Source organism: Camelus ferus, chromosome 14 (genome assembly GCF_009834535.1).
Source record: "Camelus ferus isolate YT-003-E chromosome 14, BCGSAC_Cfer_1.0, whole genome shotgun sequence".
NCBI lineage: Eukaryota > Metazoa > Chordata > Mammalia > Artiodactyla > Camelidae > Camelus > Camelus ferus.
In genome coordinates, this window is record NC_045709.1 from 20724315 (window position 1) to 20785262 (window position 60948).

The following is a 60948-nucleotide window of genomic DNA, read 5'->3' on the forward strand; positions in this document are numbered from 1 at the left end:
AACACAAATGCTGGTGAGGATGCAGAGCAGCAGGGACTCTCATTCATCACTGATAGGAAAACAAAATGGTACAGCCACTTTGGAAGACAATTTGGAGATTTTCTATAAAACTAAACATACTCTACTGAATGATTCAGCGATTTTACTCTGAGGTACTTACCCAAAGGAGCTGAAAACTTCATCCACACAGAAACCTGCACACAGATGCATATGGCAGCTATATTCATAATTGTCAAAACTTGAAAGCAACCAAGATGCCCTTCAGTAGGTGAATGGATAAATAAACTACGGTACATTCAGACATTTATTCATCAGTAAAAAGAAATATTCTATCAAGCGATGAAAAGACATGGAGGAACCTTAAATGCATATTGCCAAGTGAAAGAAGTCAATCTAAAAGCCTACATACTATATGATACCAACCACATGATGCTCAGGGAAAAGGCAAAACTATAGAGACAGTAAAAAGATCAGTGGTTCCCAGGGGTTAGGAGGGAGTGAGGGACAAACAGGCAGAGAAGAGAGGATTTTTAAAGCAGAGAAACTATTCTGTATGATACTATAATGGTGGATACATGTCATTATACTTCTGTTAATACCCATAGGATGTACACCACCAAGAGTGAACCCTAATGTGAACCACAGACTTTGGGTGATAATAATGACACGTAAATGTAGGTGCATCAATTGTAACAAATGTAGGGTTCAGGGCAAGACATGAACCTGGGGAGGCACGCGTGCTGGGGGCAGGAAGTATGTGGGAAACTCTCTGTGCTTCCTGCTCAACTTTCCTGTGAACCTGTAACTGCTCTAAAAATAAAGTCAATCAAAAAGCTGTTTAAATATATAAGCCTGTAAAATTTCATTTGTTTAAATCATCCAAGATGGACAGAATCCTTAAAGCAAGACTGACTTGGAGAATCACCCTAAATGAATGTTATCCTCACATAAATCTCCAAAAAGACACTAATAAAATGCAGCTTTTCATGAGTGATAAATGGTAAAGGACAGAACTTCCTGCCCAGCCTGTGTTTAAGATGAACAATGAATGATAAAAATGACAATGTGGACTGATAAAGGAAATCATTTCGTTAAGGAAGATCTTGGGTGAAGTGGCGGATCTGACAGCTCAAACTGCTACGTGATTTTGCAATTCAGTTCTCATTCATTTCTGAATTTCTTTCTGTTTTGTCTTTTTTTCTTCTCTCTGCAGGATGTTTTAAAGTGTTCCCAAAACAACAAAGAGTGCTTTAAATAGTTCAGGCAGCATGCCACTTGTGCCTCTTTGAGACTCATCCCATTGTCACCTGTGTGTGTCTGTCTTCGTCACCTCTGGAAAGACAAACAGCACTCGGGGACCAGGCCCAGGCCAGTAAGTTCCAAAGAGGACTATCTGAGGTTACCAGAGAAAGAATGCAGGAAGGGGGCCTAACACCAGCCACCAATGTATACACTGGAGGTTCGAGTCTGCTACTCCCTTCCCTGGCCTTTCCCTAAGCTGACCCTGAAACAAATGCTAACTAAGGCCAGGTAAACAGCAGCTAATGTGTTGCCCCTGCCCAATGGCCTCATGAGCTTCAGGAAGCATCGTTAACCAAGAGACAAAAGAGGAGCATCCTTTCTATCCAAAATCATTTTTTAGAACAATTATAATCTTGTAGGCAACCTGCCAAGCATCAATACTGTTGATACGCCCTTTAAAGTTTTTTTTACAAATTTAGAGCTAATTATAATGAAAAACTCACAAATACTTTGATAATAAATTCCAACTATAATCCATATTTTCTTTGCCTAGACCTGGTTTTCTCCTGATGAATGAAGAGAACGTGTCTTTCTGACTCACCTATGGTCTCCCAGTGGCCAAAGCTTGTCCGAGTTCTGGTTAACATCCTGACTTACTGGTCACACTGCAGCCAAAACGCCTGGAAATGCACGTATGACCTAAAATCACGTTTGTGGCATCCCATTTTGTGTTCTTGCAGCAGTGCCCTTATTAGCCCTGTAAGAAGGAGCTTGAAATGGGCGTTTGGTAGCCAACCAACATCTGCCCCATGAAGGATGCAAAGGACAGAAGGCAGAGACACCTCCACACCCAAGTCTCTTGGCTTAGTATTGCAAAAGCCCAAACCCTTAAAGGCTGCTAGAAGATTCCATAGATAGAGCCATAATCAGATGCGTACATTTTGTAGCTTTATAGTGGGGAGAGGATTTGGGGTGCGCAAAAGATCTTTTGGAGAATTTGGGATGTGATGAGAATCGGGCTTTCCTTCATCCTTGGAGTAGAGCCAGAGTCTCTCTGTCTGGAAGAAGGAAGGAGGCAGGTGGGGCTGCACCCTGGAGGGGAAATGCCAGGCTGTCTTGGGGAAGGTGGCATTCTCCAGCCTGGCCTGCAGCTCCAGAGGCCTGGCAAGCCAGACCATCCATGGTGATGACTGTCTCAGCAGTAACCATCGAGGACAGGTCACTGGTGATCAGATGACCCCAGCCCGGCGACTCCCTTTTTATCTTCCCACTCTTGTTGGCAAAAGCAACACAAAGCCTGGCACACCAAATACTTGCGTGTGTTGTGAATGAAGAAAAAGAAACACTTTGCAACAGTGACTTTTTATAATGGACATTTCTCTACCAAACTACCTTAAACTTCTTTCTCTCATCTGATACATAAACACAAAATATCTACTAGTAAATACAAACTGGACCACATCACCAATTTCCTCTCTTCTCCTTTAGTTTTCAAATCCTGGGCTGTGGGGCTGAAACCATCTTCTAGGAGGCTCTGGCCCTAGCCTGTTAACTATCTTTATGTTTAAGCAGTTGTATAGGAGTTGCAAAACAAAGCCTTTTCTTTATATACACAGAGAAAAAGATATTCGACCTTAATTACCTGGGCTCCTGTTCCTGGGGTCTGGTCAGTAGAGGGGGTTGTGACCGAGAAGACAGAGGTCAACACGGACACACGGACAGCTGTCAGTGGGTGGTACAGGGTAGGGGGGTGGTTACCCCATTAACAGGTGGCGGGAGGGTGGGTCACCCACATCATGGTTTGCTCTGCTCCAGTGTCTCCAGGGACAACTTCCACAGCCCCTCTTCCCCTGTCACAGCCTTACCTGCTGCTCTGCCCTCCGGCGCCGTGCTGTCATTTAAAGCAATTAGCAGGGCACCTGACGCACCCGGAAGATCACACGGGTGTTGTCAGACAGAAACCCGTCAGCACTGCTCCCGCTCTGCTGCGAGGGCTTGTGATTCATTCGTGTCGCAGGGAGGGCACCCAGCCTGGCTTCAGGAACTGAGAGTTTGTGTGTTTGCCCCACTGCACAGAAACAGGGCCGCTTCCTGCTGTCCCAGTTCCCAGACCCCGCCTGCCCTCCCCAAAGAGAGGAGGCCCAGGGCTTCAGCACCTCATTCCTATTATTTCTGGAGTCACAGTCTGGGCCTTCCCCCTCCTCCCTCCAACAGGACGGTAGAAAACGTGCTGTCAGCAGGCAGCCCAGCAAGCCTTCACGGGAAAGGGGAAGGTATGGACAGTATTCCTTCTCAGCCCCTGCCCAGTCCAGCCGTCACCACGCTCCTCCTGTCAGTCACAAATCCCTCCTGGAACCCCTTCAGGCTGGGAAGACCCCACAGTGTCCCAAAGCAGGGTCGCTGAGAAACTCCAGGTTTTTTTAAAAAAGGCTCTCAAGAATGGCTGTGCCTTCCTGAAACAGACAGCTTGTTGTCCCCCAGTACCCGCTGCACTTCTACTTAGTGACAGGACTGCAGTGTCACCAGGGGTGCCAAGACACCCAGGGAGAAGACTCCATTTCCCAGCTGCCCTTGCAGCTCTGCGTGGCCATGTGACTGAGGAGACAGACAAGCAAGGGACGGACCCTGGAAAGGCTCATCTAAGCAAGCTGGGCTGCCCCTCCCTGCTGCCTGGGACCAGCCCCCTGGTGCTCCAGCAGCCACGCCGACCACGACGGGCACCTTGGGGTGAGAGCTACACACGAGCTAGAGCGGCAGGAAGACAGGTTCCCGGGCCTTGGATAGCAGTGGAGCTGCAGCCAATCCCAGCCCAAGGGAGCCTAGTATGGATTTTTATTTTTTTTTTTTTAATAAATAGACTTTATGTTTTTGAACAGTTTTAGGTTTACAGAAAAATTGAGCAAGAAGTGCAGAGGTTTCCCATATATCCTCTCACACATCCAGCCAGTGACTGCAGCTCACCTACTCCGTGCTGTGCACACTGTGGGTTGGGCGGAATGTGTCTCCCCCAGTATCTTATAATTGTTGCATGTACACGGCACCAAACGGTGGCTTTCCGGGAGCACCTGCTCTCCCTCGGCAGGTCATTCACCAGGTAGGCATTCCCCTTTTTTCTCCTTGGGCCCCAGCCCAAGCGTTTCTAACAGTTTCTGTCATTCAGAGATGAATCCTCCTTTACTGGGACTCTTCTAGGCGCTGAAACCTCTGGTTTCTTCTCAAGCTCACACCTCCCAACCCTTCGGACCCTGGGGACTTCTTCAGCCCTGGCTGGGGCCATCTCCCCTCGAGTGTTTGCCCCTTGTCTGTGGAGTACTCTGGCTCCCACTGGCCCACCTGTCCTGTTCTCACCTGTCGTACCTGACAATGCCCGTTCCAGACCCACTCCTGCTCCCTACCTCTGTTTCATCTCGAATGTTGGCTTGCTGAGTCCAGTGTGAACTTGGGCCACTTTCCTCTCTAACCAGCTTTCGTGTCTGGCTGCCCAGCCTACTGGGCCTCAGACCGCTGTCCTGTATCATTCTGGGTCAGCCCACAGCTGTACAAGGCAAGGAGGAGCAACAGGTAAAATATTTCGAAAAATAACACTGGCACAGCCTCAACAAGACTTTGCCCAGCAAGGTGCAGAACTGGTGCCAAGTGAGATCCTTGGAAGGGATTCACCAGCATTTATCAAGGTCCTATCCTAGACATCTGATGAAGCCCTAAGTGACAGCCAAGTAACAAAACTTTTGTCAGAACACATGTGAGAGCATAAACAATAGGTATGAAGACAAACAGGAGTCATTGCACAGATGATTTCAACAGCCATAATAATGCAAACTTCTCGGGCATCCACGACATGCCAGCTGCCTCGCCATGCGCTCTGTGAGCCATCTCACTCCTCACACTAACCGCATGAACTGAGGATGGAGAGGCTGGGTTCCCTGATCAAGGCTGCAGAGTAAGTGGCAGAGTGGGAATTTCAGCCCAGATAAGTCTGATCCCCACATAAGCAAGCCGGCGAGTGACCGGAACCAAGAGGAGGGCCACAGAGTAGAACCTCCCTGGCTCAGCCCCGTTCTGATCAGCTCTGCGCTCCCACAGCCACATTCCTCCAGGTGTGTTCTGGAGAATGTCTGCAGGGGAAACAACTGGGGAGCTCATTACAAAACACTTCGGATGAATGAGAATGTCTGGTGTTGGGGCCTGTGGGTCCAAACTGAGAATTTCTAGAAACTGCCAGTGGTGAAAATTTCAAATAGCTTTTTCTCCAGATCTCAGTGAAAACATAGAGACAACTGCTTTCCTCACTCGGAGTGGTCAGACCATCTAGATGATGCTCAGGGCACTGGCGGCACAGAGCCCCCCAGCTGCCAGGGTCCCCCTGCTTCTGACTATTGCCTGCCCACCCCGGCTTGCAGGGCTGATAAAGGACAAATATTTCCCATCCCTCATGATTTCCACGCGTGGGACTTCATTCTCACTGATTTCTCTGAACATGCGTTCTCTCCACCAGCCTTTTCGGTGGGGTTTATGTGGTAAGTGTGGTCTCCTTTTGTGAAGGGCACCCCAACCTGCTCCCACTGCTACTTCATGCAAACTGAGAGGAGTATGCTGCAAACGACCTGTTTGTACACAGTTACTGCCTGAGCTGAGGAAAGAGCCACCTCCAATCCTTTTTATCTTGGGACAAAAAGGAGAGAGAGGCTTTCACAGAAACTAACATGACAGACAAGACCCTCTCCCGGGTCAGCCCGTGTAGGGCTCAGCTCAGCAGCCTTCACACCGGGCTCTGTCGATATTACTGCCGTCCGTAATGGGAGGTGGTGGGAGACGAGGAGGCAGGAGAGCACGCACATGCTCACACGCACACACGCTCACGCACGCGCACACATGCACTCACACACCCCCCTCACGCACACCCACGCACGCTTTGCGGTTCCTGCTTCTGTGCTGTGCTGGTGGCCTCGGTGTCGGCCAGCTGTTTGTACTGCCCCTTCAGCCCTGCTGCCGTCCTCAGCCTTCACTGAAACCAGATGTTACTCAGCAAGGAAGAGGCCTTAGCACTAATTACACTTCCTTTTCAGCTGTGTTTGTGGTACATTTTGTGTTACTTGCTGTTACACGGCTTGCTGCTTTTTCCCAGTCATTGTTAGCACCTCTGAAATTCTTCCTTTGTGAAACTAAATAGCCAGAGCTAAATTACTTGATGTGCTCTTGCCACAGGCATTGATCTGGAGCTAAGGAAGGTGTTTTATCCACTGATCCTTCACATCACCATGTGCCTTGTCGCTTTGTACTGGAACAGTGATGCCCTGACTCAAAGCAGCTGGGAGCTCATACACATTCATTCTGCCCTTTACTGAACCCTAACGTGGACCACTAAGTGCCCCTTGGCCTCCAATGGGGAGATTGTCTCCGGGGTCAAAGTCCTCAAGGGACTGAGTCGAGGTATGACTATTCCTTGGGTGAATTTAGTCTGTTCAAAAGGCTGTTTGAACATTGCTAACACTTGAGCATTTTGGAAATGCTTTCCCAACAGAGTAAAAAGAAGACCACAATTCTATGTACAAACAATATTGCTTACAGGGTTTACAAGAAGATCTTTGGTTTGAATTCAAAGTCCAAATTTAGCCTCAACAGGTGCTTTTTTCTTGATAAACCACTTTATATTGTCAAATGACTCTATATTCCAGGGGGGAAAAGACTCAATTTATGGTCTTGATGAAACACATTTGAAGTAACTGGAAAGCAGTCCAAGGGGTTAGTCACCTTTGGGTGCCATGGGGAGAGGAGGAGGGAGGTGTGAACTGGGTGGACAGAGATGGAATGAAGTGAAGATGTTCACTTTATGCCTTTGAATAGTTTTTAAAGCTTCTGAACCATATGAACCATATATCTATTCCAAAAAATAAAACTTGAAAACTCTGGTATGTCAGGTACATTGGCTCTAGCTGTCCATGTAGAAAGTTCTGTGCAGCCCCAGTGAGGGAGGGAGAGTGAGACCCCGAAGCCACCTCACAGACCCAGGAGGAGGTGTCCCTGTGGTGGAAATGGCAGAACCCAGCACTGCCAGCATGTGAGGTCAGCAAAACTGCGCCCTGCACCCTTGGAAGTGGTCATACCTATTCAAATGTCCGTGTGCTTATACTTTGTTTAATGTTGAAAGTTGCCATCGGATAAAGGATGCTTTCCTGGAACAGGAATCCAAACTAATGATCCTTGTGGATATGAGGAAGAGGCTCAGCTATTACCTCAACTGTTCGTGGGTTCTCACAGGCATCAATCCCCTCACTCTGCAAATGGACTCTGAACCAGACTGGTCCCCAAGAACAAGAACAGGAACCTGGTGGCAGTGCCCAGGGGAGAGAAGGAATATACTGTTCCAAACTACCAACCCTACTCAACACTGAAAATAATATAAAACTTGTATGTGAATATTTAAAATAGTACGTGAAGAACGATGCAAAAATCACAAACACCTGAATTTGGGTTTCATTTTGGTATTCATGGGGACTTGAATGCGACTGCATCAGGCAGGTGAACTGGTGCATACGCTGACAATTCTGCTTTTCAAAGAAAACTAACTGGAGATAACACCTCTGGAAGGATATACAGAGAACTGGTGAAAGAGGGCTGGCTTAGGGAGTAGGTCCTGGAGGCTAGAGAGTCAGAGCTGGGAGAGAGATCTACCTTCCACTTTGCATCTAAGGGAAACTGGTTTCAAAAGAATCGGGAGGAGGAATTAAGTGTCCTAGAAAACCAGAAACAAATGCTGCTAAAGGGTGGCTGAACTACAGCTGACGGGTGCTGCTGCTGACACATCGTCTGCCTGTCACTCTAGCCGTCCTTGACTTCCAGGACAGCCACTCCTCTGGCTCTGCCTGCATCTCTGATGTCCCTCCTTGGCCCTGCCATGGACTGCTCTTCTTCACCTACCCCGATTCTCATGGCTCTATCCAGACCCTGATTCCATCCTTGGTTGTCCTCCCTCTTGTCCTCCCACAGCACACTTTATCTTGACAAATGCATCCACTCCCAGATCTCTCCCCAAGCTTCCAGAGGTGCATCCAGGTGCCCCAGGATCCCAGGCCATACACCTTGAATTCTCAGTCTCAATGAACATATCTTTGAATACATCTAAAAGCCAAAAGAAGACTCTGGGGATGCCGCAAAGAGGAAGCCCTCTCCGTGGGGGGCTGCGCTGGGTCGGAGTGAGGCAGTAATGTGGGTTGTGTTCAACACCACATCTCCAGCAGCTTAGACATGCTCACCATCCCCATAACGAGTGGCCCGTGAATGCTACTGTTATTTCTGTTGACCGGGGCCAATGGCTGGTGAGGATGCAGGGCTCGGAATGTGCCTATTTAACTCAAAATCCAAGCTGCTTCTCACACCCCAGGCCCCCACTCTCCTCTCAAGAGCCCTGCCCCAGCCACACAGAGTCTCGTCCCCTCTGCTGAATGCAAATCTGTACAGAAGACAACCAGAGAACCGCGGGCAACTTGTTTCTGCGAGCTTGATGAAACCTCTTCAACACACCGTCCATCCCTGACACACAAACAGAGGTGCAGGCAGAATGTCAAGATGCACTCAGCCTGTTCTAAACCTCGAAGAAATCAGCCTGAAACACCGCCCTCGTCGGCTGAGCCTCTCAGCAGCATCGGGAGTCTGTCCTCAGCCCAGGACCAGTCTGCCAGGGAGCGAGAGGAAGCAGGAAGCTTGGAGAGCCCACCTCACTGCTGCTGACCCAGTGCCCGTTGTGGTGGGGACACTAGGCCACCCTGGAGGGAGGGGCCCAGGAGCCCTGTTCGGCGGGAGGGCCAGCAGCTCCCAGAGGCCCATCCAGGCCTGAGTCTGGACACAGGCCCTGCTGCTTCCCTGAGGCCCCCAGAGCTCTCTCCCCCCAACAAGCAGAGCGGCGGCGGGCAGCCACACTCCCGGCCTGCGCATCCCGACCGCGTTTCCGACCCGGCTGTCACGAGGGGCGGGTGGCCTGGTAGCTGGGGCACTAGAGCCCGCAGCCGGGAGGCCGAGGCTTGAAACCTGAGTCTGCCAGGCAAAGTCGGGCGGCTGCCTAACTTCTCTGTGCCTCAGTCTTCCCTTCTGTCAAGCGGGGGTGATGATACCAGAACTTACCTCGCGAGGGCGTGAGGTGCTACATCCTCGGCAAAGTCCACCAACAGTCCCCAGGGAGTGAAAACAGAATCTGGGTCATAAAGTCTAATCTTTTTTTCTTTCCTTTTCTTTTGTGCTTAGTATAGTTTTGCTGGCTCACAGTGGGCCGCGGGCGGAGGCCTCGCACCGGGCCCTTCGGGACCAGAGTTCCTGGTACAAAATGGCATCGTCCACACCTCAGCTCAGGCCGGTGTGCAGAGACGCTGGGGCTACACAACCCAAGATGGCTGCCGGCCGTGAGCTGAGACGCCCCGCCGGGCCCTGGGCCGCGAGCGTGAGCCGCCCAGCTGCGCCTGCGCGCCCGCCCCGCGAGAACCCCGCCCTCCCTGCTGCCCTCCCTGTAGAGCAGCCCCGCCCCCAGGCTGTCCGGGAGCGTGCTTTTTAGCGCGCAGGCTTGCACCTGTCCAATCTTTAATCAAAGAATAAAGCTTTCCTTTGCCTCTGAACCGATTTTGGTCTTGTTCTAGTGGCACAAGTGACATGGGTCAGGAGAGCCCTTGTTGGAGGTGAACTTGAAAGAGTTGGTAATATGAATGCACACAAAGATTACTTAGAACCGTGCCTAGTCCCATACAACATACTAGCATGCATGTAAACCTGCTACATTTTAGTACAGCAGATGCTACAAGAGTTTCCTATTGTCATCAAGTCATGTCCCCAGATAAGCCAACTTAGTGCTGATGACAGGACGCTAATGGCACTAAGCTCTCACCGTTTGCACAAGGCAGCGCGGCGAAGTGGAGAGAGAGGGTGAGGGTGGTGATTAAAAGAAGGCTCTGGTCCCTGCTACCACATCCTAGATATGTGGGCAAAGCACATAATCGTTCTGAGCCTCAGTTTCCTCCTAGAAGTGGAAAGAACAGCTTCACTCTGCCTGATTCTCAGGGCTCCTTTGATGGCTGAAAGAGGTAGCACCCATGAAAAATGTGTGAAGGCTCCAGAAAGCTACACCAAAGCCAAGGGCAGTTACCAACGGGAAACTCCTTTTGCTTCTAGAGATGGCCCACGTGGGCGGCAGGTCCATGACCCCAGAGGAGTGCCAGGCGGGGAGTTTATTCTGGTGAGTAGAGTGGTCAGGGTGGGCCTCACTGAGAAGGTGAAATTTAACCGGGAATAGTGTTCAGGCCAAGGGAACAGCTAAGGCAAAGGCCCCGATGTGGGAGACTGTCTGTCAATTGCCCAGAACAGCAAGAAGGACCTGGAGCTGCGTGAAAGGGAGGGAGTGGGGGGAGACAAGGCGGGGAAGTGGCAGGGAAGCCAGGCCTTCTCTACAAGATGACAGCACAGGCTGAGCTGGAGCCGGGGAGCTGGGGCCCACCAGACCTTGGCTTGGTTTTGCCTCTGCCACAATCACATGACACTTGGGCTCTCAACACTCTTCAGGAAGAACTTATACAAACAACCTGTACCCTCAATGCTTCTCTTTAAAGGAATATTTACAAACATCAGACTTCTGGTTCCTGCACAAACTCGGCATCAACAAGATCACGTCCTTGTCTGCGTAAAACAGGAGCAGCAGGGCCAAGTGGCGTCGTGCAGCCCGTCTCTGCGCCCAGCCTCCCAGTGCAAACATGAGAAGATCACGTAAAATTCAAATTAACTTAGTCTGACCTCTGACGGCCATCAGCAGTCCTGCGGACTGGGTGTCCCCCAAGCCCACTTGTGCCATAATGTTCTGACTCTAACCCGTGTCACTAAGAACAACAGAGACAATGAATGAACAGTTTGCTCCTTTCCTCATTTACTCACTCACTCAGCAAGTAGCGATCAAGTACCTACTACGCGCTCAGTGCCCACGGCGGAGGGGTGAGAGGTCAGAGGAGGCTCCAGGGAGGGGCAGGAATTTGAGTTTGCTCTTGTGGACAGGCTGGGACCTTGATGGACAGAAGGAGTTCCAGGTGGAAGGAACACATGAAAACAGGCCAGGGAACAGGACAGACAAACCACATTTAGGGTGGATGAGTAGATAATTCTCGTAGGAGCCAAGAGAGGATTGTGTTGAGGAACGTGGACTGCAGTCAAGGTAAGACTCAACTCCGGAGAGGAAGGACCCCTCCTCGCCTCCTGCCCTTTGCCTCCGACAGGCTTGAAATCACCCTACAGAGATGAAGGAGCAGGCGGAGGAACCAGAGGAAGGCAGAGCATCATTCCTTCTGGGGAAAGGATGGAGGGGGAGGAAGCGAACAGTGACAGGTCGCTCTGACTGGAATCGTCACAAGTGCTCTTCCGCCTGGAATGTTCTGCAGCTCCGACCCATCATCCCAGTGGGCGTTCGGCTCTGCATGGCAGTGTGAGGACAGTGACGTGGCTGCCTATTTTTGAGCATCTGACTCTGTCACCAGTTGAAGGATTTTACACCATTCACAGGATGAGTATGGTTGCTCACACAGATACTTCTTTTCAAATCCCGGACGGCTGGGAGCTGAGAGAAGCTGCCCCTGGGTCCTGTGACTTGCCTCAGAGACCAAAGTCAGTGCCTACTGCAAGCCCCCGCCCCCTCCAAGTGCCCCTAAAATAGAATCACAGGTGAGCACGTCGGCTTCCCACAGTGTGCTGAGGATGGGGACCAAGAAGAGAGGGGCTCATAGCTGCCAAATTGGCTCTTCCCTGGGGAGCTGTGAGGACTGAGGGGTTCTGACTGCTGCTCTAAGTCCCGTTTGATGCAGCCAGATCATCCAAGCAACCAGAGCCTCTCTGTGCAAAGTTGTCAGTCAGACGCCTCCTGCTTGCCTATTCATGTTACTCAGAGCTTTCAGTGCACCCCAGAAACAGTAAAGGGAAACGTAAAATGTTCATTTTTTCCCCCTGGCTGGAGCATGAAATTAAAGAGAGGTCTGCTTTGTGCCAAAGGAAGGAGTGAGGCACCACCTCGTCAGGAAGACCTGTGATGCTGTCCAGGTACGTGGTGGTGAGCCTTTGAGATGCTACTTGAAGAGTATTGTACTATTTTCTAAAAGTGCCTTTGCCAGTAAATGTTGGCCTTCGGAGGGAAAACATCTAAGAATATTGGAGCTAGATTAAAGGAGACAGACAGGACATGATAGTTGAATAACATTATGTGACTGGCCTTCTGCCTGAGGGGAAAAATGCCATAAAGAACAGATCCTAACTAGACCCTTGTCAAAATCACAATGAGATATTCTTCACTGCAAACCTCCTCGGGAGCTTGCTGGGTGACATCAGAAGACAGAGGCAAAAGACTGCAGATTGGCAGGTGGCAGGTGTAATAAGCAGGGGACTTACTTACGTGGCTTGTCTTGGGCACCGCGAGATGAGCAGATCTCCGCCCCGCCCTCCAGAATCTTAAAAGTTTATATATTAAAAGAACAGTTTATATAGCAGCCTTAGCCGGGTTCAGTCATGTACACTGTTAAGTCCAGATGGTCTCAACACCATGTCACTGTCTCAGGGCTGCATCCTGGGCAGTTTCTGGGAGCAGGGAGGGCAAGCAGAGGACAGGGGATGGGGTGAAGGACCTCCAGTGGCCTGGGTCCAGCTCTCGGGTCAAACGAGCGGTCACATCTTCTTGATGACCCTCTCCAACGCTCCACCCCTGGTGACTGACTCCCACAAGCTCACACGCAACCCTCTCTCCACAACGTGCCTTGAGAGGTCAGCTCGGGGGTCTCACTAGCACAGGGGTGGGCCCTTCGGGGGCGTCTGGCTGCACTGGAGGTTGATGCCACAGCAACAAAACAGGCAGGTGCAAGAGAAGGCGGGGATTAAGACAATCACTCCCAGACGCAGCGACAGCTTTTCCTACCAAGAGCCTTGCGACCTGAGCCATCGATTTACCAAGTCTTCTCGGCGTGGGGTCGGATCACTCAGGTCGTCACCTGTGTGATTTAATAACGATGATTCATCAGCAGACTCATCAGGTGTGAACAGCGCGCTGGGTAATGGCACAGGTGTCTCCTTGTGGTTAAGGCTATTCCATCTTCCAGAGCAGCCTTTCTTGTCAGAGACACTTTGTGTTCAGTAAGGATGGGCTCCGCCAGCTGTCATTCAAGGCTTTCTGTTTGCTAAATCCACATCCGAATACAGAGTTCAAGAATGGAATGCATACAAGTAGCTCATACCGCTCAATATCAAAAACAAACAATCCAATCAAAAATGGGCAGAAGACCTAAACAGACATTTCTCCAAAGAAGGCATCCAGATGGCCAACAAGCATGGGAAAGATGCTCAATATCACTAATTAGACAAATGCAAATCAAAACTTCAGTGAGGTGTCTCCTCACATGAGTCAGAATGGCCATCATTCAAAAGTCTACAAAAAAATAAATGCTGGAGAGGGTATGGAGAAAACGGCTCCCTCCTACACTGTTGGTGGGAATGTAAATTTGGTATAGCCATTATGGAAAACAGTATGGAGGTTCCTTAAAAAACTAAAAATGAACTTACCATGCGATCCACCAATCCCACTCCTGAGCATATACCCAGAGAACACTCTAATTCAAAAAGACATATTTACCCCAATGTTCATCGCAGCATTATTTACAATAGCCAAGACATGGAAGCAACCTAAATGTCCATTGACAGATGACTGGATAATGAAGTTGTGGTATATTTATACAATGGAATACTACTCAGCCATAAAAAAGAATGAAATTCTGCCATTTGCAGCAACATGGATGGACCTAGAGATGATCACATTAAGTGCAGTAAGTCAGACAGACAAAGACAAATGTCATTTGATATTAGTTACATGTGGAGTCTTTAAAAAAAATCTGAATTTTATTTATAAACCAAAAATAGACTCAAGGACAGAGAAAATAAACTATGGTTACCAAAGGAGAATGAGCAGGGGAGGGATAAATTAGGAGTTTGGGATTAATAGATTCACATTACTTTATATAAAATAGATAAACAACAAGGACCTACTATATAGCACAGGGAACTATATTCAATTTCTTGTAATGACATAATGGAAAATAATCTGAAATATATATATGTGTATGTATGTACATATGTATGACTGAACCAGTTTGCTGTATACCTGAAACTAACATTGTAAATCAACCACACTTCAATAAAAAATTAAATTAAAAAAAAAGAATGGAATCCAGAGTCGCATTTCTTTCTTGCCTGCCACACTGGGCAGCAAGGTGTGCGGTGGGGAGAGCCCCAGCTTTAGGTGCAAAGAAATTCAGCTTGAAAGTGGGCTCAGCTGTTTACCAACTCAGGTAACACAGCACCACAACCAGGGGGATTACACAACAGAAGTGCATCGTCTCCCTGTTCAGGAGGCTAAGGTGTGAGATCGAGTTGACGGCTTGGCCAAAGCGCCCCTGCAGGTTCTGCAGAGGGATCTGTCCTAGGCTTCCCTCCAGCTTCTGTGGTTCCTTGGCTTGCAGGTCTGTCCCCCCATCTCTGCCTCCATCTTCACGTGCCTTTCTCCCCTTGTCTCTTCCCAACGCCTTCCCACCATGCCTGCCTGCCTCTGTGCCCAGACTTCCCCTATGCATCAGAACATAGTTGTACCAGAATAGGGCTCACCCCAATGACCCCATCTGAATTCAATTATCTCTGTAAAGACCCTGTTTCCAAATAAGGTCACACTGAGGTTCTGGGAGTTAGGCGTCCACATACCGTTTTTTGGAGGAACACAACTCAACCCGTAGCACTAACTCTCTTTACAAACAGAATTTGGGTGTTTACTTAATGTCTTAGTGCCCCAGCTTCTCCAGGGTCAGATATATATTGATTCTTAGACTTGCATATCTAAGGAGCCCCAGGACACACTGAGGCCTGGCCTTTGCCCTTGTCACGCCGACCTTTGAAGGTAGGAGCCCCTCTGCATCACTCTGTCATCATTAAATGTGAGCGGTGGCCTTTGCCAATTGTTCTGTCTGCTCAGTCTCAGAACCCCCTTCCAGCCTCTGGCATGAGCCCTCGCCTAGTAGGTCTGGGTGGCAGCGGGGACCACCTACCACAGCAGGCGCCGGAAGGGCCAGGTGCGTGGTTTCTGAGCCTCCCTTGTAGCTGCACCGCCCCAGCTGTGGTTCTCTAATTTACCTAGCGATTCTGTGTGTTACTAAAAAACCTTTTAAGAAAACCCATTTTTTTACTTAATCAGCCAGAGTCTTTTCTACTGCTTATAAATGAAAGGCTTGCTGGATATGCCAGTCAATATTCAAGGTCAAAATGCTTCCTTGGGAGAATGGCAGAAGCTTCCAGACAATGTGCGAGGGTGCACGCAGTGGGATCAATACAGCACAGCAGTTCTCAAGTCAGCAAGTCTTGGGCCTCAGTCTTAGCTGGGCCACTTCACCAACCAAAACATTATGAGAAAGTTAATGCCCCTCTCTTAGCCTCATTTTCCTCATCTGTCAAGCGGTGATGATAATAATAAGCTACTGAACAGACTTGTTGGGAGGATTAAATGAGTGCACCCAAAACTTACGGTATGTGATGGCTAAGTTTATGGGTCAGCTTGACTAGGCCCTGGGGCACCCAGATATTTGGTCAAGCATGATTCTAGGTATGTCTGGGAGGGGGTTTCTACATGAGATTGACATTTGAATCAGTACACTGAGTGGAGCAGATTGCCCTCCCTGATGTGATGGGTCTCATGCAATCAGTCAAAGGCTTGAATAGACTAGAAAGGTGGACCCTTCCTTGAGTAAGAGGGAAGTCCTCCAGCCTGACTGCCTGGAGCTAAGACATCCATCTTTTCCTGACTCTAGGCTCAAACTGACACACTTGCTCCTGGATCTCAAGACTGTCAGCTTTCAGACTGGACCACACCATCAGCACACGTGGATCTCCAGTTTGCTGATGGCAGATCTTGGGACTTCTCAGCCTCCATGACCATGCGAGCCAATTCTTGTAATGAGTAAATAAATAAACAAATAAATACGTCCTGTTGGTTCTGTTTCCCTGGAGAACTCTGTAATACACTGTAATGCAGGGAACGCTAGTGCATATTCAGTAATTGTAGTAGCGAATTGTTGTTGTCATCGGTTTTATTATTATGTTACAAATGATGTAACCAGCACAGAGCACCCACCAATGGCCCCTCATTGAGGCAGCATCCTCATATTTTCCCCATCTGGAAAAATTCATTGGTTTTCCTTTTTAAACCCTGAACTTGTTCCCTTTCTCTTGCCCTCCACCCCTCGCTCAGGCCCCGCAAGTACACACACACAAACACACACACACACACTGAGTTGGGGTAAGAGAGGCATTTCAGCCCCCAGTGTGCATTGTGAATTCTTGCTCCTGGCCTCTTCCCATCTGCGGTGAGCCATTCACTCCCACAGACCCCTGGGAGGTGAACTTCACCCTCCCTCCTCCTTCCCTGCAAGGTGCTAACCTCCTGCATCCAGAAGGAAAGAAATCACCGGGGCTGCTGCTCCTCCAGGTGCTGGTCAGAGACGAGTTTGAGGAGAGAATGTAGCCGCCAGCAGGATGTCCCCAGGTTCCCCGGATGTCCATCATCCTGTCTCCGCACCCCCTGCCCCAACCCTACGATGGCTTTCAAAGCAGTGACTCCGGGAGTGAGCCCTCAGGGAAAAGGGCGGGCCCACCAGCTGGTGCTGAGGGCCGGATGAAGCCCCACCAGCCACAACAGCCACAGCGCCAGGGCCAGGCCGAACGCAGGGGCTCCCGCCCTCTTCTCGTGGGCATTCCCTGTTGCCCCCCTTCAAGTCCGACTTCCCTAGGTAAACAGGAAGCCTGGGGTGACTCCAGAAAGGAGACAGCCGGCCTCAGTGCCTCTCTGGAGGCTCGTTAAAGTGCAAATTCCTCTCCCAGGGCTCAGGTACGTAGCAACAGAATCCCTGGGAGTCCGGCCCTAGGTGCTGGCAAACCCAAGGGCCTGGCCAGGGAAGCAGCCCGGAAGGGAGGGGAGGCTTCCTTCCGTGGAGCAGGCCTCCCAGGTCCCTGGCTCCTCTCTGAGCCTCAGTCTCCTCATCTGACTGATATGATAATAATTCTACCCAAAGGATCGTGGAGACAATTAAGGCGCCCAGCATGTGGTGAAGGATCGATCATTGCTACTAGGTATTGTTACTGAAGGCTCCCCTGCAAACCTCCTTTTCTCCATATGTGAAATGGGGGGGGGGGGGAATCACATCTTTCAAAACAGCTACTCTACCTTTTAGAGCATACAAGCCAGCTCAAGAAGCACTCTTTTCACTAGAACAGCTTCATAATGTACCAAGGGACCTTCAAAAAAAAATAACGAGTGAGGGAACTTTTAGATCAAGTGGCAGAGTGCACGCTCAGCATGCACGAGGTCCTGGGTTCAAGCCCCAGCACCTCTGCTAAAAATAAATAAGTATGCCTAATTACCACCCCCCTCAAAATATAATAAGACAGATACACGTGAGAACCTTATATGTGTCAGGCTTTGCAAACAATTCTGCCTGATTGGTAGTATTACCTCCATTTTAAGGTAAGGAAACTTACATTTCACTTTGCTAAAGGTCACATGTCTTCAGGGATAAAGCAGGATTTGAACTGGAACTCAGTCTGGAACCCGCCTGTGCTGCCTCTGTAAAGCTGGTTAGGAACTGTTTGTTGGCAGGGGTGCCTGCATCTTCCCAATTTTTCCAGAGTTATAAATCCATGTTAGTGTTTTCAGGCAAAATCTGTTTATCTAAGAAAGTCTTGCAGCTAACAATGTTCTTCTAATTTAATGAAAGAATGCCGATGAGAAATGGCAGTGTTCTACAACTTGAACTCGTTAGCCCTCAACTGAACATAAAATAGTGCTCAAAGGAAATAATGCTTTACAGTTTGCAAAGGAAGCAATGTCATTTTCTTGCTCACTCCTGAGGGTGCTTGCCTCCGCTCCGCTCAGCTCAGTGATCTGCACTCTCCACTAATTTTGTCAACACCCTCGCATTTGGCACAGCACCTTACATCACCTCTCACCCCCCAGAGTCCCACCCTCAAGGCTGGGCCCCTGGAACACCCAGGGGACTGAGTTCCCACAGACGGAATGCCCTTCCCACACAACACCCATCAGTCAGCACAGGGCTTTTCCCGAAGGCAGGCTCTCCATCAGGGCGGTTTGAAACCACGCGGTCACGATGGTCTTCATAAAGAGATGAGGGAAATTGAAGGCTACAATACCTGTGTAGTTCAGGTTGCCCTGCTCTGGATAACGTTCTCTTTCGCATTCAGGAAGAGGGAAGGAGCCACCCCTGACAGATTGGCAGAGGGAGGCCAGAATATCCTCTAAGGGTCCTGTCATGCACAGGACACTCTCACCGGTGCTGCGGAGCTGGCCTGGGTGAAGACCTGCCCTGCTCTAACAAAGCTGACTTTCTCCTGGGCCAGAGGTACCCAAGGGCAGCCAAACACAAGGGACGACTACATTCCGTCTGGGATCCACAAATTTCTACTCTGTGCTGGAAATGTCTGCTGTCACCACCTAATCATGACTTCCATCGTTAACTCTCCTTGAGTCCTGGCTAACTTGATGGTGTTTGGAAAATAATTGTTGTTTTTTCCCCTATACCACATCTTTCTTATTGAGTGTCGAAGTAGCCTGAGATGAATTTTAACAAAGTCTTTCAAAATATTCCACCTTTTGGAGACAGATCAAATGGTAAGAGTAAATTACTAATCACACAAAGTGTTTTCACAATGTTAATTTGAGTTGGTAACTTTGCACAATGAGAAGTGAAATTGTAACACATACGAGGGTAAAAAAGCTATTTGAGCCCCACACGCATGACTGAAGAGTCATCTAGTCTTTCCTATTTGCTGTTTTGTTCACTTCTGCCTTCCACAGCTATTTATTTTAATCCATTTCTCCAGATGGATCTTAATGAACTTTAGCACTTCCGTTGTGCCCTTCACCTCAATGCGAGCAAAACATATTTGTTTTCTTCTGTTATAATTGATTTATTTTTCCATCATTCGAGTTTGCTCTTCACAAGTCACATGTGGAGTATGGAATGTTTGCAGCATGTATAATTGAGCCATTTGGAAATGGTCCACTTCTCCAGAACCTCACTGATAGGCACATTAATTAAGTCATTCTGCAGTTTAAGGGCAGAATTAAAGCTGAGTCTTGACCAGAAGAAAGATGGGTGGTGGAAAGAAAGACGCAGGGATTTTAAGACAGAGCAAGAGTGGGGGAGAGGGTGAAGATGGACCAGGGGTGCAGTAGCTCCTCCTCCCAGGTAAGGATGGAGGTGACCACCCATTGATGATGACATCTCAGAGATAAGGCAAAACTACCAGGGAAAAATGCATAGACTGTCCTGTCCACAGCCACCTGAGTTTTCCACGCTGTGCATAGTGTTTCAGGAGTTCCGCCCCCTTCAGCAATATAATGACATCCAGGCTCCCACAGCTCTGCCCTTCCCATTCCCAAGGGAAGAGGATCCTGGCTCAGATCTCAGCTTCCTCTCTAAGGCTTCCTTGGCACCCAGTCAAGCCCAAATCCTCAGATCCATGTCCCTACACAGAAATCTGACAATGCCCCCCACCTCCAGCCAACCTCCTCCAGACAACACCCTGCTCCCTCTGCCATCTCCAGGGCTACTGGCTCAGGAAGCTTCCAGATGTTCTCCAAGCACCAGAACCTCGAGAGACCCCGCTGCCATCAGGAGGGCTGGGAAAGAGACCCTGAACTCTCTCAGAGACCAGAAGTCCAGGACCTGTGCGAGGCCGGTTCTGGGGACCAGAGAATAAATGCAGCCCTGGAGGCCAGTTATTTGCAATGCTGAGGACAGAAGCGCCACCTCGGGGAGCGCCTTCCGCTTGGCCATCCCGCCTGCCTGAGCCCCCGAGGTGGTTACTCCCTCTGGAACTGCCCCGTGACTCATCTTTTTGTCCCTCTGGTCCACACTGTGCTGGGCCCTGGAGAGCTGAAGGGCATTTCCTGTCCTCAAGCTTGCTCACGTGGACTTGATCACAGGACGCGCTGGGACACCTCCTGTATCGTTCTCCAGCTTTTACTTTATGATTTACCTTCTTCCCGTGGGGTATTTGATCTCAGCTACTTGAAGGCAGAAGAGGCCCCGGCACCTGTCCAACAGGCACACCGTGGACTGTTGGGAGTGTGACTTGTTCTTGCATCCATGCCGCGATGTTAAGACGAGTGGTAGGAAAAGGAATGGCTGATGACAGAAAGAACCCCTTTCTTGCAGAGGGTTTGCAAAGAACAAGGAGAATTAGGCACTTTTTAGAAGAAAACAGAATTCAAAACACATTATTTTCCCTATCTGAACACTCCATTAGATGTGAATTACCTAGCGTTCCTAGTTCCTTATGGCATTTTACATAAGCAGACACCCCCCAATGACAGAAAAGAGTGTTAGCATCACAGGTCTGGACACAGGTGAGGACAACGGTCCGCAGTGGCCAGAGGCTGCACATGTGTCATTTCCTCTCTGTCTCTGCAAATCCAGAGCCTTCAACTACTCAGAACACCTGTCCTCATTCTGCAGAAGTGACAAGTTGCTTCACTGTAATCTGGCATTATTGTCCCTTGGCACCCAAAACAATGTATTCACTCATTTATTCATCTAATATTTACCAAAAACCTACCAGTCTCTGTGCAAGCACTGGGCTAAAAGCTTGGAAAACAAAGTCATAAAATGTACTTACTGCCCTCAAGCAGCGCTCCTTCCAATGGAGGCGAAATATTGCACCCTGAAGAGGTGGGGTTATGACACATGCTACAGGAATGGAGGAGCCCTGGGAAGGTGCCCCAGGAGCTGAGTGTAGCATGTGACTTGGGACTTGAAGGATCCTGTAGGTGGAAAATAGACCAAAATATTCAAGGCACAGGAAGTAGTTTGTCCCAAGGCAGGGAGGCATCAAAGTACCTGACGAATAGTGAGAAATGCTGAACGTTCTGTTGGAATGGACAGTCAGCTGTGTGTGAGTCTGTGTGTGTGTGTGTGTGTGTGTGTGTGTGTGCACGCACAGCATGCATGTGTTTTGGAAGGAGAGGATGATGAGGCTGGAGAGGTGGCAAAAAATCTTGACTCCCTGCCTCATTTGTATTTTATCCAGTAGATAAGGGGAAACCAGCTGAATGTTTTCAATCATGGAAATAAAATGGTCAGTGTTGGTTTTGGTAAGGTTGTTCTGGTATGAAGAAAGAATCAGAGGAGTGCCCCTCCAGAGCCAAGAAACCAGAGTCTCATCCACACGATTGCCTGCCAGTCCCAGGAAGAGCTGTAAAGGCTTGAATTAAGGCCATGTGATGCTTTAGAGAAAAATAGAAGAGAGAATTGATAGACCAGGTACCCCATTGGTGAGGGTCAGGGAGACAAAGAGGGAAGGAGAATTTTCAGGCAAGTCCCGGTAGGGTGCACTTACAATAAGAATACTGGAAGAGGCTTTTTTTTTTTTTTTTAATAGACATGGGGAGGATAAACTTCCATTTGCATCAAGAAATAATAATGTTATTCATGTTGTAATTTTTTGGCATCTGTGCAGTGAACCCCTTCCCTTGAAATCACATGGTGTCAATTTCACGCCTGGGGCAAAGTGCCCAAATTAAAGACATCCTGCAGTTATTCAAGTCACTTTCCTTGTCTACAGACTTTCCTTTCTTCCACAACAGATTCCCACTGTCTCAGCCCCTCTTTGCCGAACCACCAATCAGAGTTCAAGCTTGGAGCATTTCTGGGCTCTGATGCAAGTATGAGTTCTATAAAAAGACATTTAAAAACAAGGAGCAATGTTGCCATTTGCCTTTAATGGAAAAGTGGCTAGCAGTTACATTAAAAAAAATTTTTTTTTGAATTTTATTTTTTTTAAATTTTTTTTTATTAAAAAAAACTAAAAACTATCCAACTTCTAGGCAATCACTGTTTGAATTTTCAGAAACACACATACACTTGAAAATCAACAGTCTGTATAAAAATAAACTCTGAATGTGTGATTAAAAAGGGCGACCCCTAGTCTTTTCAGCTGCACAAATGCATGATATAAAGAAGCTGAGTCCATGGGAGATGGGGTCTATCCCAGGGCAGAGGGGGCTTTGGTCTTGGAAGACAGAACTTGCTTGAAGCGTCGCTTCAGGTCCTGCATGTTGGGAGAGCGGGGCCGGGGGATGATGGAGGCTCTTCTCCTCTCCCCGCAGAGGTTGTGCAGCTTGCTCACTTCTTTGCAGAGATGCTGAAACACATCACAGACGTCCTCGTAGTTTTCACTGGTGGAAATTTCCAGGAACAGACTGCCCAGCTCGTTGGCCAGCTGAACGCCATCACATGTCTGCACCTGCCGGGCGTGCAGGAGGTCCCCCTTGTTGCCCACGATGATGACCGGGGCCTTAGAGTCGGGGTGGATCTTGCGGATGTGCTGGTACAGGGGGCGGATGGACAGGTAGCTGTCATAGTCTGTGATAGAATAGACCAGCAGGAAGCCCTCTGCCCACTGCACGCACTTGGACAGGGAGTCAACAGCCTGGGTGAGGCTGTCTTGGACCTGAAAAGAGTGAAATGAGCCTGGATCAAGGAAGCCCTCGGTAGGAGAGACTGGAAAGACCATCAAAGCAACCCTGGAAAAAACGTTTGAAAAAGAAACCTCTAAATATAGTCTTCAGATTCCACCCAGCTTCTGCACAAGGAGGCTTTTGATATGGAAAGATCAAATTCTCAGGCGAACTCCTTGCCTGGATTATTTTATTAGCTGTTACCAGTGGATTATTTTTAAACCCCTTGCTTGGCAGGTGGTCTGTGATGCTTGGTGGCGGACTGACTGAGGAATGACTTCAGTGAGAACTTCCGAAATCAGGGTGGCGCAATTTTTTGGGAACTAACTCAGAATAAACAAAACTTTGAAAATTAGCCAAGATAAATATCTCTTCCCAAACCCATAAAAATATTTTTAGCTTGTCTTTCTTGAGAATGTTACAGAAACAAATTCTTTCCTTCTGTGCTACCACAAGACCTTTCGCCCCAAGAAGGGAGAGCAATTAGTAACTTGTTAATCAAGTTACATTCCCCACTGCTTGCCAAGGGGTTAATCTGATTGCAATTACTGTGGAGGGAACAGCTAGAAATAGGAGCACTTCAGCAGTCCTTGCTAGGGGAGGAGACCCTCTCCAGAATCGCACCCCGATAGATTTGTTAAGGGTTCCAAGGCTGAGCTGCAATCGCAGTGAAGAGACCCATCTAACCAATGATGCCCTGACCAGGGCTGCAAAGAGACACTAAGCATCTCTCCCTGTTTCCGAGGTGTCGACAGTAGGAGGCTGCCTCTAACCATCCACGCTCCCCGCCCACATCGTGAAGAATTTCTAACACCCAAGGACTGGCCCCACCTGGGGACAGCCCACTCCTCCATCTAAATCATGACAGCGTGCTTAGATGTCTGGAAGCAGGTGCGCCGTTTGCTCCTGGCAGTCCTTACCTGGATGCCCCCGGGGGTGTCCTGGATCTGCAAGGAGAGCTGGTCTCCCTCCACGTAGACAAGCCGCGAGTACAACTTGCCTGGAGAATGAAGGAGAGCTTGGTTTTTTAATTCTCACACTCTCATCAGGAAAAAGAAAATCAGAGCATTCAGCCCCAACAGCAGGAAATAAATCTAACCTGTATTTGGTTCATAATCGCCAATAAATCTCTTGGTCAGGAAGCGTACAATCATTGCTGAAAAGGAAATAGGAAAATCAGCTGAAGGACCAGAAGGAGACGGTCAGACTGGGACGGTCTCGGGGAAATGAGGGCGTGACCGACCGCTGGACCCCGGATACTGCCCTCATCCTCAGGCTCTGCAAAGCCAAGGGTGCGGCCTTGGCGGGTGCGACTGTGGGTGCTCTCCCCGCGGGACCAGCCCCCGTTCTCCAACAGGTGCCCCCTCGGCTAAGGCCAAGGAGAAGCAGCGGGGAGCCAGGCGGGCGAAGGGAGGCCCGCACCAGCGAGGAAACATCCCGGTCCCCTCTGGCGCCCAGCCCTCCCCTCCGCCGAGAGCCTGGCTCTTCCCCGAGCCCCCACTCGTCCCCGGGGCACTCACCGCTCTTGCCCACGCGGCCGGCGCCCAGCACGGCCAATTTGATGTCCTTGGGCAGGAGGTAGTCGGAGGAGGACTCGGGGATGGGCGCGAGCAGAAAGTGTCCGGACATGGTGGGCGGCCGCATGGAGCGCGTGGTCGAGCCCTGGCTGGGACACCGGTGTGCGAGGACCGCGGCGGCTGGCGCTCGGGTCCAGGCCCGCAGCCTTTAAAGGGCTGGGCGCGCGGGGGGCGCGGCGGCCGCCTCCTGCTCCTCCTCTTCCCGCCCCTTCCCGCAGCGGCGGGAGGGGAAGGAGCGCAGAGCCTGGGACACCGCACCCCGCTCCCCGCCCCGCTGCTTGACGAGCTCCGTGGGGCGGCCTGCGCGACTCCTGGCCCCCTGAGCCCCGGCCGCCCCTCCCTCCTCCATCCCGCAGAGGCGAGCCTGGGTCACTAGACCAGTGGGTGAACCTGAGATCTGAATTACGAGCTGGGAGATGAAAGGAAAAAGTGCCATCGGCCGGATGCTTCTCCAACAATGGGAGGGATAAATTCCTGTCGAATGATGCCCTTTTTTATCTTCGAAAGGTGATGAGGGGTGACGTTAACGAAAAGGGAGGGAGGGGGAAAGAGCCCTGACTTAGTATCAGTACAAAGGAGCTGCAGTCACTGTGACCTTGCTTCAGATTTGAGAAGGCCTCTTGGGGCAGTCATTGTTTACAGCTCAGCCTCCAAACCCAGCCGCTGGCCGCTGGCGCTGGTTAAATGGACTCACTAGTGAACCCCAATAAGCATTCCATCCATGGAGAGCTCTGGCTCTGGACTAATTCTCCACCAAACACCGTCCTATGACTTGGGTCATGCGTTTGTTTCATTATTCAAGTGCTTATTTCTCCATGTAAAGTGTAGTTTAGGGTGGGCATGGAAGAGTAGTAGTAAGAGGACACAAAAGCGAAATACGGCCTGGCTTGGGTTTTGGGACCCCAGCGTGACAAGGCAAAAAAGCCTTGGGATTTATCCTTCCAGGTTAGAAGACCTTCATGCCTCCGGCCTCCTGTGCTTCTATTGTTCAATGGCCTATTAGACGCCCCCGCCCTTAATGGCCCCTTACACTGGTTGGATCAGTTAGCATTTGCTGCTTGACAAGCTGCGCAAAACTTAATGCCTTGAAACAAAAATCCCTCACAGTTGCTCACAAGTCTCTAGGTCTGTGGAGTGGCTGTCCCAGTCCAGTCCAGGCTCAGCTGACCTTGGCAGTGATCTTTCATTCCTTCACGCATCTGCAGAGCTGGCAGGGGTTGGGGGCTGGTGGCTGCAGAATGGTGTCCTCAGGCAGCCGGTCCACCAGCATAAAACTGTGGTGGTGGAAGGGGCAGTGACCGAGTCACATGTCTCTCCTCACCCAGGAGGCTGGCCAGGGTCATGGTCGCTGAGTAGTGTTCCAAAGAGAGTGAGCTGATGTGTAAAAGTCCTCTTAAGACCTGGGCTCCAAGGTGGAACCCATCGCCACTACTGCATTCTGTTGGCCAAAGCAAGTCATGGTGCCAGCCCAAATTCATAGGGTGGGGAAACACGCTCCACTCCTTGTTGAAGGGAGCTGCAAAGCCACATTTGAAAGGGCTCAGATGCAGACACGGGTGGGGAATGGGATCCATTTTTGCAACGGACCACACTAACGAGTGTGCGAATGTACCTCCACACACCACGCAGCCCGAGCGCACGACCCCGGGGTGAGACCCTTGACACTCACTGCTGCTCAGTTCTGGCCACTGAGGTGGCCTTGACTCTAACCCCCTCACTTCCACGTGGATTAATCACCAAGCTCCATCACTTCTCCTGCCTCCATTTCTTGGTGTCTCATTCTCTCCGTCACTCCTGCTCTCACGTCCCACGTGAAGAACCCAGCAGATGCCCTCACATCTCAGTGGCCAGAACTGAGAAGCTGGGAACTAGTGTACTGAAGTGCCGAGCGAAGAATTGGGGCTGCCATGACCAGCTCTCCCTGGAGGCTACACTCACCTTAAGTCAAGAAATTAGAAGAGGGGATCCCTGTGGAGCAGGATCATCGGAATCTGCCAAACACCCTTCACTTTCCTCAAGTGAAAATGCAGGCCTTTTAAGGGAAAACACAGCCCTGTCTCGGCTGAATCTTGGGCCTACCTCCTTACCTCATCCCAAGTATAAGATCATTTTAGGTTAAGGGTCACCCATGAGGAAGATTCCTAAGACTGTTCTCTGCCCGGTCATAATTATGTCCCATTTTGCACTTACATTGCACCTCTGCTCAGAGAGCTTAAATTGTTACTCCATTGCTTCTCCTTGGAAAGCTTTGTGTCTGCAAATATACAAGCTCACCCATGACCTTTTAACGCAGACAATATGCTACTGAACTGCAGAATTATAAATAGCTTTGCCTAAACTGTTGCTGCTTGTGTTCTATTTCATTTTGGGTTTCTTTGTGTCCAGAATTATGTAAAATTGTGGTGCAACCAATATAACACAGGCATGAAGTGGTTTTAAAAAGATAATAGGGATGTGTAGGCACAGATATGAATACACAAATCCGTGGGTGTGTAGGTGAGTGTGAAGGGTAGAATTTGGTAATATGCAAATATCAGGTGTGGGTGGTTATTAACCCTTCATCAGCCAAATAAGCTCATTTCTAGCCCTCAGGCAAAACTTGCCAGAAGTCCTCCCCTGCTTCAAGAACGTCCTGCTGTCCTTCACCTAACATCAACTACCTTCCCTGTAGGTCCTAAATCCTTAAATACTGAGCTTCCTGGAGACTCAGACTGTCTTTAAGTGTTTTCCTCAGAAAACTATGCTTCTGTCCTTTACCAGCCCCCTACAATGCAGCAGTCAAAATTCCTGAATATCTGCTCTCTGTAAGGCTCTGTTAAGTGCTGATACAGAACACAAAGAACAGCTTCCTGTTATCATAAACATTCACTGAGGACGTTTAAGACATACCTGCCCGCATTCAGACACCTCCGGAGTGACGTTAAACTATCATTTATATATTCCTGCTGAGCTTACAAAAAACCCTCAAGTATCTTAATTCTTCCTTAATTAATCCTGTGAAATGGGTAGAATATCTTCTAAATTGAGGTTCAGACAAGTTTAGCAACTTACTCAGTCACAGAACCATTCAGCAGTGGGTACCTCAGTAGGGGTTCCTCTCATTTCAAATCTTCACCAATGTGGAGAGCAGGATGAAGAATACTGGTCACGTAAATGGAATGACAAAGCAGGTTGGGGTGAGAACTCCAATACAGGTGCAACAGGGAGAATTTAATCTGAGTGGGTCTATTTCTGGGCTCTCAATTCTGTTCCATCGATCTATATCTGGTATCAAAAATAGTACAGTATTATACCAATATCGTACTGATTTTGATAATTATAGCCTTGCAGTATAGCTCAACATCAGGACAGCATGATATCTCCACCTTTGTTCTTCTCAAAACTGCTTTGGCAATTTGGGATCTTTTGTGGTTCCATATAAATTTTAGAAATATGTGTCTCAGTTCTGTGATGCCCCTGGAATTTTGATAGGAATTGCACCGAATCTATAAATTGCTTTGGGTAGTATTGTCATTCCAATCCATGAGCATGGAAAAATCTTTCCATTTATTTGGTCTTCAATTTCTTCGATCAATGTCTTAAAGAGTTTTCAGTGTACAGGTCTTTCACCTCCTTGGTTGAATCTTCTAGTTCTAATTGAGTGCCTTTTATTTCCTTTTCCCACACACATGTGGACATTAATTTATGACAAAGGAGCCAAGAACATACCATGGAGAAATGATAGTCTCTTTAATAAACGGTGTTGGGAAAACCAGACAGCCACAATATGCAAAAGACTGAAACTAGACCACTATCTTATACCGTACACAAAAACTGACTCAAAACGGACTGGCCTGAAGGTAACACCTGAAACCATAAAAATCCTAGAAGAAAACATAGGTGATAACCTCCCTGACATCAGCCTTCATGATGTTTCTGTGGATCAAATTCCAAAGGCAAGGGAAACAAAAGCAAAAATAAACAAATGGGACTACATCAAACTAAAAAGCTTCTGCACAGCAAGGCACTATCATTAAAATAAAAAAACAAAGATATAAACTACTGTGTATGAAATAAACAAGGATATACTATACAGCACAGGGAACTATAGCCATTATTTTGTAATAACTTTTAATGGAGTATAATTTATAAAAATACTGAATCACTGTGCTGGACACCTAAAACCCGTATTGTAATTGACTATTCTTCCAAAAGAAGAAAAAAAAAAAAAAAAACCACCATGAAAACGCAACCCACTGAATGGGAGATACTTGCAAATTATGTGTCTGGTAAGGGGCTACTATCCAAAATATATAAAGAACTCATACAACTCAACAACAAAATTACCCAATTAAAAAACAGGCAGAGGATCTGAATAAAAATTTTCCCAGACATTCAGATGGCCAACAAGCTCACGGAAAGTTGTTCAACATCACTAGTCATCAGGGAAATGTAAATCAACCAGAACTGTATCACTTCACATCTGTCAGCATGGCTACTAACAAAAAGATAAGGAATAAACGTTGGCAAGGATGTGGAGAAAAGGGAGCCCTGTGCACTGGTGGGAACGTAAACTGATGCAGCTACTATGGAAACAGTAGGGAGGTTCCTCACAAAATCAACAGACCTACCATATGATCCAGCTACTCCAGTTCTGGGTATTTATCCAAAAAATACAAAAAGACTAATTCAAAGATACATGCATGCTTATATTCACTGCAGCATTATTTACAATAGCCAAGATATGAAGTATCCATTGATGAATAAACAGATAAAGATGTGGAATATACATACATATGCAAGATTACTTCCTAGCCACAAAGAAAAATGAAATCTTGCCATTTGTGACAATATGGACGGCCCTCAAGGGCATTATGCTAAGCAAAGTAAATCAGATAAAGACAAACACCAAATAATTTCACTCATATGTGCAATCTTAAAAAAAAATGGACAAATAAAATAAAACTCAGATACAGAGAACGTGTTAGGCATTACCAGAGAGGATGGAGGTTGGAAGGTAGGTGAAAAGGTTGAAGGGGGTAAAATGGTGGGGATGGTAACTACACTTTTGGTGGTTATCACTTTGTGCTGTATATAAATATTAATTCACACCTATTTTGTTACACTAATTTTATCCCGAGAAAATCTGAAGTGGGGGGTGAGTAACCAGAGAAAGCTACAGGGAGAAATGACGTAGTCTGCAAGCATATTTGCTAGATGGAAACACATGGGTAGAAAATGTTTTATCAAGCTGAGAACAGCATGAGCAAAATCATGAAGGCAGGAAGCATACGGTAAGCTTGGGAAGCATGAGCAGTCTCAAAGATTAGGATGTGGTAGATGACCCAAAAGGCTGGGGACCAGACTGTGGATGGCAAGCAAGACCATGCTAAGGAATTCATCTGGAGGCTATGGAAAGCCATTGAACTGTCCTCAAGGGTGGACGGTACCACACACAAGTGTCAAAAGCCATCATCTCATTTTATGGACAGTAAGGAGTACCCCGCTGCATTTCTTTTCCAACCCAAATGATTTCCATAAACTGCAATCATGCTAGTAAAGTACTATGAGAGGATTTTCTCTGTGCCTTTTCCATTTGGGGCTTTATGAGATGGTCTATCAATTGCTCCTCACCACTTCGCTGTCTGAAAAAAGAATCAATGCGGAACCTCAGACTGCTTATTCACTGTTCCATGACACATTTTCCACCTTAGCAGTAACAGCTGCAGGTGCTGCCTCACTGTTACTATTCACAACCAAGCAACTAAGATTCTGAACGTCTCTTAACAGCATCATTTTTCTTCCGTTTAAGTGGGACTGGGATGAAGGAATATGCTATAAACACTCCAAATAAGTCAAATTGTTTAAAATTCTTTCTCTTGTGCTCAAGTAAGACAAACCTAACCTCTGATATTTTAGCAATTCTTATTGTTAAATTTTAGTAATTGTTTATTTTTTAGAATCTTTTCCATCCAAATGCAGAGAAAATGCTAATCTACACTAGTGGGAACATGAAACTGATGGGTTTTTTGGCAACAATATACAGGGGAAAATTGCACAAAGTGTGATATATTTTACTCAACCCTTGGAATTGCGTTCAACTAAACATAAACAGCTGGCCTTAATACCTAGCTAGATCAAAAAAGAAAGAACTAACAATTCAAGGAACCATGCAGCCTCATTCAGTCATGGCTTACTAAGAAAACTTGGTTTCAACTCTACTCTGCTCAGAACCATTATAACCCAAAGGAGGTGCCCAAGAGGGAACTGGAAATACGTATCTACAGCTTCAGAGAAAGTGAGCTTGAAATCTGAACCTCAAGCGTGTTAGAGATGGCTAGAAACATAAATTTCGTGGTTCTCAAATTTAATCATGCATCTCAACCACCCAGAGCTTGTGGAGTGCTGGGCCCCAACCCCAGAATTTCTGATTCTGCATTTTTACCAAGTTCTAAGATGTTGATGCTGCCTGCTGGGGAACCATACTTCGAGATCACCCAGAAAGAACTTAGGAGAGTGACAGGTGTGGAACAGCAAGGAGAATCCAGAATAAGGAGGGTAAGGGGGAGTCAGATAGGTAGAAGCCGGGTAAAGTATGATAGCAGAAGCCTCTGGAAGAGAAAAAAATTGTTGGCTGTCAAACATCAGGGAGATAAAGTAAATGGAAAAAAGGTCTCTAAATTTAATTAGCAGGTGTTTGGTAACTTTTACGAGTAGTTTCATTAGAGTGGTGTAGGCGGAAGCCAGATATGCAGAGGGAGATGGAACTTAGGCTACAAAAGAAACAAGGAAAAGCTGTTTGCTTCATCTGCTGGCATTCCAAGTCTGCAGGCTGAAGGCAAGGAAGCAGCAAGTGGAAAAGGTCAAGGAAACAAGAGGCCAGGAGTAACCCGTGAAAACAAGAGCCCCTTGAACACCAACTCTCCCCTCTACTGCCCTTTGCCTCTCCTTGGTGCCTTGTTTTGCCTTGGTCTTTACAGGACTCCCAGCCTTACTGCTCCTCCTAGATTACAACCTCCTTAATGGTGCCTGACCTCCTTGAGTACAGTAGGTAACAATGAAGTATTCCCTAACTGAAAGTACCGTAGATGCAAGTTGATGACACTCCCCAGCAGAACACAAGGTAGTGGGAAACCAGCCACCCTCCACAGAAAGGGGCAGAGGAAGGAGTCTGCTTATTTTCACACAATGCTAAGAAAGTCTTGGCTAAAATCTGAGACTAAAGGAAATAAATCACGGGGAGCCTGTTTATTCCAGAAAAAATACCAAGTTGTCAAATACAAAAGCTCTGAGGCAAGTGTGCACTTGACATATTCAAGGTGCAGCAAGGAGGCCAGCATAACTGAATCTGACTGGGGGCTGGAAGTGGTACGAGGCCAGAAAGGCAGGCAGACGCCAGCTGACATGGGGCTTTGAGCAGGAGTATAAAGGTACTTCAGTATTTGGAGGTCAGAAAGGCAATGAAGCCCAGTACAGACTACAGCAGAGGTAAAACAGGAAGCCTTCCAGAAGCTGAGGCCAAACTCAGTAGAGCATTTTCTCCCACCAGATTAGCCTTAACCAAGACGAAATGGTAACGACCAGTGCTGAGGAGGCGCAGACACAACACTTCCACTCACTCATGGAGAGCAAACTGGCATAACCCTTTAGGGCAATTTATCAGAATGAACCAAGAATCTGAGAAACATTTTAAACTCAGTATTGTGCATTCTCACATTGTGCATGTGAGAAAATCTATCCTTAAAGGATCAAAAAATACCTTTTAGCATATTCATAGTATGCCACTGACAGTATTTTAGAAAATTACTGCACTATACATCAGATGGAAGAGCTCACATTTTCTGATTATCTGCCCTAAATGTAACTCCCTTTAGTTCTCTTTGCAGCCCTCCCTTTTCTCAGTGTTCAGCATCACCAGCCCCTCTGAATCAAGGTAACTTACACTCCCATTTCCTTTTTGTCACAAATGTACTTCATTTGGTCCTGGTTAAATACGGAATCAGAGACTCAAAGTGCACAGATGATGTCTAGGAATCACCTGGTCCAATCCCAGTTCACAGATGATACTCTCCTTTTACGGAGACAGAAAGCAGGGTTAACATGAACTGCTGAAGAACAAACAAAAAATGTTTGAGGTCTCTTGATCTTTCCACACCACATGGGGGATTGATAATCCCAATTACTCCTGAGCAACATGGTGATTAGCCCTCAAAACTCAGAGAAACACTACAGTAAAATCCATAGGAAAATAAAATTGGACATAAAGTAGAATAAAAATGTCTATTAAAGAAAAAAAAAAAAGCAGTGCTTTTCCCATTAAAGAGCATTTATGGAATGCTTACTACTTGCCAGGCACTAGGAGTGCAAAATTTAGTAAGGCACAGTCCCTAACCTCAGGTCTAGTGGGGAAGGCAGAAGTTTTCTAAAAATTGTAAACACCGTAAGAGAAGCTAACACACCTGTCCTGGGAACAAAGATATGGGGGATTTCACTCCATCAACCCAAGGCCAGAAGTAATCTCTTTGATTACAAACACTTTCATTCCTCTCCTTGAAATACTTTTATCAGGAACGGTTCACCTATGACTCAAGGTGGACAAGCAGGAACTCAGCAAATGAACAAAGTGTAGGTATTTCACGCAAAGTCAAGTACCTGTGTAAAACAACTGGGGTGACAAAGCCGTTCCAATAAGCAAATTTTCCTAAAAAGTTAGAGTATAATGTAGGAAAACAGGAAATAGAAACAATTTAGTAGGAACCAGACTAGTTACATATCCTGGGAAGAAATGAAATTATTAGGAGCTATGTATTAGTTGGATTTCTAAAATATTCTTGTTGTGGAGTAAAACTACAAAGCTCTGAACTAGGACCAGATCATGCAGCAAAAGCCAGCAGTTACTGACCATTCACCTGTGACACCGTGTTGTGTCCCCTACTTGGATTCCCAGAGAAGCTTCACAACCACCCTTGGAGGGTGGGGAGGGCACTTTCACTACCCTTTTCACAGGCAAGAGAAGCGACACACAGGTTAAGCCACCTGCAGCATAACCAGTAAAGGTGAAGCCTTGAAGCTGCCCTAAGATTCTAAGGGAGAAATGAAGTGTGTGACCAAAGGGGCAGGCCTGGAAAGAAGAAAAGGCTGTTAAAGATACACAAGAAACAGAATTTCAAAATATGCAAAGTGACTGAAAAGAGTTACAGTAACTTCAACTGGGTGCATAAGTGGTGCCATCAACTAACTTAGATCAAAGAACAGACCAGGAATGTCAACTGACGCAGTGTGTAAGGTTCTCCTTGTTTTCTGTGGTGGTGGTGAATGGTAATTTCTGTTGTCCGATATGTTTAAACATAAGCCTCCACCACTAGATACACATCCTTAAAATTAATAACCATCATTTACTATAAGGCTTTAGCCCCTCACCAAGATTTAAAACCAGGTTTGCTGGATTCCCAAGCAGTCCTATTACCATCACTTTACTCGGCAAACGGAAGGCCACCAACACTAGTGGTTTTACCTATTCACAGCATTTAACAGGTTCTTGTCCTCAAGACTAACAGTGGGCAGAGAACACTGAACACAAGAAGCCTAGGTTTCCATTTTAAATAAACTTGCTACAGGTATCAAATACTGAAGGCAGCTGGGATGGGATGCTATCAATTTCCTTTTGGACGTCTGCCATATCCAATTAAAAATATCCAGGAAGTAACAGAAAACCTAAAATGTGTCCCAACTATACAAAGTAACTTCAAAATGTTCTCATTACTATGAAGCACTATAGCACTAATGATTAAGACCTGATGACGCAGCCAGACTTTCTGGGTTTGAATCTTTGTCTAACACTCTGCACCTGCAACATTGTAAAATGAACAAAATAAATTATTCCAAGTTTTTTATGAGTACATTATGTAAAGTGCTTTGAATACCACATATTAAACATATCAGTGTTTATCCTTGGTTGAAATAAAAAAGGTATTCAAATGATCACTAACACATTTTCTGAGCCCTGTTGCAAGAGGGGTCAAAACTCAGCACTAGTATATAACTCAAAGGATGGGGAGGAGGCTTTAAACAATGTATTTTTAAGTAATAGGCTTCAAAGCTGAGTTCTGATTCTCAAAACACAGCTATTTATAGTGCAATTATGAGTAATAAACTTTCCCTGTGCTTAATCGTAATGCAAGAGATATTTCACTTATTCTTTAAACCCTTATTTTCATAGGAATTTAGAAAGACTATTTTCAAAACTAGTGTAAGTATTTAATAAATATCTGGCAGTTTCCTAATCAATGGACTATACCGCACGATAAACCACCTCACACCTTCCAGGAAGAGAAACACTAAATTTGAATAAAGATAACACCCACTGAATTGGGACACAATTAAAAATTGCTTTAAATAGTTCTTTGGGGAAGGGGACAAACTTCTACTCAATTAAGACAAACATTTGTACAGTGCAGGTCTTTTAATTTTCTTTACACCTCTCATGCCATGAATTCATAGGGAATGGGTTCCAACAGTTCAGGCTCCTTTCCATTGGTTCTCACGAAGTGGGCTTCTCTGGGTGGAGCAGGCTATTAAAAAAAGGCAAGAGAATAATTATGTAAAATACTGTACTCTCCTTCAAAATGCTCTCAGCACTAATAATATACTTGATACTGAGAAACCATGTCAAGTACTCACCTGGCGCTTCAGCTGAACCCAAGTACCTTTCTCTTTGGCTTCCTTCTTTTTCTGATCATTTTCCCTCACTCGTTTCAGGAAGCTATCTCGGCTTTTAGAGTGCTTAATATGCTCAACACGCACATTAATTCTCTTGGCAAGAATCTTGCCCCTGGACAGAGAAGAAACTCTTCTAAATGCTTCATCAAAAACATAGCCAAAATTCAGAAAATTGTTTCAGCAGTTTCATTTATTAATCTCATTGGATGAGGCCTTGAGGCAAACATCCCCACTGTTAAGCTCTCTTCTGATGAGGTGATAAGACTCTGAAACACCAAATAATTTAACCAAAACCAGACTGCTAATAAAATGTACACCCTATTAAACCCTTTATACTCTGAAAACTAGAACTGCTTAGGAACAAATCCCGTAAGACTTTCCCGTTAAGTTTATTGTTTCCTCTGACAGGTTACAAGACAAACACCCAGTCTGCTTGAGTTTTAAAAGGATGTTTCCTTTGCCCCACTTGAATGACCAATAAAGACATAAGTCCAATTGGCAAAGTGAAAAGGGGGTATGAAGGAATACTAAGCAGCCACGGAGAACCATGACATTACTTACTTAACTTGTTTGTTTACAATAATGCCAACAGCATGCTGGGTAACATTGTAGACTCTTCCAGTTTTGCCATGGTAACATTTGTGGGGCATTCCTTTTTGAACAGTACCGGTTCCCTGTTAAGAAAGGAGATAAATGTTTCATTTTTTTTTAATTGAAGTATCTCGGTTACAATGTGTCAATTTCTGGTACACAGCATAACATCCCAGTCATACATATATTTGTTTTCATATTTTTCATTAAAGGTTATTACAAGATACTGAATATAGTTCCCTGTACTATATAGAATTAATGTTTTTTCAATCTATTTTTATACACAGTGGTTAACATTTACAAATCTCAAACTCCCAACTTTAGAAAGGAGATATTATGACAACAATTTCCCCTTCCTTTTAAACCCAAAGTAACTAAGATACTCTAAGATTTTTTTCGTTAAATGGCAACTCAAGAGCTTTCAGAGCCGGTGAAATATTTTTTTCACGTTGCTTTAAAGCATCAAAAGAGACAATCATCATTAAGCTCTAGACTGCCAGGACACATTTAAATATAAACTCTCATGATTTACCCCTCTCATTTTCCCACTAGCTGTTAAAAAGAAGTAATGAGAAAATTCTTAGACTCAAGAATTGCACTCTGGTTTCTGAAAATAAAATTAAAACAGGCGTTTCTACACTCTCATTACCTCTTCTTCAGGAAATAGATTTTTCTTCATTTAGGAAGACAAAATACAGCCAAAGATACAAAATACACTTGTATTTGAATTAGATTAAACCCAACTTTTCTAACTTCTAATGTTATTCTGTAGGATATGTCCCCAATTTCATATTTTACCTTGATGTCTACAATATCACCTTTCTTATAGATTCGCATGTATGTAGCCAAAGGAACAACTCCTGAAAAACAAAAAGATCCCAATATAGTCAATATCAACATTAAAAAGTCACAATTAAAAAAATTTGTAATCCTTCCAGCTTTCAAAACACACTATCTTTTTGCCAGTTATGTGTTTTAAAGTGACTACTATATAAAATTCATGCTTTTTATTTACAAGCCAGGTGGATGCTGGTTAATTAATGCCATTTAAAAACACCTTATATGAACCACAGCACGAAGTTAATAAAACACAAATGTATGCCATGCTTGCTCCCAAGAGGGGTGAATCTACTCACCATGTTTCCTAAAAGGCCTAGAGAACATGTAGCGGGTGCCCCTCCTCTTTCCCTTTGTGTTGGTCATTCTGGCGAATTACTGAAACCAAAAAGTATAGAACAGTCAAAATATTACTGCAAAATTGATACTTGCCCTTTAACCAAAAAATGTGTAATTACAAATGCATGCATTTCAGTAGGAACATCAGAATTAGTGAACTATCTTAAAAAGCTGGCTCACCAATCAGTAGTTCTTTATAAAGGAGAAAAAAAAAAAAAAAACCTTGTCATTTTACCAAGTAAGATCTTTACCACTACTGCCTAAGCTCTACAACTTTAAAACGCCTAAGAAGCTGAACTGGATGTTAGAACCCAAACCAGTACTTTCCCTATTAGAATATAGAATCACAACAGGACTGCTACCACAACACATCTGAAGAACCAGCCTACACTGCCAAGAACACTGGAATTTTGCTTAATTTTAACATAATGGATTAAACCCCCCTTCCTCATCAACCTAGTTTTCTGTGACCAATTTCTTATACAGCATCTATTAACTGTCAAATATCCCCAACTTACTTCATACATGATTACTCAGTGGTTTACTAGGAAGCATACATAAGGCCAAAGGGAGGGAAAAAAAGGCTTTATAATCACTGAACTGATTTTGACACAGGTTTGGCACTTACTTGCCGAGAGACCTACATTTAAATTCTGATTCTCGTATGTAAAATGGAATTAATACTTATACAATTAACTGAGATTATGCTGCTACAAAGTACTGAGCAATTCCTAGCACATGGAAGGTGCTAACTAGTAAGCAGGACTTAACTTTATCTAAGAATTCACCTATAGGCTTTTAGAGTTGAACGTCTCACTTTTCCCCAAAATGTCAAAACAATGGTTTTGATTATTTCCAATCATCCAAGGGTAGAACTACCACAGCTGGCAACTACTCCTATCACAAGGCAAAAATGTACCAAAACGCCTTTTAGGTTGCTGACAGTGTTCTAACATAAATCAGTCTCCCATTCACAACAAATGCACACTTCACTTTAAAAGGCAATTAAGCATCTATCAAGTACCGTTTTAATTCCTAACTGCATCAAGTTCATACAAACTTACATTAAGTTCATAAAAAGGAGACGTGTTCTGCAGGTCCAAGTCACTTTACGGAGTCACAAATTGACAGAACCAGTAATGGAAGTCATTTTTGACTCCTGAGTCCATGCTCCTTCCAATGGACCCACTTTCCGAGTCAGAAATCCATCATGATCCAATATACATACAATCGAAGGCGTTTCTACAAACAATACTCAACAACCCAAGCAATGGTGTTTCAGATTTTATACTACTACCTCAAATGGGACCCACTGGGGTGCAACCCACAATTTGCTCAATTCTGGTAGCTCGCTGCTACAAACTAGACAAAAAGACGCAAAACCAAGATCTAATTGGTTATTCAAGAGCTTTCCCCTTAAACTTCTAAACCAGGCGCAGATATTCAGGAATTCTTTCGCTCAACACTTGGTGTCCTGGCGTTAACAAAACAATCAATACCCGTGACAAACAAAGTTCTTTCCCTTAGCCCAACTGCGATCCCGGGCCAAAATTAAAACCACCAGAACTCATTTTCGTGCATCAGTGACAAGTGGTCTGAGGTTCCTCATCCAGGTCGACTCATTGGGCACCAGTGCGATTCTCCGACCACGACCCCAGACTTTCACACGCACACACCTAGCGGGAAATTAAAACGGGCGCCTCGATTTTAACCTGTTTCTTTTACCCCAAAGTCCCTACCCGAAAGCATTACAGTTCTGGTTCTAGAATACAGGTTAAAACTGCACAATGAAGGAGTTCGAAAGACGTGAGACCACGCAGCCCCAGAGCCTGTCCGCAAAGGCCTAGGGTAACGGGGCTGAAGCCGTGGCCGCACAGGAAAAACTCCCTTTCCCGACTGACCCGAGTGGCCTCAGCCCCGTGCGTCGGTCTCCTCTTCCCTGAGCCTGTCCCCACGTGGGGCCGCAGTCGAGTCCTCGGCCCCCGGGCGCAGGCCCAGGTCCGGCCCCGCATCCGCCGCGCCCCGTCTGGACGGACACAGCTCCACCACCCAGGCCAGCGGGCCCCAGCAGGCTAGACAGTCTCCCTAGGGCTCTAATGTCCCACTTCAGCGGCCACAGGGTTGGTACTCACGCGTGGGGGACGAGGGGCTCCGGGAGCCACGCGAAAGGCCTACCTGGAAGATGGCGGTTCCGGCCGAAAGGAAGGAGGCGGGGCTGTGGCGCGCGCCTTACAAGGGCCCGAGGGCTGCCCGCGGCACTGCCTGAAGAAACGCTGGCCGACAGCCACTCTTTTCTGGGGAAGTGCGTCGTCCCTGAGAACGAGGGGGATCTCGTTCCTGTGAGGATATTTTCCTTTCTTGCGAAAACGAGGCAGTAGACCGACACAAGCTGACACTTGGACCTTGCCAGACAGACCGGAAAGGGGCCTTCAAGAGCGACCCAAGGAACCGACGTCCCGAGCGTGCCGACGTCCGCCCTGCGTCAGACGCCGCGCCGGAAGTGGGTGTGTGCCTGCGTCCCCGGGCTCCGGGGCGCGGCGTCTCACTCGCCGTCTGAGCTTTTCGTCGTCTCCTGACGGCCGTCTGTAGAGGTGGTTACGTGGGGACAAAAGTAAAACTATGGTGAAGAAAGCGTGTTATCCAGCTTGTATGTCTTTCAAAAGTTTTTTTCCCCCCAGTGCTTCAAAACATACTACTCAGCTGCTGGTAGGTGCGCGTTACAGCTGCTCTGGAAAGCAATTTGGAGAAATCGAGTGAAACCGAAAATATCGAAATACCGAATTCCAGCGTTCCCTCTTAACTTTGTATCTTACAGGAACTCTGATATGTAGGCAAAGGTCTACAACAGCAGATGCGTAGAAATAAAAAATTGTAAATGTCCTACAATAAGAGCATGAACACATGAAAGGATGGAATATATGCCAGGAAGTCAAGACTGAGCCCAGAAATGTGATGAAGCAAAAAGAGGGAGATGTATAATACACACAGTTGGACAATTTATATACATAGAAGTTTAAACATGCAAAACAATACTATATATTGCTTAGGAATATATGCATAAGTAGTGAAGTAGTCAAGAATTAGCAAGAGAATGAAAATCAAACTTATAATAGTCCTATCTGGTAGGGAGGGGACTATAAAGAAAGGGATATAAAGGAGGTTTTAACTGTGTTGGCTATTTTTAAACTGCGTATTGAATACATGGGAGGCTGTTATTTGTTACTATACTCTTTAGTATTTTATTAATAGAGATTTTTAGGGTAGTTTTAAATTTACTTAAAAAAAGTTTTTTAATGGTACAGAGAATTCCCATATGCTTGACACACAGTTTCTCTTGTTAGTGTGGTACACTTGTTACAATTAGTGAACCAATGTCGTACATTATTGTTAATGAAAATTCATAGTTATTCAGATTTCCTTGTATTTTATCTAGAATCCTTTTTCTGTTCCAGGATCCCATCCAGGATGCCACAATTCAGGTAGTTATCATGTCTCCTTATGCTGTGGTGGTTTCTCAGGCTTTCCTTATTTTTAGTGCCCTTGACAGTTTTGAGGAGTCCTGGTCAGGTATTTTGTAGGTTGCCCCAATATTGGAATTTGTCTGATATCTTTCTCATGATTGTATGGATTATTTTTATAGTGTATTTTCTAACAATTAACTAAGCAACAAAAATCTTAACCTATTTGAATTTAAGGAATGTTATCCCAGTGATTTCAAAAATTGTGGGTTTTTTTTTTTTTTTTTTGGACTCACTCCCCTATTGCACCTGGGACTTGTAATTTCTAAAACTTGCATAGGTTCAAAAATTTTGAATTTATACATTCGGTGACTATAGTCTTTAGCCCTTAAACTCACTTGCTCAGGAACTTGAGAAGGAATAAGGATTGCCTTCATCAATTCTTTTAATGCCTCCTTTTGGCAACTACATTGTTTATCCAGCTTAATTTTTAGTAGTTCTCCATTATGACTGCTCCCTTTCAACTCCCTCAAGTCATTCTGTCTTTCATATTGTTCTTGCTAATGTCCAACCTTGGATAAATGCAGCCCTGACAGCATTTCCACAGTTGAGCATCATGGAAGAAAATCCTGCCAACTGGCCAGCTCGTGTCACTGTAGTCATTCCTGGGCTATATTTTTCACACACAAACCTGTTTTCTTCAACACAGTGGTTTTTTTTTAACACAGAATGTTTTTAAATTTAAAATATGTTATGTAAAAGTCAAGATTTCTGGCTTCTCTTGAAAAATCAGGAGATTTGTCAATGTAAAGCTGACAATCTTGGTGGCAGAATCCAGTAGCTACCTGCTTTAAATGGGGCGTGTGTTCTTGAGTTTTGTGTCCACTCAGCCTGCCTCAGATGTGGACCTGCCTTGCCCCTAAAGGCAACTGAGTTTGCGGCCCCCATGGTCAATTCACGATCAACCGTTCTCAAGCAGGTACTTAGCAGTACTTAGCATTGCCTCGGCAGTTCCAGAGGTAGTTGTTTACCTGCTCTGTGAAGACTATTTTATATTTTGTCTTAGGTTATCAAATCTACTATCCCTTCTCTCCACCTTTTTTAATCTCATCAATTCTCCTCTTCTTTTTTTCCTACTCTTCTTTTTTAATTGAAGTATAGTCAGTTTACATGTTGCATAAGTTTCTGGTGTGCAGCATAGTGTTTCAATCATCCATATGCATACATATATTCCTTTCCATATTCTTTTTCATTGTAGTTTACTACAAAATATTGAATGTAGTTCACTGCTATATGGTAGAAACTTGTTTATCTATATTATGTGTAGTAGTTAGTATCTGCAAATCTTGAACTCCTGATTTATCCCTTCCCACCCTCTTTCCCCCTTGGTAACCATAAGTTTGTTTTCTATGTGAGTCTGTCTCTGTTTTGTAAATAAGTTCATTTGTGTCTTTTTTTTTTTTTTTTGATTCCACATATAAGTGATGTCATAATGTATTTTTTGAGGGGGGTAGGTAATTAGGTTTATTTATTTTATTATTTATTTATTTTCCACCTTTCTTTCTGCTAATGCCAGCCTCATTGTTATCTGTGTACAAATGTGCTCTGGTCGTTCCACCCAAAACCCACAGCCTTCTTCTTTCCAGCCCTACTTGACCTCATCTTCCCTTCCATTTACTGCTCCATATTTTCTTCCATCAAACTTAAAAAAAAAAAAATCCAAACAATCCTATGAACTTACTATTTTTGTACATTAGAAGCTATCAGATTTCAGCAGTGTTGTGTGGCTTAACCTAATAATGAGCAAGCACTGCCTTCTCTTCCTCATCTCCCGTCCTGTTTTCATTTCATCTGACCTCTGCCCCAGTCGTGCCACTAAAACTTGTCTTGTCCAGGGCATCCACTGCTTCTGTGTTGCCAAAACCAAAAGACATCCCCTGTTCTTGTCTGTCATCTCTCAGATGCTTTGAACCCTGTCGTCCACTCTTCCTCCTTGAAGCCCTACCCTTTCTGACCACTCCACGGCCTGTGTTGCTGTTTTCCCCTCTCCCTGTCCTCTAAATAACAGGCTTTCTCAGGACTTGGAACTGCTCCCCCACTCTTCTGTTGGTACACTCTTTCTAGGTAATTCCACATACACCATCATTTTACATTTCATCTCTGCTACTTATACTACCAGAATTATTTCTTTAATTCAGGCCTCTCCTCAGAACCTCTGTTTAACCTGCCATCTGTTCTGGGATACCCTTTAGCATCTCAAAGTTAACATGTCCAAAATAAGACTTTTGATCCAGTATTTCCAGTATGTCAATAAATGGTGTAAGCTAGAAACTTTAGTTCCATCTTTAAGTTTTCCCTTAACCTTTTCATGTCTAATCTATCAGCACATTTTGTCCCAGTTCCACTTGCAAAATATTTCTCCAGATGGCCAGCTTCTTCCATCTCTGGCCACCACCACTGGAGTCTCTCACCTGAAGGAATGGCTTCATTAAGGTCACTTTTTATCTCTCTTGCCTCAGTTCTGTTCATTTTCTACATCATAGCCAGAGTGATGATGTTTTAAAAACGTAAACCTAGTTATATCACTCCCTTGCTTAAAGCCCTCCAAAGATTTTCTATTGCTGTTAGGATAAGACCCTTATGAGGGTCTGAATAAACCTGTTTTTGCTTTTCTTTTCAGTTTCCCTTGGCTCCTCCCTCAGTTCCTTGTGGCTCCCACTGCCCTCTTTAGTTCCATGACCTGGGCAAGCCCTTTCCAGCTTTGGGGGCTTCCCCCTAACCCCAGCCGTTCCCTTTGCCTTTTAAGTGGCATATTCGTTATCTTCTTGCTTCCTAAATATATACATTGCTTTATTTATCTAAATAGCTAGAAATGTAATAAGATCTCTTCGTTATAGAGCAAATCCAAATCTCTGTGACCAAAGTGTTTACAGTTACTTCTATTTTAGTTAACTTTAGAAAATGTCCTTATTTGTCATAGCAAAATTTTAAGTCAATTTTTCTGTTTCTTAGCATAGTCTATTACTTATCTCACTCATCAGTTGATTCGGGCTAATTGTAACCAAAACTAAAGAGAAATTACTGGTATCCTAAGAAAAATATAATTAGAGAATGTTAAAATAATAGTATACCAAAATGAATTCCAAAATGAAATGTGTTCTTGCTGTGGCCTTCTATTTTAGACTTTGTACACATGTATTTGTGTATGTGTGTGTGTATACACAGGTTTTAAAAATATATATACACTAAAATGCACAGATCCTAAGTGTACATTTGGGTGATTTTGACTTATATACCCTTAGAACCAGTATCCCCAATCAAGATATAGAACATTGCCATCCCCATTGGTAATTCCTGATGCTTCTTCCCAGCTAATCCCCTCCCCTACTAGCACCATCCAATTTTCTGGTTTCTATAACCATAGATTCATTTTGCCTATTCTTAAATTTCATGTCGATAGTACTATACAGTGTGTACTCTTTTTTTTGTCTGGCTCTTTTTGTTCAGCTTAATGTTTTTGAGATTCAATCATGTTATTGCTTGTACCAGTAGTTCAATTTATTTTTTATTGTGAAGTAGTATTCCACCATATGAATATACCGCAATTTATTTATACATTCTCTTCTTGATGGAAATTTGGGGTTTGTTAATAAAGCTACCATAAATATTTTTGTGAATATGTTTTCATTTCTTTGGAATAAATAACTAGGATTAGTGTTGCTTGACCATTAGGTATGTAACTTCATAGAAAATTGCCAAATGGTTTTCTGAAGTGAACCCCTATTTTATTTAGCATTTTCCTCTGAAGAGAGTAAGGCATTTATTTTTCCTGCAGTCTTTTTAAATAGGTTTGTGTCATTAGTTCCATCATACAGATCTGAAAACCAAAGTGGTTTCCTAAGTGTCTGATGGTCAATTTATCTCCAGTTTGAGATCATTAATGCAAAAAGAATAAGAAAGGCATTGAAACTTAAAAAGAAATGTGAAGTAAGTTAAATGTAGGAAATAGGAAAAGTCAAAATTCATTCAATATTTATAAGCATCTAGATTAAATCAGGTACTGCACTGAGTGATGAGACTATAAAAATGAATAAAACATGATCCTTGCCCTCAAGGACTCCACAGAGAGTTTGGTGGAGGAGAAAGGGGATACAGAGTTCTGAGTGCGGTAGTAACGGGCACTGCGTATGAGCAGTGTGGGGGTTCCACAGTTGATGCCACCACCCCTAGATTAGAGGAAGGGCATGGGTGCCCCGATGAAGAGGAAAGCTTCACAGTGGAGGCTGAGCTTGTTGAAGGAGCAACACTGACCAGAGAACAGGGAGTAAGGGTATTTCAGGCATAAAGTATTTTTGCTTATGTAAAGGTGTACAAATGGATAACAGCTTTAAACACTCAGAGAAATGAAAGCCATCCAATAGCTCTGGAAAATAAGGTCAACAAATGCACAGGAATGTGACTTACTAAAATGAAGCAAATTTATGATTTTGTACCGGGCTTGAGTAAAATCCTCAGCAAAACCCATAGCTAAATTAAGCTAAATTCACATCTCTTTCCATTTTTGTATTTTTCCCTGTGGAAGGATATCAACAAAATATTTTGCTTTATTGTGGTTTTCAGAAGACATAGGCGGTTTAACTCACGCAGGACAAAGTTTCTAAGTTAGTAGAAAACGTGGATCTACCCTCTTTACATGTGAGACTAATTGGGAATTCTATTCAATATCACTCAACTCTGCTGGATTTGCCCTTTGTCTTGGTGGATTGGCAGGGGCACAATTTCAAGGAAGAGCTGCTGAGGAGTTCCTAGTGTAGAAAGTGTGTCATGAAAATTCTTGTCTCCAGGAAGATGTCCCTGTAATGACAGCTAAAGTAATGAGGCAGAAATACTATGAATAATTGAAATACATTTGGTGAAAAATAATTATGCAAAATCATCTTTTTTCCATTAAAATTTTCTTTTGAGACTTTGAGAAACAGAAAAAAATGAACAAGATAAAAATCTTTTTTTTTTAAATCAAGTAAGACAAAGATTGCACCCTTCCAGAATTTGATTCTTTACATGAAAACAGGCAAAAACAGGCTTGTGACCATGTAATTACACATTCAGTTTGAACCTTAACCCCCATAATGATCACATCAGTCTTTCTAGGTAGCACCAACACTTGGAGCTATCCTCATTGCCTGCTGACAGACTTACTTTTTGTGTTTGTGAAGAAGGAAGGAAGGAATTCACCCTCTGATCCCACACACTTGCTTTATAATAATTTTGATGAGGCCTGATAGACACATTTCACATCTGTTTTTAGCTCTAATTGATTGATTATGGCTACCTGGATCTGAGTTAAGAAATTTCTTTTTTTTTTTTTAAATGACCAGTGCTCAAGCAGAAAACAGAATATCAAATTTTGATTTCACTTAAAATTTCAGGAATTTGAAGGAGGGAAATATCTCAGTGGTAGAGCACATTCTTAGCATGCATGAGGTCCTGGGTTCAATCCCCAGTACCTTCATTAAAAAAAAAAAAAAAAAGTAAAACAAAATATTTCAAGAATCTAAGTTGAAAATCAATTAATCTTCAGTCTTTCAAGGTCCTTGCTTCATTCATATGGAAAATTGGAATTCACTGGTTCAAAGACAAAAGACTTGTCTTAAAAAGACTCAAAAGATTTCTTGGATAATAAGTGGGTCTTACAAAATATATTTTGATGAGTTAAGTATAAATGAATTAGACACAATGGATTAAGTTGTCCTTAAAAATTTTTTTACTTATTATTTATTAATTTAAAAAACTTTACTTTTGGACCCCTTCACCCATTTCTCTCACCTTTCACCCCCTGCCTCTGGCAACCACCAATCTGTTCTCTGTATCTAAGACCTTGTCTTTTTTTTTTTTTTTTCTTTCAGGTTCTACATATGAGAGAGATGATACAGTATTTGTCTTTCTCTGACTTATTTCACTTAACATAATGCCCTCAATTTCCATCCAGGTTGTCACAAATGGTAAGATCTCTTTCTTTTTTATGGCTGAGTAATATCCCAGCATATATATATGTATATGTCACATACATGTATATCACAATTTCTTTAGCTATTCATCCATCAGTGGACACAGGATGTTTCTGTATCTTGGCTGTTGTAAGCAGTGCTGGAGTGAATATGGAGGTGTGTATATCTTTTCAAGCTAGTGCTTTTGTCTTCCTTGGATAAATACCTGGAAGTGGACTAGCTGGATCATATGATAGTTCTATTTTTAATTTTTTGAGTAACCTCCATACTGTTTTCCACAGTGACTGCAGCTGTTTACATTCTCACTAACGATGCATAAGCGTTCTCTCTTCTGCACACCCTCACCAACATGTCGTTTGTTGCCTTTTTGATAATAGCTGTTCTAACAGGTATGAGGCCATGTCCTCAGACTGTGGTTTTGATTTGCATTTTCCTGATGATTAGTGATGTTGAGCATTGTTTCACATACCTGTTGGCCATCTGTATGTCTTCTTGGGAAAAAATGTCTATTCAGTTCCTCTGCCCAGTTTTTAATAAGATTTTTGGTTTTGTTTTTTTTTTTAGCCATTGAGTTGTATCAGTTATCTATGAATTTTGGATATTAGTGTCTTATGAGATATATGATTTGCAAATATGTTTTCTCATTCAGTAGGTTGCCTTTTAATTTTGTTGACGGTTTCATTTTTGCTGTACAGAAGCTTTTTACTTTGGTGTAACCCCACTTGCTTATTTTTGCTTTGGTTGTTTTTACTTTTGGTGTCAAATTTTAAAAAATCATTGCCAAGACCTATGTCAAGGAGCTCACCACCTATGTTTTCTTCTAGGAGTTTGATGGTTTCAGTTCTTACATTTGTCTTTAATCCATTTTGAGCTAATTTTTGTGTATGGTGTAAGGCAGTGGTTCAGTTTTATTCTTTTGCATGTGGCTATCCAGTTTTCCCCACACCATTTATTGAAGAGACTGTCCTTTTCCCATTGTATATTCTTGGCTCCTTTATCATAAATTAACTGACCATATAGGAATGGATTTACGTATGGTTCTGTATTCTGGTCCTCTGATCTGTGTGTCTGTTATGCCAATGCCATACTCTTTTTTTTTTTTCAAGTGATAGAATGCATACACATTCTTCTCTATGGCACATTCATTCACCAGGGTAGGTCTTATGTTAGGCCACAAAACAAGTCTTAATAAATTTAAGAGGATTGAAATCATATCAAGCATCTTTTTTAACCACAGTGATGTGAGACTAGAAGCCAATTACACAAAGAAAACTCAAAAATTCACAGATATGTGGTGATTAAACAACATGCTACTGAACAACCAATAGGTCAAAAAGATATCAAGAGAGAAATAAAAAAAAATACATTGAGACAAATGAAAATGGGAATATACCAAATTTCACGGGATGCAGCACAAGCTGTTACCTACCTCAAGAAACAAAGAGAAGTCTCAAATAAGCAGTGTAACTTTACACTTCAGGGAACTAGAGAAAGAAGAAACGAAGGGTGAAATTAGTCAAAGGGAGGAAAAAACAAAGAGCAGAAATAAATAGAGACAAAAAAGACAATAGAAAAGATTAATGATAGTAAGAGCTGGCTCTTTGAAAAGATAAACAGAATTGACAGGCCTTTAAGTAAACTCACCAAGAGGAAAAGTAAGAGAACTTAAATAAATAAAATGTTATTTATGTTAACATGTAGTGGGATTTTTATTATTTTATATAAGTTAATGAATATTTCTAAACATTACTCATTTTAATTTCTAATATGGTAAATATTGACAGATAAAACCCACAGAAACAGAAGTTCTTACTGGTCCTCAATGGTCTTTTAAGAGGTAAAGGTGTCCCGAGGTCAGAATGTTTCAGAGCACTGTCCTGGTCCTCTGCCTCTGTTGCTACTGTATGTAGGACAGGCAGGGATATCAGTGCAAGTTTCCTGAAGTAATCTCCATTTGTAGAAAACTTTGACTACATATTTTCCTATTTGGGTGAGCCCCATAGTGATCTTGCTTCTGCAAAGTTATTCAGGAACTTGGACACATGGGATTATTTCCATTTTGCTTTGTGAATTCTGGACAAGTCATTGCACAACTTTGCTAGATTGCCTTGAACTGACGTTCTTAGGTTTTTAACTTATTCTGTAATTAGGCTAATTTTGCTTCACTGTTACTCTGTCATGTCCTTAGATTTCTAGTGAAACTGCTTATTAGTGTAACAGGTCAAATTTTGTGGGAAAATCAAATAGATATGGATCTAGCCCTTGGTTTATGCTTCTTAAAATTTCTTTTGGGGACACTTTAAAAAGAAACCCACTGAAGTTTTCTCAAAAAAAGGCTTTCTGGTTGTCGAATGAAATAGGTGTGCAATTCGGCTTCTGTCCTATGAATAGGTTGAGCATTTTCTGCCGACTGGCACAGCATTCTGTCTCTGCCTCTCTGCTGCCATTCAGGTACTTGGCTGTACTCTTACGGAATAAAGAAGAATTTGTGGTTGAAATATTTTGACTTCAGTACTTGCTGACAGAAGACTAAACCCTTTTTAGCCATTAGAAAAATTACTCTGGCTACAGTCTCATATATGCCAGGAATTTTCGAAATAGACTTTTTTGGAAAACTGACAGTAACTCTAAGCATTATAATGAACCACAATGACATCAAAATACTTCTGCAAAATAATTGATATAAAATGGTTTTTAAAAGTTTTAGCACAGGGGTTGGTAGCTGAAGCATAAAATGTTGTGTGAACAACTTTGGTCAGACGTTAGTTTAATGCTGCTAATTTTCACAAATCTTTCAAATTTTGTAAATGCAATTCCATTGCGAACTATTTTCTTCAAACTAGTTTTCAAGAATCCACGATGCTTAAAACTTGGTTTCTGTAGTATTCAAAAACTGATTTATGTGCATGAAATTGGTGAGGTTCAATTTAAATAATTTGCTAGAATTCTATTTGATTTTAGTTGATCTAGGAGAAGATACTTGAAGAGAAGACTAGATAGGGAACTTCTTGGAATAGTGGTCTGATTTCTTTGGCACAATGGATTTCAGAAAATTGTAATGAAATCTTCATAAAGAGAAGGACTTTATCACTGTGGGTGTAGTACTTTATATCCAGCACTTAGCGTATAGTGAACGTCCAAAAAATATTTGGAAACAGAGATGGAAAAGATGGAAATGGAAGGGAGCAACAGAATGGCCCAGTCGGATCAGTGCTAATGCGGATAATTTTAATAATATTAATGGAATTTTAAGAAAGTGGTCATTCACAGTTGCAGAGTATTATAGTAACAGTATGAATTGGGATTTAGGGTCTCCTTAAAATTGACAGGAAATCCAACTTAGTCTGCTACCCAGCTGACCGGTTTCCTCAGCAGTGCTCAGGGTGTTCATTCGTTCATGAGCATACGTTCACGGAGCACCTACAAGGCGACAGGCACTGACCTAATGCTGGAGATACAGGGGGAATGAAACAGAACAAAGATCCCTGTGCTCTTGAAGTTTGCATTCTAGTGGTGAAAGACAGATAAGAAAAAATACATTATTTACATTACTATGTTACAACATATGCATTATGACAGATGGAGACAAGTGCTGTGGAGGAGAAAATCACACAAAAGGGGAAGTGATGAGACATCACTGTTTTAAAGAGAGAAGACCTCATTGAGAAAAAGCAAAAATCTGAAGAAAGTGAGGAAGTCAGTCATGCAGATGTCCTTTCAAGGACAGATAAGAGCTTTTCAAGCAAAGAAAGCAGCAAATGCAAAGATCCTGTAGACAGAGTGTCTGAGATGTGTAAGCAACGCTGGGGTTGGGGCGCTGGCCGTCGGCTGGACCAGAGAGGAGGAGGAGATAGAGTGGAATGCACTGAGAGGTGATGGGGGTGCTTGGTTTGAACTCTGAGTGAGGCATGTGGGGAGGCATGAAAGAACTTTGAAGGGGAGTGACATAATCTGATTTATTTTTGTAAAAGATCACTCTGAACTTAGTGTTAAGATTAAACAGAAGATAACTGAGGGGAGAAATATAAGATTCAAAAATAATAGGTAGAGACTTCAATACCTCATCTCAATAATGGATGGAACAACCAGACAGAAATTTGGCAAGAATATAGGACACTTAAACAATACTATCAACCAAAGAGAGCTAACCAACATCCAGAGAGCATTCAAACAACATTAGCAGAATAGACATCTTCTCAAGTGCACGTGGGACATTCTCCAGGGTCGACCTTATACAAGGCCATAAAACAAGCCTCAAAAAATTCAAGATAATTGAAACCATACAAAGTATGTTCTCAAACCACAATGGAAACATAAGGAAAAGTTTGGAAATCACAAATGTGTGAAAATTAAATGACACACTATAAGTTACATTGGATTAAAGAAGAAATCATAATAGAAATTAGAAAATACTTTGAGATGAATGAAAATGAAATATGCCAAAGTTTATGGGGTGCAATGAAAGCAGTATTCACAGGAAAATTTAAGGTATAAATTCTTTATTTAAAAAATCAAGATATAATTGACATATAATAATATATTGCTTTCAGGTGTACAACATAATGATTTGACGTTTGTATATATTGCAGAATGATCACCACAATCAGTCTAGTTAATGTACTTTGGAATAAATCTAGCAAAAGCACAAGAATTCTACCCTTAAAATTATAAAATATTGTTGAATAATATTAATGAAGACTTAAATATATGGGAAAACATTCTATGTTTGTAGACTAAGAAAGACAATATTGTTAAAAAGGCAAAAAGAAAAGTTGGTCTGCATATACAGTACAAACCCTATTAAAATCTCTGCTGGCTTTTTTTTTTTTTTTTTGGTAGAAATTGTAAGCTAAAATTCTCATGGAAATGTAAAGGGCCCAAAATAGACACAACAATCTTGAAAAAGAATAAAGTTTGACAACCTACTCTTCCCCATTTCAAAACTTAATGCAAAGCTACAGTAATCAAGACAGTGCGGTACTGGCAAAAGGATAAAATATAGATCAATGGAATAGAACTAAGAAGCCCACAAAAAAAACCCTTACATTTACGGTCAATAGATTTTTGGCAAAAGTGCCAAGAAAGCCCATTGGGGAAGAAGAGGGCTTCAAAAATGGTGCTGGGACAGTGGAAAATCCACATATGCAGGGAAAAAAAAAGAATTTCGATATCAATCTCGCACCATACATAAAAGTTAACTCAAAATGGATCATAGACCTAAATGTAAGAGCTAAAACTGTAAGTTTTAGAACAAAACAAGGTCTTTGTGACCTTGGTTTTTGGCAATGATTTCATAGGAATAACACTCAAAGCACAGAGGTAAGAGAAAAATCTAATGAATTGGACTCTTCAAAATTAAAACTTTTGCATTCAAAGAACACTTTCCAGAAAGTGAAAAAACCCGCAGAATGGAAGGAATATTTGCAAATCAAATATTCAGTAAGGGACTTATATCTAGAGTATGAAACTCTAACAACTCAGTAATAAAAAGACCCAATTTATTTCAAATGGGCTAAGGGTTTGAATGGACATTTCTAGAAAGAAGATATACAGATGGCCAATAAGTACACGAAAAGATGCTCAGTATTACTAGTAACTAAGGAAGTGCAAATCAAAACCGCAGTTGGTTACTACTGTACACCTACTATAGTGGCTATAATAAAAAAGATATTAGCAAATGTTGGCAAAGATGTGGGGAAAATGTGGAGAAAATGCATTATTGATGAGAATGTAAAATAGTGAAGCCACTTCGGAAAATACTTTGGCAGTTCTCAGAAGGTCAAATTTAGAATCACCAAGCGGCCTAACAGTCCCACCCCTGGGTATCTACCAAGGAGAAACAAAAACACATATTGACACAGAGATTTCTCACATTGGGTGTTCAGAGCGCCACTAGTCACAAAGTTGAAACAATTCAAATGTCCATCCACTGGATAAACAAAATGTAGCCTATCCATAGAAAAGAATACTATTTGACAATAAAAGGGAATGAAGCACTGATACATTGACAATTGAATGAACCTCAGAAACATTGTACTCAATAAAAGAAGCAAGACAGAAAAGAACACACATTGTATGATTCTCTTTATATGAAATATTCAGAATAGGCGAACCTACGGAGACAGGAACCTACAGAGTTAGTGGTGGCCTGAAGCTGAGGTGAGGGGGGAAAGGGAGCTGACAGCTACGGGGCACGGGGTTTATTTTGGGATGATGGAAATGGTCTAGCGTTAGACTGTAGTAATGACTGCACAACTCTGAATATAGTAAAAAAAACCACTGAAATGGGTTAATTTTAAGATATGTAGATTATATCTCAATAAAGCTGCTTAGAACAAACACTGGCTCTCATCCAGGGAGGCCTCTGCCCCGAGCAGCTGTGGAGATGTAATACTGAGGTAACCATGGAGACGGAATGCCAGCAGGATAATGGATTTCAGCCTTGTCTTTTTTCCCCTCCGGTATTTTAATTAATTTTTATGAAAAGCTTAGAAGAAGAAGTATTATAGAATTTTCAGCAGCACCTATCTTATTCACATTTCAAAGGGGAAAAATATTTCCTATTCTAGAATCTTGAGTGGGTGGTTCTTTATTTTAGTGATCGAAGAACAGTGTCTACTCCCCATCTGAAGAGTTTAAGGATCTCACCACTGAGCACCGCGTGGTGTGGTGGGAAGGACCTTGGCTGAGGGGTCTGGAGACTGTCTTTGGAGTTTGCCATCCTGTGGGATGACCACAGGCCAATTCTCTTTTCTCTCTTGTTCTCCAGACTTTCTAGGTGGAACTTCAGGAGTCTGTCTCGCTAAGGTTCCTTCTGCCGCTACAATTTTGTGTGAAGAGTGGCACCATTTCTGTGCATGCTAGCTGAGGGAGCAGCTTGTTGTACACCGGAAAGTAATGGACCCGGTGCCATTTTACGGGGGAGCTGAGTCCTGTGTGTGTCCTTCCTCTACATGCCCTTCCTTCACGGAGGCATTCGCCCTCCGGTGGTGGTTCTGGAAAGATGCTCCAACCCCACAAGGTTTGGGGGCCTTCCTCTGTGAAACTCAGCTCCCTTGATTTTAAAATTCTAATATATTTTTGATGTTTTATTTTGAGATAATTATAGATTCCTCTGAAGCTGCAAAAATAGTATAATGAGATCCCGCGTGCCCTTCATCCAGCCTCCCGCTATGGAGACAACCGTGTGAGCGCTGAAGTCCCTGTTCGATCAGCCTAGTGGTCAGCGAGTGGTTTTGCAGAATTTTCCTTAAGTGCCCGGGGCCAAAAACAAAAACATCCCACTAAAGCTTCTTTTCAGCCTTTTCAGACTGCCCACGTTGGTGCTCCCTCGGTGGTTGGCCAGGCCCGCACTTCCTGCCTGTGTGGGGCCTGCGGGCAGCCCCTAAGGAGAGCTTCGTGCCTTCCCCGGACTCTTCTGAGCCCGCGTGCAGACCAGGCATGCATGAGGCCTTCTACACGTGGAAGCTTTTCAGAGCCTGTATTCCCTGAACAATGCCCTTCTCACGCCTCTTTCTTACTAGGGTTTTTGGTTTTCCTGTTGCTTGGCCTAATTGTTATCCTCTGCTGCAGGTGGTGGCAGCTGATATGTTTGCCTTGAAATGTTTTTGGCAAATGTTACCCAGGAAGCTGCCTCACCCAGGGGAAAGCTCTGGGCAAGCCCTTAAATGAATCCCTCAGGGCACTGCCATACAGGCCAAAACACAGAAGCACGATTCTTAGAGAGTAAGGCCAGCGTTGGTCTCTCTGGGACCAGTAACCTGCACCAGGAACGTGGGCTTCTGTCCTCAAGTCTGTAGCTGTGTTGCACAGCCGGGGGTTGTAGTAACAAGGTATGTTAAAATCTCATGGAGATCTCTTACCAAGATTCAGCTTTCTTTTCTTTGTTAAGCTTATCCCCTGTTATAAGTTTTGTTTGTTTGTTTATTCTTTTTTTTTTTAATTGGGGTACAGTCGATTTACAATGTTGCATTACTTTCTGGTGTCCAACATAGTGATTAATTTATACATATATGTATATTCTTTTTCAATATAGGCCATTACAAGCTGTCGAATATAGTTCCCTGTGCTGTACAGTAGGGCCTTGTTGTTTATTTATTTTATATACAGCAGTGTGTATCTGCCATTCCTGAACTCCCAATTTATCCCTTCCCATCCCCTTTCCCTCCAGTAACCACAAGTTTGTTTTCTATGTCTGTGACTCTGTCTCTGTTTTGTAAATAAGTTCATTTGTGTCCTTTTTTTTTTTTTTTTTTAAGATTCCACATATAAGTGATACCTTATGGAATTTTTCTTTCTCTTTCTGGCTTTCTTCATTTAGTGTGATGATCTCCAGGTCCATCTATGTTGCTACCAATGACATTATTTCATTCTTTTTTCATGGCTGAGTAGTATTCATATATATACACATACACCATATCTTCTTTAACTGTCCATCTGTGAACAGACACTTAGGTTGCTTCCATATCTTGACTATTGTAAATAGTGCTGCTATGAACATTGGGATGTATGTATCTTTTTGAATTAGAGTTTCCCCCAGATACGTTCCCAGGAGTGGGATGACTGGATCATATGGTAAGCCTGTTTTCAATTTTTTGAGGAATCTCCACACTGTCTTCCATAATGGCTACACCAAAAATTTTTTTAATTAAATTCTAGAGTTCAGAAAAAGTTCATTGTGACAATTTTTGCCAGGTTATTCATTGCTGTTGTGGAAGCATGAAGTGTAGGGGTTCTCTGTTCTCCTGTTTTCATTGATTTCTGTCCAAAGGAGACAATCGGTGGGATGAATGTGATATTACTGGTTCCAGGAAAAGAGTACCATCCAGTTCAGACCCTTTCAGATGTAGCTGGGGTTTTCAGAGTTGGAAAGCGTTGACCTGACCCTTTTGTGGGGTCACCTTTGAGGTACAGACCGAGCTTCTGCTGCAAGTGCTTGGACTCTTTGGTGGTGCAGATTGACAAAGGGCTTTTCATCTGCCCAGAGTGCTTTCAGTTTTCCTGGAATAAGTAAATCTGGGAAAACCTGGCACTGGGACATTCAGTGAACCTCTTCAGAGTTAGCCTCCAAAGTCCAGCGCTGGACGTGGGCCCTGAGATGGAGAACTTTCATGTGACCGAAGGCTCAGAAAAGAACCCATCTTTTCCTTTTACGTGGACTCTCCTGAAGACCCCACTGGACTCCCTGTAAACAACTTCCCCTTCGCCTGCCGCAGGCATTTGGCGAGAGGGACTCAGGACGGCCCTCCACTTGTCCCCAGGGCCTCAGTATCTCTCAGACGCAGAGGGTCCAGATCAGCGTGGCCCTTGGAGCCCGGTGGAGCTCACGCCCTTCTGAGCAGGGGCTGCAGGTTGCTGCAGTTCTGTGTGAACTCGGGTCTGTCCAGTCCCTGCCAACACCTCGCTCATTTTCCCTGAGATCTGTGGTGTCAAGGCGGGTGTGCCCAGCGGAGTCCGACAGAGGGTACTGAGACATTCCTTCCTCTCTGCTGCCCATGTCCAGGGCTCCACTTCACCTCTGGCTGCCCTTTTGGAAGATGGAAGTGGCATGGGTGTCTGCGCAGAGTCTGCGTGTTGTCAAGGATCATTCTCTGTGTCTTTAGAGCTTGGATTCTGGGTTGTGAGCCTCAAAGGAGGACATGAAGTTGCTGTTATCTGAGCCCAGGACACATGAACCTGAAATTTCAGAAGGCTGGCATCTTCTGGGTTTTGACCTGAAAGCCCTTTCATTTTGTGATGCTTCCAATGGTTTCCATCTCTACACATTCAAAAATGTGTTTGCCTCAGGGCCTTTGCATTAACCTTCTGCCCTAGGATCCCAGGAGAGGATGAGACTGTGGGACCCCTGAGATCTGTCTCGAGGGAGCTACAAATACTGCAGTTTGGCCACAGGCACCCCAAGAAGATATGTGACCTCTGTCCAAAATAAGAAACAAATGGGAGAAAATTGTTGGCTCATAGATGCTTCTGTTACTTCAAGAGGTTTATAAGGTTGAGAAAACTAAGTGGCTTTTCCCCCCCTTTCTGATAAGGAAGCCTGAGGATAAAAATTGCTAAAATAAGTCATTAATTCTAGGTGGTAGGTTTTACTTAGGATGGAGATGGAACAAACCCAGGAGGTACCACTAAAAGTGTGATTGCATTTCCTCTTGTATGTTTCCGAGAGGATGTGTCCTTGAATTGCTGTTTTGGGAGGAAACCAGGAGCCTGTCTGAACAGTATCCTGGATGAATCTGTGGAAAAGTTCAGTGAAAACGCCCCCAGTTTCAAAGTGAGATGTGCGGGTGAATTGTGAACAAAGAAACACCATCACTGGGAAGCTTGAACTGCCAAGCAAGAAAGAGGACCAATATGCAGGCGAAGTATCCGACCAGAAAGGTTCTGAAAGGGAAAGTCCTTGCAGAGAGAACAAGGGAGTCACACGTCTGAGGGATTCGCTCCCCAGATAGAGAAACTGATGGGTATTTAATCAAATAAACCACAAAGCTAACAAGGTGCCCGAGTTACTCTGTCAATGGTGGCAATAGGCAACTCCCTCATGACTGCAGTCATAAAGACAAACATATTCTCAGATGCCAGCAGAGCAAAATCAGCCATAAAGTTGTTTTTGTTTGGAAATCCAGGTTTATGGGATTTTCAGTATTTTAGTATCTTGGAAGGAGATCTGAACCAGCGAGGGTGAGCCTATGATTTGGGGTTTAGTGCTCACCCTGCTGGAAACAGCATCGTGTCAGCGCTGGCTGCCTGTATCTCTCCTGGGTCAGGTTCCTGCCATTGAGGTGTGGGTTTGACTGTAGAGCTGGCTTGTAGCTGTCCTTGCTTTTAAATTCCGTATCTTTAATCAGTTGTTTTGTGTTATTCGGCTAACTTATTTATTTAGGAGTAACTAGAGTTGTTGTTTTTACAGAAAGTCCTTTTAATGGTTATTAAAATGCTGTCATCTATGCACCAGAAATGAACACAACACTGTAAGTGGAGTATACATCGACTTTTAAAAATGCCATCATATAATGTGGAGGCTTAAAAGTACACTCTTCGGGGGAGGATTGTTTAGGATTATAATTTCCTTTTAAGTTCAGAAGTAGTTTACCGTCTGTGTCAGGGCAGTTGGGACTGGGGACTAAGAAACTAGTTCACTCTACCAGGTTGGGCTGAAGTGACTGTGGCCACAAGGATCCCCATGTTGGTTACTGACCCCAGCCTGCAAGGAAGTGACTGACTCCAGGATGTGGAAGGGGAGGATTTCATGAGCCATATAGCAAGCACCAGGCAAGTTCTCCAAGGAGAATTTGGAAGCATCATTTCTGTATGTGAATCAGCCCTTAAGAGCAGGTTTATGAAACTTAATTCCAAAAGGATTAAATATTTAAATGTATAAAGGTAAGACCTTGAAGCATTTAGAAATAGTAGACTTTTTAAAAAAATCTCTGTGTAAGAAAGAAGTACTTAAACAAGACACAGAAAGCTCTAATTGGAAAAACTGATACAACTGACTAGGTTAAAATTAAGACCTTCTGTTCATCAACAGACCAACAAAAAAGTGCAAAAACAGTCTACACACTGGGAGAATGCATTTGCAACACATATAACTGACAAACAAAGTAGTGTTCAGATTCTGCCTATAAAACAAATAGAAGACAAGCAACCAGTGGAAAAACTGCATGAAAACCCAGGAGGTAGAAATGCAAATGGTGAGTAAACAGATGAAACACTGCTCAACTTCATTAGTAATTAAGGAAATGCAAATAAAGACGACAATGATATACCACATAAAATCCACTGAATTGGCTAACATTAAGAAGTCTTATAATCACAAGTCTCAAAGATTAGTAGAAACTCTAATGCGCCTTGGTGGGTACACACAAGTGTTTGGACACCGTTTGATAATGCCTGGCCAGCGGAATATTCACGTTCCCTGTAACTCAGCAATTCTTCTGGTCTGTACCCTGCAGCAGCTTCTGTGCATGTGCAGGAGACGCCCATAAGGACATTCATAGCAAGATTGAAACGGTATTTCTACCTTCTTTTCTGCAAGCATTGGAGAGATGCAAAATCTACCTCTCTGGCTGAAGTCACCTAGAATTTCAGTTACATGCATAACTCCTTAGGGAAGTACTTGAGAATGAACACAGAAGATTTTCACACAACTACTTAGTCCTTTTTCATTCTGGATAATTTTAACATATCATCAGACTGGCAAGTCACCTCAGAATATAAAATATAAACTGAAAGTAGATTTTTCTCTTCCTTGTCTAGACTGTTTGATTTTGTTCTCCTTCGCTGTTGTCTAGTTCCAAAAGGAGCAGCTTAGTGTGAAAGTTGTGGGAAGGATGCTAGTCAGAGGTTACTTTCATTAATTAGTAAGCCAGTGAAAATCCAGCAGAAGTAGTGTAGATAGTTCTAGAATATGCTAAAAACTATTTGAAAAATGAAGACTTCATATGCATAATTTCTCTAACATAGAACATTCAGAGTTGGAGACTGAATACATGAATGGGTGATATAATGAATGATTGATTCAGAAATTCATCATTAATGAATTGGAAATAATCAACTCTGTCACTTGGTCCTAAAACTATTCCTCTAAGGAACTATTAGCATCATATGGAAGACTTTTAAAAAAATGATACCCACCTCCCCTAGTAAATTGAATCAGAATCTCTAGGAGAGGAGATTAGACATTAGTATTTCCTAAAAGTTCCCAGGTGATTCTAAACTGTAACAGACTGAGAGCCACAGAGCTGTGGCCTTGTACTCAAAGTGGGGCCCAAGGACAGCACCATCTGGAAGGCTGCTACAGTTCGGAATCCTTAATGTCACCCAGACCTGCTGAGCTGGAGTCTGCGGTTTAACAAAGTCCCCAGGTGACATGCAACAGTGTGAAGGTTTGAGAAGCTCTGGGCAGTCAGAACTGCTTTCCATCCTGCATGCTATTTTGCTGTATCTTGGATCAGGAGGTTGGGAGCACGTCTTTCTCTAAGATTCTTGTTCCCACTTTAACGTGGAAACAGCTCCAATAACTACCTATTACTCTGAAACAAATTCCAGTCATCAGCTTGTTTCATCTATAAACACTTCAGTATGCGTCTCTGAAAGAAATGAGCCAAACACAAGTATGACACTCAAAAAAAATTAACAATCCTTTAGTATCATCAATATCCTGTTACCGATCACATTTCCCCAGTTGTCTTATCACTTTTAAATAGGCTGTTTGAATCAAGATTCAAGTAAGGATCACTGGAGATAGTTTTGGTATATCTTTTAGATTTCTTTTAATCTACTAATTTCTTCAAAATCCTTTCCTTTCCTTGCAATTCATCTGTGGAATGAACCAGTTCGTCCCATAGAGTGTGCCATAGTTTGGCTTTTGCTGATTGCAACTTCATGGTGTTATTTAACGTGTTCCTCTGTCCTACTTCTGGCAGATTGTTAGACTGATAGAGATTTGATAAACAAACTTATTCAGTGTTGACGAGAGCGTGCTGTATTACACCTCTTTACTGGGCAGGTTAGAGCGGTGCTTCATCAGGATGGCTTTATAGCTAGTGTGGTTACCCAGTTCTGGCTAGAACCAGGGTGAATGGTGGAGGTGGAGATGATGGTTGGGGGCAGGGAAGTGCAGAAGAAAACTCTAGGAATGCAATGGAAAGGAAGCTGCTCTCTGCCTCACCTTCTCTCTTGAGTGACGTGGTACGCTTCCTCTTCTCTGGGCTTCCTCGCCTTTATAGTCTCATCAGGCTGGAGACATTTTTGGCACCTGGGAAAATCAAAAGAACCAACTAATTTGTGGGGGCATGAAAAGGAAATATTCCTAACTGTCCACTCAGCCCTGAGGACGCAGTCCAAATCTTTCATCTGGGGCAGTGTTCCCAGTTTCCCCACTGCAGCCCCCGTCTACACGTAGAGTTAATCACTCTCCCCTTGGTGACAACAGTGTCTTCACATATGCCTCATGATGCTTTTTTTGTTACACGTCATCTCAAGTATCTTCCTACCTGCCTGTTTCCTCTGTAAGACAAAGGAATTCCTTGAGGTCAAGACCTAGTGTTCTTTGTTTTGCGGGGGGTGGTGTACAGCTCAGTGGTAGAGCACATGCTTGGCATGCACAGGGTCCTGGGTTCAATCCCCAGTGCCTCTGTTAAGGGCAAAAATAAAAAATAAGTAAAGAAAGAGAAGACCTAGCGTCCTTTATTTTTGTAACTCCAGGGCTGTGCACAGGGCCTGATGTATCAATCAAGGTCCTGGCAGGAAACAGATGGCAGCCTCAAACTGGGTACTTGAAGACAGTTTAACAAAGGGACGATTACAAAGAGGTAGGCAGGATTTTGTGAAAGCAGCAAGGAACCAGTCAGGGTGACCTGACCCAGACTTTGGGCAGAACCCCCTCCCATCTGGTCCTCATGGTTTACATGATGATCTTTGCTCTGTTGACAGCAGGGTCTGAAGCAAAGTTCTTTGTCAGGAATCCTGCCCAAGGCCCTTCTGTTCAGACACTCTTGTGCTGAATAAAGTGTATTTGACTCTAAAAAGAAAAAAAAAAAAGATATCCCAGGGTTAATAACATCCAGGCTTGGTGAAGGAGCAAAGAGAGGGCATGGTTACCAAAACTCAGAGAGAGGGCTGTAGGG

General features: G+C 44.0%; 2 protein-coding genes, 1 long non-coding RNA gene and 2 other non-coding genes across 7 annotated transcripts; 1 reads left to right on the top strand and 4 right to left on the bottom strand.

Moving 5' to 3' along the window:
* Window positions 1-22056: 22056 nt before the first annotated feature.
* RASL11A (RAS like family 11 member A) lies at window positions 22057-24693 on the bottom strand. Its single transcript, XM_032496405.1, has 4 exons — window positions 24334-24693; window positions 23913-23969; window positions 23734-23813; window positions 22057-22806 (listed from the first exon to the last, which is right to left on the bottom strand). The coding sequence occupies exons 1-4, from the start codon at window positions 24455-24457 to the stop codon at window positions 22339-22341; spliced, it is 729 nt and encodes a 242-aa protein (XP_032352296.1). The 5' UTR covers window positions 24458-24693; the 3' UTR covers window positions 22057-22338.
* A 10119-nt stretch (window positions 24694-34812) lies between these two features.
* On the bottom strand, window positions 34813-39110 carry RPL21 (ribosomal protein L21). 3 transcript variants are annotated; one of them, XM_006192937.3, is made up of 6 exons: window positions 39031-39109; window positions 36816-36894; window positions 36478-36539; window positions 35650-35762; window positions 35050-35200; window positions 34813-34940 (listed from the first exon to the last, which is right to left on the bottom strand). In XM_006192937.3, the coding sequence occupies exons 2-6, from the start codon at window positions 36880-36882 to the stop codon at window positions 34851-34853; spliced, it is 483 nt and encodes a 160-aa protein (XP_006192999.1). In that variant the 5' UTR covers window positions 36883-36894; window positions 39031-39109; the 3' UTR covers window positions 34813-34850. The 3 variants fall into 3 exon arrangements, with proteins under 3 accessions (XP_006192999.1, XP_014421706.1, XP_032352297.1); XM_014566220.2 differs by having other exon boundaries at window positions 38988-39061; XM_032496406.1 differs by lacking the exon at window positions 34813-34940 and having other exon boundaries at window positions 35023-35200; window positions 39031-39110.
* Window positions 35479-35605, bottom strand: LOC116668785. The gene has a single exon (XR_004326021.1). It is a non-coding gene; the product is annotated as a small nucleolar RNA SNORA27 (small nucleolar RNA).
* On the bottom strand, window positions 36096-36167 carry LOC116668780. The gene has a single exon (XR_004326017.1). It is a non-coding gene; the product is annotated as a small nucleolar RNA SNORD102 (small nucleolar RNA).
* A 261-nt stretch (window positions 39111-39371) lies between the features above and the next one.
* Window positions 39372-46240, top strand: LOC116668594. Its single transcript, XR_004325796.1, has 3 exons — window positions 39372-39561; window positions 40308-40334; window positions 46220-46240. It is a non-coding gene; the product is annotated as an uncharacterized LOC116668594 (long non-coding RNA).
* Window positions 46241-60948: the final 14708 nt, after the last annotated feature.

What these genes read in the sequence shown, in the direction of transcription:
- RASL11A (XM_032496405.1), bottom strand. Translation starts at nt 24,457, where the DNA reads ATGCGGCCGCCCACCATGTCCGGACACTTTCTGCTCGCGCCCATCCCC. An exon ending in CGGCCGCGTGGGCAAGAGCG is followed by an intron (nt 23,970 to 24,333) that starts GTGAGTGCCCCG and finishes TTTCCTTTTCAG; the next exon opens with CAATGATTGTACGCTTCCTG. An exon ending in CGATTATGAACCAAATACAG is followed by an intron (nt 23,814 to 23,912) that starts GTTAGATTTATT and finishes TTCATTCTCCAG; the next exon opens with GCAAGTTGTACTCGCGGCTT.
- RPL21 (XM_006192937.3), bottom strand. Translation starts at nt 36,882, where the DNA reads ATGACCAACACAAAGGGAAAGAGGAGGGGCACCCGCTACATGTTCTCT. An exon ending in GTGATATTGTAGACATCAAG is followed by an intron (nt 35,763 to 36,477) that starts GTAAAATATGAA and finishes CTTTCTTAACAG; the next exon opens with GGAACCGGTACTGTTCAAAA. An exon ending in GGGTTCAGCTGAAGCGCCAG is followed by an intron (nt 34,941 to 35,049) that starts GTGAGTACTTGA and finishes TTTTTTTAATAG; the next exon opens with CCTGCTCCACCCAGAGAAGC.